This window comes from the organism of the source record quoted next, unplaced genomic scaffold, assembly GCF_019419815.1.
Source record: "Pyrus x bretschneideri cultivar Hongxiangsu unplaced genomic scaffold, Pyrus_bretschneideri_v1 Contig37, whole genome shotgun sequence".
Classification (NCBI taxonomy): domain Eukaryota; kingdom Viridiplantae; phylum Streptophyta; class Magnoliopsida; order Rosales; family Rosaceae; genus Pyrus; species Pyrus x bretschneideri.
In genome coordinates this window covers 3,578,855-3,650,943 of record NW_025999690.1, presented here as the reverse complement: position 1 = coordinate 3,650,943, position 72,089 = coordinate 3,578,855, and the positions used below count along the sequence as shown (strand labels likewise).

The 72,089-nt window shown below is 37.0% G+C and overlaps 4 protein-coding genes and 1 non-coding gene across 10 annotated transcripts; all 5 read right to left on the bottom strand.

The window, feature by feature from the left end:
• Positions 1–25,910: 25,910 nt before the first annotated feature.
• On the bottom strand, positions 25,911–30,207 carry LOC103948594 (dnaJ homolog subfamily B member 3-like). 5 transcript variants are annotated; one of them, XM_009359638.3, is made up of 6 exons: positions 29,949–30,207; positions 29,494–29,587; positions 28,521–28,591; positions 28,182–28,238; positions 26,872–27,114; positions 25,911–26,378 (listed from the first exon to the last, which is right to left on the bottom strand). In XM_009359638.3, the coding sequence occupies exons 1-6, from the start codon at positions 30,051–30,053 to the stop codon at positions 26,304–26,306; spliced, it is 645 nt and encodes a 214-aa protein (XP_009357913.2). In that variant the 5' UTR covers positions 30,054–30,207; the 3' UTR covers positions 25,911–26,303. The 5 variants fall into 5 exon arrangements, with proteins under 5 accessions (XP_009357913.2, XP_009357912.2, XP_048419947.1 ...); XM_009359637.3 differs by having other exon boundaries at positions 25,911–26,374; XM_048563990.1 differs by having other exon boundaries at positions 26,929–27,114.
• Positions 30,208–36,210: 6,003 nt separating this feature from the next.
• LOC125468362 lies at positions 36,211–36,311 on the bottom strand. Its single transcript, XR_007250760.1, has one exon. It is a non-coding gene; the product is annotated as a small nucleolar RNA R71 (small nucleolar RNA).
• Positions 36,312–43,940: 7,629 nt separating this feature from the next.
• On the bottom strand, positions 43,941–45,922 carry LOC103948592 (calcium-dependent protein kinase SK5-like). The gene has a single exon (XM_009359636.3). It carries the CDS (start codon positions 45,696–45,698, stop codon positions 44,190–44,192), a length of 1,509 nt encoding a protein of 502 aa, XP_009357911.1. The 5' UTR covers positions 45,699–45,922; the 3' UTR covers positions 43,941–44,189.
• A 4,886-nt stretch (positions 45,923–50,808) lies between these two features.
• Positions 50,809–54,994, bottom strand: LOC103948599 (probable complex I intermediate-associated protein 30). 2 transcript variants are annotated; one of them, XM_048592109.1, is made up of 9 exons: positions 54,838–54,987; positions 54,511–54,564; positions 53,501–53,571; positions 52,896–53,009; positions 52,561–52,611; positions 52,183–52,274; positions 51,717–51,797; positions 51,526–51,624; positions 50,809–51,193 (listed from the first exon to the last, which is right to left on the bottom strand). In XM_048592109.1, the coding sequence occupies exons 3-9, from the start codon at positions 53,550–53,552 to the stop codon at positions 51,008–51,010; spliced, it is 675 nt and encodes a 224-aa protein (XP_048448066.1). In that variant the 5' UTR covers positions 53,553–53,571; positions 54,511–54,564; positions 54,838–54,987; the 3' UTR covers positions 50,809–51,007. The 2 variants fall into 2 exon arrangements, with proteins under 2 accessions (XP_048448066.1, XP_009357920.1); XM_009359645.3 differs by lacking the exon at positions 54,511–54,564 and having other exon boundaries at positions 54,838–54,994.
• Positions 54,995–60,050: 5,056 nt separating this feature from the next.
• LOC103948626 (agamous-like MADS-box protein AGL29) lies at positions 60,051–60,969 on the bottom strand. The gene has a single exon (XM_009359666.2). The coding sequence runs from the start codon at positions 60,967–60,969 to the stop codon at positions 60,265–60,267; it is 705 nt and encodes a 234-aa protein (XP_009357941.2). The 3' UTR covers positions 60,051–60,264.
• Positions 60,970–72,089: the final 11,120 nt, after the last annotated feature.

The window sequence follows — 72,089 nt, the reverse complement described above, 5'->3', positions numbered from 1 at the left end:
CTTGTATTTTAATTCAAATTTTGCATGGTTGAAACATTCATATTTGGTTTAACTTTACAACGGATACAATTTGTGGAATTGGATTTTAATGTTGAAAAAGTTGGGCAACTCGAACCCGCCCATGTCCAACCCGAACTCGATTCAACCCAATTAAAACCCAACCTAAACCTGAACCCGTGCCCGAATTGTAAAAGTTGGGTTAGGGTTGGGTCGACCTTCCAACCCACCTAAATCGCCCGAGTTGCACACTTATATGTGAACAACGAACTATACTCTTGTGTGTTCATTAAGAAGTCACATTCTGGATTTGCGATTGTTGCAGTATATGTTGATGATATGAACCTTATCGGAACTCCTGAAGAGGTCGCGAGAACTGTCGTGCACCTGAAGTCGGAATTTGAGTTGAAGATCTAGGTAAAACTCGATATTGTCTCGGTCTTGAGATAGAGCATTGTTCGGATGGAATCCTAGTACATTAATCGAACTACACCTAGAAGGTGTTGCGCCATTTTAATGAGGATAAAGTGAAGCCTTTGAGTACTTCTATGGTCGTTTGATCGTTAGATGCAAAACGAGATCCCTTCTGTCCGAACGAGGATGATGAAGAGATTTTGGAGCCTGAAGTTGCTTATCCAAGTGCAATAGGTGCTTTATTGTACTTAGCTTAATGCACTAGACCTGAAATCTCCTTCGCTGTTGATCTTTTGGCAAGACACAGTAATGCACCTACACGCAGACATTGGATTGGAGTGAAAGGCATCTTCTGTTACCTTAAGGGTACTATGGATTTGGGCTTGTTCTATCCCTATGAATCCTCGAATGGTGCCGCAGCCTATGCTCATCGAGTTGATTCTCGCTTTGTTGGTTATGTCGATGCAGGATACTTGTCTGATCTGCACAAGGCACGTTCTCAAACGAGTTATGTCTTTACCATTGGAGGCACCACAATCTCTTGTAGGTTAACTAAACAGACCTTAGTTGCCACTTTGTCTAACCATGCTGAAATTCTTGCCTTACATCAATGATGCGAGATTTATACGCGTACAAATTAAACCCTCTTTTTGACAATTGTAGTATGGATGTAAGTAGGGATCGTTCTGGACCGGGGATTAGGAGGGCTTGCTAAAACCTTCTAAATTGACTTGAGAACATAAAAACAATATAAAACACTAAACTAGACTCAAAGAATGTAAAACTAAAATTTAAAACATTAAGACAAACCAAAAGACTCAAAACTAATTTTGGACGAATTTAAGATTATGGCTTAATTCAAACTACTTTAAAAACACAAACTAAACAGATTCTAAGCACTAAAGAACAAGAAAGTAAAAGGGGGGGGGGAAAGTTTTGATTTGACGAAAATTGAAATAACAAAACAAGTTAATAAACTGAGCGGAATATAAATATGAAATTGTGATGGAATGAATGGAATGAAGGCTAGCTAAGGGGTTCTTCTCCACACATGTTATACTTGCATACAAGATTAATTCTCAGTTGGTCTTTCGATAAATTATGAAACTCAACACTCCGGATTAATTTGGTCCGCTTAAATTAACCGTCAAGTTTTCCTTAAGTTAATGAATTGGATGGGTTTGCGCAACGCAATTCACAACATTCTCCAAAAGTCCTTTACGTGAACGGCACAATAAAGATACAATCAAAGATCATTAAGCATTATGAAAACTATAAGTGTTGACGAGGCATTCGTTACTATGATGAGCATGAAACTCATGCCAAGAATATGTTTAACACGATTGTTTATAAGCAACCTCCACTACTTGTGAATATAAGTTCATAACGATTAGGTGAAATTCACTTATATTCTAGCGTCATATTTATGCATGAAAATTAAGCGCGCATTCTTAATAAACATTCATAAATAAGCTATCAATCAAACGGTTAAACGAATTGAATCCACAACTTATGAAATTCCAACGAAAGTTAATCAATTCATATTGCAAATATAAACATAGTTTCGAATCACCCCCTACCTAAAGGGGGTTTAGTTCCTCATAACTTTGAAATCAAAGAAACACCTAAACATTCCAACAACTCAAAGCTTGAATTGTATGAACGTTTAAGCACTCTTCTCTTCCATACATACAAAACAAAGAGAATTAAAATGAAACTTTGAAATCAAAGAAACACCTAAACATTCCAACAACTCAAGCTTGAATTGTATGAACGTTTAAGCACTCTTCTCTTCCTCGTTGTAGCACAAGGTTTAAGGATAGGTTGTGTGATGGTATGAAGTGTTTTGGAGGGATGGGAAGTGGTTGGATAGTGGCTGCAATGGAGGAGAAAAACTGCACAGAAAATGGGAGGTTATGCACGGCAATGAATGTGTGTTTGTGTTGTGTGTTGTATTGTGAATGAAATGAAAATGAATGAATGAATGCAAGGGTATTTATAGGAGTAATGGAGGGAACATGACAGCTAGGAGGTGGGTGGAAATGTGGCTGAATGTTTGGTGAAGGATTATGAATGAATGCATGTGACTTTGCTAGGTTGGAAAGCTGAAAATCTGAAAATGCAAATGGGAATCTGAAATGCAAAGGTGGCCACGGTTTTGAGTGTATTTTGTGTTGGAAATGCATGTGAATGCATGTGAATGTTGTTTGTGTGAAGTGTATGTGAAATAAAGGGTGAATGGTGGCTGAAATAATGATGGAAAACAGCTAGGAAAAGTATGGAATGCATGTGAATTGTAAAGGGAAAAGATGGAATTTGCTAGGAAGTCACGGCATGGGATGTTTTGGTGCATTGTGGCTGATTTGTTTGTTGGTTAAAGATGCATGTGGATGAATTATATAATGGGAAAGTATGTGATTGACAACTAGGATGGATGGTGGCTGCAATGATGAAGTGTGATGGTTGAAAATGGCAAGGGAAATGAATGTGTTTGGACGGCAATGATGGTGTTTTGTGCATGTGGCTGCAATGGTGTGTAATGATGGAGGAATAAGTGCATGTGGTTGAATTGGTGGTGAATGTGCATGACAAAGAATGGATTTGGCTGCAATAGTGTGTAATTGGGCTAGGGTTTAAGTGCATGAAATGGACCCAAATTGCTCCCCCTTGCATGGCAAGGAATAGTGTTTGTGTTGAGCCCATGGCAATGTGATTGTAATTGGGTTAGGGCCATTGTTTTGTGTCCTCAAGTGCATACAAGGCCTTCCATTTTATCCATCACTTGGGCTCCAAGAATAAGCTATCCATCCTTAGCCCCATAGTGCTCCAAAAAAGGCCCAAAACACTCCACAATGCATCCTTTCGTCAAACACGTCTTATAATCCTGAAAACACACAAAAGAAGCATAAAGAACTAAAATAACTAAAGAAACATAACGTAAATGCACGAGAACAAGCCATTTAAGTTGCATGAATATGCTCCTATCAAATACCCCCATACTTATCTTTTGCTAGTCCTCGAGCAAAACAAAAAGAAAAACAAAGCAAAACGAAACGAACAAAACAAGTAAAACACAACCTAAACCTTCCAACAACTGTCTTAGGGATTTCCAATGCACATGACACGTTAAAAATCATCATTCCCACAGATTTTAGTCATCTTCATACTTAAGTACATTCTTAATCATAGTCACCATATACTAGTTCACAATTAAGCGTTTAAAACCATGTTTTGAATGTAGTAACATGCCGTAGAGAATTTGCTCAATTCCTTACAAGATATGCACTCGATTTTCACTCTGATTTTCTAACTACACACCCTAATCTAGTCATATGTGAGAAGATTGATGTAAACATGAAAACGAACACTCACATATATGTATCACAAAGAACGCAATTTCTGGAGTTAATAAGCATGTTTAGATATGATCTCATGAATGGAATGCTACTACTTAGACACGAGAACCAGTGACACCATATGCTCATACCAAATTCAAACTCCACACTTGAAATGCACAACACTCAAGATAGAAGTCAAGGGTTGCAACGGGGCTTGGGGTTTTGGCTAACAAGGGAAGGTAAGGAATAACAAACGTTCTTCAAGCAATAATAAGTAAAGTAATGAAATTAAGATCTAGAATTCCCTTAGAATGCAGAAATCAACTTTTAAACAAATAGGGGGGATTCAAACAACTCTTAGGGCCTAATTCATTGTTTTGGGCCCTTACTTCAACAACCAATACTTTTCAACTATTTTCAACTCTTTTTCCATTTTTTTTTTTTTTTTTTTTTTTTTTTTTGACGTGCCTATGGCACAAAAACTCACATGAATACACTTTCCCCCACACTTATTTTCTGCACACATTAATCAAAGGGAATTCATTCATGCTTACTATGCTTCAAGAACAAGGGTACGGATGTTCCTAATCTAGGCTAGGCGAAGATAATGTGGGTTAACAAAGAAAGTAGGCTACACAAGGCTCAACGGGGTTAAATCCTATAAAACAAATGAAAAGGGAAATATGGCAATTTGGCTTTGGTGTTCACTACACAACTTCATCTTGAATACGTGTTATGCAAATCAATGACATGCTTTGAATGAAATGGGCATGAGTTCTAGCATTTGGAACTAAGTGATGAAACGCCTTCTAAGTAGCAACCAAGCAAAGAATAATGAGATCATGCAACGACTTTAGAAAACAAAGAATGCACAGATTTTAACTCTCCAAATAAACGTTTAAGCTCAATTCTCACAGGGATGTAGTGTTAGTTTGAGCTCATTCCTTCAAGCATGTTACATAACTAAATTTTTTTTTCTTTTATGATTGCATGTGAAGTCATACATTATAACGATAACCAAGAATATACCAAGAGTAAATCAAACGTCCATCCATGTTTGTAACTTTCTTTAACCGTCATGCAATTAAAAACCAAATCCTCATCATTGTGTTGGAAGGTAACCTACGACACAAACACACAAAAACAACTCTTTTTGGGTTTTTCAAAACAATTTTTTCAAATTTTTATGTGATTTTTGAATTTTTAAGTCAAAACACACTAAACACACTTTAAAAACAGCAAGAAACAACATTTGAAGTTATGGTGAATAAAACCCTACGAATTTACATTAAACACTTTAGTAACTAATACCCCCACACTTAAATCAAACATTGTCCTCAATGTTAAAAACCATATTAAACACAAACATATAAACAACAATTAATCATACTAAACATGGCAGAATGTATCTAACAAAGAGAAGAGTTTAGAAATGCAAATCTGGTTGTGGAGTGTTCGTTCCATCTTCTCCTTGGTGATTGCAGTGAGGCTTGGATCTTTGTGATTCCACAGGCTTACTCTTGAACTGCGCTGCTCCCATCGTTGATTTTCCTTTGTGCTACTCTTGAACTGGGCAGCAGGCTTCCTTTGGTCTCCCCCGAAGGTCTGAGCTTCCTCCTCTTATCTGTTTCTTTGTTCAATCTCTCCAATTCGTATTGAAGAGGGTTAGAGGATAGCTCGGCAAAGCTAGGTAAGCAACCAGGGAATAGAGTCCAGATAGACTCCAAGTGCCGGCTGATTGCTTCTTTCACTTTGCCATGCAAGTAATATCAAGGACAAGGGAAAAGACAAGGAAAGAGCATGATATGAGATACCTTTGCTTTTGCCCTTGATGATATGAAATACCTTTGCTTTTGAAGAAGCGGTGAATGAATCAGCACATGTATTTGTGGTGCTGTTTCCTCCTGGGTCATCTGTACTCCAGGCATCTGGTATCATCTTTGGGGAAGAAGAGAGAATGGAGTATTTCGAAAGGCTTTGCTGGTAGTGCGCCTTCAGAGGTGAGAAAGAGTTGGGCATTTTCTTCAGTTCTGCTTTGCCAAAAAAATGAAGGTCGACATATATAGGGAATTCAATAGCAAGTGGTGATACTGTGCTTTTACCGTTGTCGACAAACATTTTAATCCCGCAAATCCGGCTTTTTGGAATAGTGACGACTCTTCGATCTTTGAAGACGCCTCTTCGATAACGCTGCACGCGTTTTCTGAAAAGCAGATAAAGCGTCGCCGAACTTTGCGCTTGTCGGCTAAAGACGTGTAGTTGCGATGATGGCCTCCACGTGTTGAACGCGTTTTCTGAAAAGCCGAGGCTTTTTGAATCGGTGGACGCGTTGCCTTGGCTTTTTATAGAGCTATCGATCACCGCCAACTCACACACTCTGAAGATTTTCCATTCTTGAAACTCGTCTCTGGCCCTTTGAAAATCTACTCCGTCCACCCCTTCTCTTTTAACTTCGTGAACAATGGCTAGCTCATCCAACCCATCAAACCTTTGCTTAGATTTGAGTCTAAGCAGTGATCCGGTCGCGTCTCATCAGGGTAAGGTATGGTGCCCGTCTTTCTTATCTTCCCATGGCCCTCTTACAGATGAGGACTCTGTGATGACGGATCCCACAACAGCTACGATAGTGGCTCGGAACCTCCTCACTCCCAAAGACAGTCAGCTGCTTTCAGGACGGTCCGATGAGTTGGCCGTTCAAGAATCCCTGGCTCTGAGTGTTCAGTGTGCTGGCTCTGTGTCCAACATGGGCCAACGCCTTCTTGCTCGCTCCCGTCAGGTTGAATCCTTGATGGCGGAGGTGGAGAGTCTTAAGCAGGAGATCAAACAGCTTAAGTACGAGAACCGAAGTTTGCACGTGCTTGCCAACAATTATTCAACAAGCATGAAGAGGAAGCTTGATGAGCTTGATGATCGTCAACGGCTTGCAGCTTTCTTCCAGAGGCATCTCTTTCCTGGGTCATCCAGCGTTCCACCAAGGTTTGGGGCCTTGAATGATCTATCTTTGGTGCCTCCCGCTCCTATGCCTTCTTCTCCGATGCCTCTTGCTCCGAGACCTCCTGTTCCGAGAGTGTTGCCACGTAGTGGGGCCTCAAGTACACAACCTTTGTGAAGACTCCATCTTTCTGCCATGTTTTTATACAATTGTAATTTCTCAAAAATTAATGAACAAGCTTTTTTTTTTTTTTTTTTTTTTTTTTTTTTTTTTTTTTTTTATTTCAACGGAAATCAATAAACAAGCTTTATTCACTATATTGGGTTGCCTCCCAAGTAGCGCTTTCTTTTACGTCTTGCAGCCGGACGAAGAATCTATTTACTCCAAATTGGAGCCCACGGTACCCAAGGGGGTGTCATCCACGGTGTGCTCCACAAAGTTCTCATAATAGGCCTTCAAACGATGCCCGTTCACCTTGAACTCTTGACCTGTTTTGAAGCTACGAACTTGGACTGCACCATGAGGAAAAACGTTAGTAACAACAAACGGGCCAATCCATTTAGAACGCAACTTACCAGGAAACAAACGTAGGCGAGAGTTGAAAAGCAACACTTTCTGCCCAACTGTGAAGGTCTTGGTTCGGATCATTTTATCATGGAATGCTTTGGTCTTGGCTTTGTACATCCGGGCATTCTCATAGGCTTCATTCCGAATCTCCTCAAGTTCATTCAATTGGAGCTTCCTATGAACTCCCGCTGCATCTATGTCCATGTTGAAAGTCTTCACGGCCCAATGTGCCTTGTGCTCTAACTCTACGGGCAAATGACATGGCTTACCATAGACGAGCCGAAAAGGTGACATCCCAATGGGTGTTTTGTACGCCGTACGATATGCCCACAGTGCATCATCTAAACGTAAGCTCCAATCCCTCCTTGTTGGTCCAACGGTCTTCTCCAAAATTTGTTTGATTTCTCGGTTAGACACCTCGGCTTGGCCATTTGTTTGAGGATGGTAAGGTGTGGAGACCTTATGGTTGACATGGTACTTTCTTAGCAACGCCTCAATGGTCCGATTGCAAAAGTGAGACCCTCCATCACTTATGATTACTCTCGGCATTCCAAACCTAGCAAAAATGTTAGTTTTCACGAAATCTGCAACCACCTTAGAATCGTTAGTACGGGTGGCTTTTGCTTCCACCCATTTAGAAACATAATCAACGGCTAGCAAGATATAAGTGAAACCATAAGATGGAGGGAAAGGGCCCATGAAATCAATGCCCCAAACATCAAAAATTTCAACATTAAAGACAGGGGTTTGTGGCATTTGGTCCTTGGTACCTATGTTACCCATTCGTTGGCAACGATCACAAGACATACAAAAGGTTCTAGCATCCCTAAATATAGTCGGCCAATAAAAACCACATTCTAGAACCTTGAGGGCAGTGCGTTGTGTGCCAAAATGACCACCACATGCATATGTGTGACAAAAGCTTAGAATTGAGTGAAATTCAGAATCATGCACACATCTACGTACAACTTGATCTGAGCAATACTTCCACAAATAAGGGTCATCCCAAACATAGAAACGTGCATCATTTTTAAGCTTATCACGTTGGTGCTTGTTTAGTTCATTTGGAAATTGTTTAATCACCAAGTAATTCACTAAATCTGCATACCATGGTTCACTTACCTCAATGGATAGCAGCTGCTCATCGGGGAATGTCTCTGCAATGGGTAGGGACTCCTCATTATGCACCATTCGGCTTAGGTGGTCAGCCACCACGTTTTCACTTCCCTTCTTGTCACGAATCTCGATGTCGAACTCTTGAAGTAACAACATCCACCGAATTAGCCGGGGCTTGGCCTCCTTTTTGGTGAGCAAGTACTTTAGAGCTGCATGATCAGTGAAAACAATTACTTTAGTACCAATTAGATATGATCGAAATTTATCTAAAGCAAAGACAACGGCAAGAAGTTCTTTCTCCGTAGTGGAGTAGTTCAACTGGGCATCGTTCAACGTCCGTGAGGCATAGTAGATGACATGCGGCCTCTTGTCCTTTCTTTGTCCCAAAACAGCCCCTAAAGCATAATCGGACGCATCACACATAAGCTCGAACGGGAGGCTCCATTCCGGGGGAACAATAATGGGTGCCGTGGTCAACAACTCCTTGAGTTGGTTGAATGATGCCGTGCACTCCTTAGTGAATTCAAATGCCACGTCTTTTTGTAGGAGGCGGCAAAGAGGTTGTGCAACTTTTGAGAAATCTTTGATAAATCGCCTATAGAATCCTGCATGGCCAAGAAAAGAACGGACCTCTCTAACCGAAATAGGAGAGGGTAAGTGACGTACAAGATCTATTTTAGACTTATCAACTTCAATCCCTTTTTCTGAGATAATATGACCCAAAACTATACCTTGTTTAACCATAAAATGACATTTTTCCCAATTCAAAACAAGGTTAGTTTCCATGCATCTTTTCAAGATTAAAGTGAGATGATGCAAACAAGCATCAAATGAGTCTCCAAACACACTAAAATCGTCCATAAATACTTCAATTATCTTTTCAACATAATCAGAGAAGATACTAATCATGCATCGTTGGAAAGTGGCAGGTGCATTGCATAAACCAAATGGCATGCGACGATAAGCAAATGTTCCAAAGGGACATGTGAATGTGGTCTTCTCTTGATCATCCGGGGTTATTACAATTTGGTTATATCCAGAGTATCCATCAAGAAAACAGTAAAAAGCATGACCGGCTAACCTTTCGAGCATCTGGTCGATGAATGGCAAAGGAAAGTGATCTTTCCTAGTCATGGCATTTAGCTTCCGGTAATCGATACATACTCGCCATCCAGTCTGAATGCGTGTAGGCACGAGCTCATTCTCATCATTCTTGATAACAGTTACTCCGGACTTCTTTGGAACAACCTGCACAGGTGACACCCAACGACTATCAGAAATAGGATATATAACACCACAATCAAGTAATTTTATAACCTCCTTTTTCACTACTTCCATCATAGGTGGATTAAGGCGACGTTGAGCTTCACGAGATGGCTTGGCTTCCTCCTCCAAAAGGATGCGATGCATGCACGTGGTGGGACTAATGCCTTTGATATCCGCCAAAGTCCATCCAATAGCAGATTTGTGCTCTTTTAACACCCTTATCAACTTGTCTTCTTCTTGAGCCGTGATTAAGTTTGAAATGATGACGGGTAGCGTTTGATCTTGGCCTAAGAACACATACTTCAAGTGACTAGGTAATGGCTTTAACTCAAGTGTAGGTGGCTGCTCAGTTGATGGAAGTAACTTATTAGTCAAAACTGAATCTAAAAGTGAGATTGGAGACTTACCAGAGTGGAAGGGCAATAACTCGAGGGCAGCGACCATTTCAAGTACTTCATCACAAGGGGGTACGGCAATATGGTCAGATTGCATGCCATGGGTTAAGGCTACCTCAAGTGCATCTTCGTTCATTTGATCCAAATGCACCTGTGCCAAAGAATCAATAATATCAATAGCAAAACAAGAATGGTCCTCAATTGGATGTTTAATGGTTTCAGAAAGATTAAAATGAATAATGTCCCCATCAAACTCCATGGTCAATGTTCCCGTGTACACATCAATCTTTGTTCTTGCTGTTTTCATGAAGGGACGGCCTAGCAAGATTGGCAATGATGGAGCATGGCTTGAATCCTCCATGTCTAAAACATAGAAATCTGCGGGAAAAATAAGGTGATTGACCTGCACTAAAACATCCTCAAGGACTCCCTTGGGATAAGCGTTAGAACGATCGGCCAATTGAATTATAACTCCATCTTGTTTTAACTCACCAAGGTTCATTGATGCATAAATGGAATAAGGCATGACATTTATGGATGCACCTAAATCAAGCATGGCATGTTCAAAACGATTATGTCCAATTACACAAGGAATTGTGAAACTACCGGGGTCTTTGCATTTGGTAGGTAGTTTACGTTGCAAAACAGCGGACACATTCTCGCTTACCTTCACTACCTCTTTGTTTGCCCTTCTTCTCTTTGTATTGCATAGGTCCTTGAGGAATTTAGCATACTTCGGAACCTGTTTGATTGCATCGAGAAGCGGTATGTTCACTTGCACCTTCCGGAACGTTTCAAGAATGTCCTTCTCGCTTTCTTCCTTTTTTTCTTGCATGAACCTGCGAGGAAAAGGTACATTGGGCAGATTAGGACGTGAAGTACATGAATTTGAACTTAAATTACCTGATTTGGCCGAGTTAGGGTGATTGGGGGCCTGCGGCATTGGGTTTTTCTCTCTTTCTGTGGGTGAGCTAGACACTTCCTTAGGTTGTGTCGTCTCTTCATCTACTTCCTGGGCAGATTTGGAATTGTCGGTCCCAACTTCTTTTCCACTCCTTAGGGTGATGGCCTTGGCGGATTCGAATCCTCCCTTTGGATTGACTGTGGTTGAGCTAGGAAGCTTTCCTTTATCTCTAATTTGTCCAAGGAACTCAGAAATCTGCCCCATTTGTTTCTTCATATCCATCATCTCCTTCTCGTTATTTTCGATCCGGTTGTTTTGATTTTGCAACCCCTGCGAAATAGAGGTTAGTAATTGCATAGCTTGATTACTTTCCAAGGACGTACCTGAATGAGATGATGTCGAAGGTTGTTGGGATTGTTGGGGTGCATACGGCTTGGAATAAAAACCAGGGGGGTTTGGCCTAAATCCTCCTTGTTGGGCAGCTTGTTGTGGTTCCCTCCATTTGAAGTTTGGATGGTCCCTCCATCCGGCATTGTAAGTGTTCGAGTATGGGTTGTTGTGATTTTGTCCTTGGAAACCAATTGCATTGGCAGATTCCCACCCACCATTCTCGATTAGTTGAGGGCACTTGTCGGATGGATGCCCTTGAATTGAGCACACGCCACAAACTTGGTGTTCTTGTGCTTTTGGACCAATCACAACCTGAGAAACAAGAGAAGTAAGATTAGCAAGTTGTGATTGAATTTCAGAAATAGCACTCACCTCATTTACGCTTTGTTGCCGTGGGGCTTCCCTTTGGCCCACTCCTTCATATTGTTGAGCGTTGAGCGCTCGGTTGGCTATGAGAATCTTTGCATCCCTTGGTGTTTTGTCCACCAATGCTCCTCCCGCTGATGCATCAAGCATTTGACGTTCGATAGGAAGGAGGCCCTCATAGAAATATTGAAGGAGAAGTTCCTCCTTCATTTGATGTTGAGGACATGAAGCTACAAGGCCCTTGAAGCGCTCATGATAAGCCGGGAATGTCTCACCATAATTCTGTTGAATACCACTAATTTTCTTCCGTAGGAGAATCACTCTTGAAGTAGGGAAGAATTTCTCCAAGAAAGCACGCTTCATACTCTCCCACGAAGTCACCGTTCCTGGGGCTAATTCGTAGAGCCAATCTTTGGCCTTGTCCATAAGTGAAAATGGAAAAGCCTTCATCTTCAATATACTCCCATCCACAGTGACGGGGGTCATGCTCGAACAAACCACCTCGAACTCCTTCAAGTGTTTGTTGGGGTCTTCCATAGACAAGCCATGGAACTTCGGAATATGGTGTAACAAACTGGATTTGAGTTCAAACACCTCAGTCGTCCCCTCTGCAGCCGTGGGGTATTGGATACAAAGAGGCAATGCATTATCCAAACCCGAGGCCGAAAGCTCCTTGATGGTTCTATTATCTGCTGCCATGGCTTGTTCTTCTTCAAAAATTTGATCAGTGGGCTTTCCTTCTACACCTACTTCGTCCTCTTCAAGCCTAGGTTGTGGTGGAGGTTGTGGTGGCTCTTGTTGACTCCTCGTTCTCCTCAAAGTGCGTTCAAAATCACCGTCAAAGTCGGAGATGTTCTCTATAATCGGCCGAGAGCTACGAGTCATACACAGTACCTAAAAAACAAGAAAACAAACAAACTAAGAATCGGAAATAAGAATGCACGAAAAACAAAAAATAAAAATAAAGACAAGGGACTAGCAAAGTTGCTAATCCCCGGCAACGGCGCCAAAATTTGATGCGAGATTTATACGCGTACAAATTAAACCCTCTTTTTGACAATTGTAGTATGGATGTAAGTAGGGATCGTTCTGGACTGGGGATTAGGAGGGCTTGCTAAAACCTTCTAAATTGACTTGAGAACATAAAAACAATATAAAACACTAAACTAGACTCAAAGAATGTAAAACTAAAATTTAAAACATTAAGACAAACCAAAAGACTCAAAACTAATTTTGGACGAATTTAAGATTATGGCTTAATTCAAACTACTTTAAAAACACAAACTAAACAGATTCTAAGCACTAAAGAACAAGAAAGTAAAAGGGGGGGGGGGAAAGTTTTGATTTGACGAAAATTGAAATAACAAAACAAGTTAATAAACTGAGCGGAATATAAATATGAAATTGTGATGGAATGAATGGAATGAAGGCTAGCTAAGGGGTTCTTCTCCACACATGTTATACTTGCATACAAGATTAATTCTCAGTTGGTCTTTCGATAAATTATGAAACTCAACACTCCGGATTAATTTGGTCCGCTTAAATTAACCGTCAAGTTTTCCTTAAGTTAATGAATTGGATGGGTTTGCGCAACGCAATTCACAACATTCTCCAAAAGTCCTTTACGTGAACGGCACAATAAAGATACAATCAAAGATCATTAAGCATTATGAAAACTATAAGTGTTGACGAGGCATTCGTTACTATGATGAGCATGAAACTCATGCCAAGAATATGTTTAACACGATTGTTTATAAGCAACCTCCACTACTTGTGAATATAAGTTCATAACGATTAGGTGAAATTCACTTATATTCTAGCGTCATATTTATGCATGAAAATTAAGCGCGCATTCTTAATAAACATTCATAAATAAGCTATCAATCAAACGGTTAAACGAATTGAATCCACAACTTATGAAATTCCAACGAAAGTTAATCAATTCATATTGCAAATATAAACATAGTTTCGAATCACCCCCTACCTAAAGGGGGTTTAGTTCCTCATAACTTTGAAATCAAAGAAACACCTAAACATTCCAACAACTCAAAGCTTGAATTGTATGAACGTTTAAGCACTCTTCTCTTCCATACATACAAAACAAAGAGAATTAAAATGAAACTTTGAAATCAAAGAAACACCTAAACATTCCAACAACTCAAGCTTGAATTGTATGAACGTTTAAGCACTCTTCTCTTCCTCGTTGTAGCACAAGGTTTAAGGATAGGTTGTGTGATGGTATGAAGTGTTTTGGAGGGATGGGAAGTGGTTGGATAGTGGCTGCAATGGAGGAGAAAAACTGCACAGAAAATGGGAGGTTATGCACGGCAATGAATGTGTGTTTGTGTTGTGTGTTGTATTGTGAATGGAATGAAAATGAATGAATGAATGCAAGGGTATTTATAGGAGTAATGGAGGGAACATGACAGCTAGGAGGTGGGTGGAAATGTGGCTGAATGTTTGGTGAAGGATTATGAATGAATGCATGTGACTTTGCTAGGTTGGAAAGCTGAAAATCTGAAAATGCAAATGGGAATCTGAAATGCAAAGGTGGCCACGGTTTTGAGTGTATTTTGTGTTGGAAATGCATGTGAATGCATGTGAATGTTGTTTGTGTGAAGTGTATGTGAAATAAAGGGTGAATGGTGGCTGAAATAATGATGGAAAACAGCTAGGAAAAGTATGGAATGCATGTGAATTGTAAAGGGAAAAGCTGGAATTTGCTAGGAAGTCACGGCATGGGATGTTTTGGTGCATTGTGGCTGATTTGTTTGTTGGTTAAAGATGCATGTGGATGAATTATATAATGGGAAAGTATGTGATTGACAACTAGGATGGATGGTGGCTGCAATGATGAAGTGTGATGGTTGAAAATGGCAAGGGAAATGAATGTGTTTGGACGGCAATGATGGTGTTTTGTGCATGTGGCTGCAATGGTGTGTAATGATGGAGGAATAAGTGCATGTGGTTGAATTGGTGGTGAATGTGCATGACAAAGAATGGATTTGGCTGCAATAGGTGTGTAATTGGGCTAGGGTTTAAGTGCATGAAATGGACCCAAATTGCTCCCCCTTGCATGGCAAGGAATGGTGTTTGTGTTGAGCCCATGGCAATGTGATTGTAATTGGGTTAGGGCCATTGTTTTGTGTCCTCAAGTGCATACAAGGCCTTCCATTTTATCCATCACTTGGGCTCCAAGAATAAGCTATCCATCCTTAGCCCCATAGTGCTCCAAAAAAGGCCCAAAACACTCCACAATGCATCCTTTCGTCAAACACGTCTTATAATCCTGAAAACACACAAAAGAAGCATAAAGAACTAAAATAACTAAAGAAACATAACGTAAATGCACGAGAACAAGCCATTTAAGTTGCATGAATATGCTCCTATCAATCAAGCAACTCGAGAATGCTTTTGGTTGAGAGCAGTAGTGGGCCATATTCGAAGCTCCTGTGATCTTTATCCCGCCATTGATGTCCCAACGATGATTTTTGAATACAACGCAGCATGCATCGAACAGCTCAACAAAGGTTACATCAAAGGAGACAACACCAAGCACATTGCGCCGAAATTCTTCTTTTCACATCAACACCAAATCACTGCCGAAGGCGACGTTTCAAAAGCTTGTTCATGGAATTGGTACACAAACTTTCTGAGTTGTAACTTTGCTATTTCTCTTTGGAATTATGTCAAACTCAAGGGGAGTTTCCTATAGATACTTGCTTAATCTTAAGGTACTCTTTTTCCCTACGATTAAGAGCATTTTTCCCACTGGATTTTTGCTACCTAACTAGGTTTTAACGAGGCACCCATCTTGGGCTGGTCATGTCCCTGATGACGTCCCGTAGACATTTCTTTTGACTTTGCATTTCTCACACATTTTTCCTTAGACTATGGAGTTTGTCCCTTCTCGAGTTTTTGCCATAGCCTTCGGGGTTTTTTAGTGAGACATACTACTTATGCAAGTTCCTACCTTATCAAGAATAAGCGTTGTTCCTTAGAATCAGTGCCGACGAGTCGACTTCCTCAACTTTTGCATAATGCTAAATCTACCTTGAGTATTTACACACTCAAGGGGGAGTGTTGTAAACATTCCTAGTTTAAGTGTGATTGTGTAAATCCTAGATTAGATTTGATTCTAGTTATCATTTCCTATTGTATCTTGTATTCCTTGGGGATGAAGGAATATCTTCTCTCATTTTACTATAAATGAAGGCACAATGTAGGAGGGATAACAACACACATTCCCCTACAATTCTACAAACATATCTCTCTCTCTCTCTCTTCTCCTTGCCGTCAACCCTCTTTAACCTTGTTAGATAAAATAGACCACAACAGTTAGTAATTTAACTGGATGCAAGTACATGTTAGTACTAAGAGATTGTCTAGAACCAATATTTTCGTATATGTTCGTATAACTATTTTCAAACCATCTTACAATGCAACACGATCATTATTTATTTTGTGTAATAAAATTGATCACTTAATTAAAAATGAGTCGCATGGCGAACACACATATAAATAAATCAAATGTTTGTAAGAAGTAATGAAATAGAAGCGTATTCAATACCAAATGACATATGGTTTGTACATACATAAAATAAAATAAAATAAAATAAAATAAAAAATTAGGGGCGTGTAACGCCTGTGATAGTAAAAAAACCCTCTGCAAAGAGGATAGTTTGTTAATAAACGCTCAATAAAATACAAAAGTAGGGAAATAAGATCGCATGAGTAAATTTTGTCCCTAGACCGACCACAAAATGTGGTAGAAAATTTGTAGAAACCTCGCTGTCACCAATGACTTTGCGGCCTCAATTTGTGTATCTGGGGTGAAGAAGGGAAAGATTAGCCATTGAGGAGCGGCCAACGATCTACAAAACCCGACCAATGGCCACGATGTCGCTGTTTAGGACTCGTTGCCACCCATACATATACAGCAAAACCTGGACTTTCTGTCCCCAAACATCATTTTTTTTTCCCTCACAATCCGTCTAATTTTCTTGCATGCCAACTTGTCCATTCAACACGCTTTGGCCAACAACTGTACTTTTCTTTATCCAACTTGAGTATTAACATTTGCTTTGTGCCGTGGAATGATTTTTAATTAGAAAAACATGAATAAGGATCCTTGCCGGATCTTTTTTGTGAAGATTCTAAGGATCCTCAAATTACATCTGCTCATCGTACATCATACGGTAAAATATTATTGTAATTTATTAGTATTTAAAATTGAATATAAACAGTACCTGATGAAAACTGATTACATAATGTACGATGAATGAATGTGATTAGAGGATCCCTGAGATCCTCACAAAGAGAATCTAGCGAGGATCCTCTCTCGAAAAAGATAAGCACAAACACTTTTTAGCATTTCGCACTGCTCAATATTAATTATTATTTTTATTTAATTTATTTAATCAGACCACCTCTTATGAAATCAAATGTCAAGAGAAAATAAGTCTAAAATTAGATGGGTGTTACAAATAGACAAAAGTTAGAGAAATAACCTTTCTAAGGACTGCAGCAAAGCAAGTGCAAAATATCACACTATGACTTTAGTAGTTATAACACAAAAAATGATGGCAGATAAAGAGAGGGAGGGATACTGATATTATTTCTCTTGCTTTCTTTCTCAGTGCATTTGGTAACAGACGGAGTGCTCTATTTATAGAGCGACTCTCGTAACTACAACCATCAAAATACAATGATGATACTTTTGAAAGTATCAAACACTATTACTCACTATTATTAGGTCTTTGGGCATTCTTTTGAGTGGGCATTCACCCACTAATTCTATAACACTCCCCCTTGGATGCCTATATATCAATATCAGTTGCCTCGTTAAAACCTTGCTTGGAAAAACCCAATGGGAAAAAACCATAATGAAGGAAAAAGAGTACAACTTTATCTAGATTGTTGATATAGTGTTAAATATGCTTATGTTGCCTCGTTAAAACCTTGATAGGAAAAACCCTGTGGGAAAAATCCTAGTCGAAGGAAAAAGAGTACAACAAGCATGTATCATAGATGCTTCCCCTGATATTTATCTCCCCCTGATTCCGCATTCTTCAAATTTAGCTGATTGGTAAGTCGACGTAATCTGATACTCTGCACTAACTTCTGAAACGTGCACTTTGGTAGAGACTTGGTGAACAGGTCTGCCAGATTTTCATTGGAACGGATTTATCTAACTTCAATAACTTTAGCCTTCTGAAGCTCATGTGCACTAAAAAACTTTGGCGATATGTGTTTAGTCTTATTGTCCTTAATGAATCCTTCCTTCATTTGGACAGCACAGGCTGCATTATCTTTATGGATGACAGTTGGATTGTTTGTCTTCGAAGATAGACCACATGAATTCTGGATATGATGGATCATTGACCTTAACCATGAACATTCACGACTTGCTTCATGTAAAGCAAGTATTTCTGAGTGATTTGAAGATGTAGCAACTAATGTTTGCTTTGTTGAGCGCCATGAGATTGCTGTATCTCCATTAGTGAACACATATCCAGTTTATGAGCAGGTTTTATGCAAATCAGAGAAGAAACTAGCATACGCATATCCAGTAAAGATCTGTCATTTATTGATTATCCTGAGTAGAAGAGACCCATGTATGTTGTCCCACGAAGGTATCGTAAAACATCTTTGACTCATTTCCAATGACGCATTGTTGGAGTAAAGCTATACCTTGTTAACAAGTTAACTGAAAAAGCTATATCTGGTCTAGTATATTGCGCTAAGTATAATAAAGCACCTATTGCACTCAGATATGGTACTTCTGAACCAAGGACCATTTCATCATCTTCTTTTCGACGGAATGGATCTTTCTTAATGTCCAAAGAATGAAAGACCATTGGCATGCTGAGTGGATAAGCTTTGTCCACGCCAAATTGCTTCAAGATTTTTTTAATGTAAGCTGATTGGTGGACCAAAATTCCATTAGCACAATGCTCGATCTACAAGGCGAGACAATATTTTGTTTTCCCAAGATCTTTCATTTCAAATTTGCTTTTCAAATATTCAGCAGTTTTATTGAGCTCTTCAGGAGTTCCAACTAGGTTCATATCATCAACATATAATGCCACTATAGCAAATCCAGAATTGGATTTCTTAATGAACACACAAGGGCAAATGACATTGTTGATATATCATTCTTTGATCAAATATTCACTGAGACGATTATACCACATTCGTCCAGATTGTTTCAACCCATATAATGATTGTCTTAATTTGATCAAGAGCATACCTCGTGGTTTGTTAGTTATTTCAGGCAACTTAAGTCCTCCTGAGACCTTCATGTATATGTCAGTATCTAATTCTCCATATAGATACGCAATGATGACATCCATAAGTCACATGTCAAGCTTTTCTGAAACCACTAAACTTATTCAGTAATGGAACGTAATTGCGTCCATTATAGGAGAATATGTCTCCTCATAATCAATTCCAGGTCTTTGTGAAAAACCTTGTGCAATGAGTCGTGCTTTGAATCTTGCAATCTCATTTTTCTTATTGCATTTTCTTGTGAATATCCATTTGTGAGCCACAGGATTTACATCAGGCAGAGTTTAGACTACCGGTCCAAAAACACTTCGCTTTCCAATGAATTGAATTCTGCCTGGATTGCATCTTTCCACTTAGGCCAATTTTGTCTCTGTTTGCATTCATCAATAGAGCGGAGCTCAATATCATCACTTAATATGATTTCAGTTGCTACTGCAAATGCGACATATCATTAATGATTATTTCATTCTAATCCCACAATTCATTTGTGCATGCATAATTTATGGAGATTTTTTTACTTTCATGTACTGCTGTCTTTTCAGGGAAATGTGTCTCATTAAGGACATTTTCTTTTTCTGGAAGTACAGAATCATGAATTGCATATTTTTCATTCATTTTCTCTTCTTGAATGATTTCATTTGGATTCAGTTGTGCCCTTGTCTTTCTTTTTCGAGGGGCTGAATCTTTTGAACCTGGGGGTCTACCACGCTTCAGGCGTGCACTAGATGAACCATTTGCTGCCACTTTATTTTGTCCAACAGGGACATCAATTCTTGCAGGTGCATTTGCAACTAGTATATGTGATTTTGTCACTTTCATAGTATTATTAAATGCATCTGGCATTTGATTGGCTTCACATTGAGTGTTACGTGGATCAAAATGAGACAAGGTGGGTACAACCCATGTCAACTCTTGTTGTTCTTCTGGAACGATTTTTTCTTCTCCTAACAACGAGAAGACTGTCTCATCAAAGTGATAATCAGCAAAATGAGTTGTAAACATATCACATGTCAGTGGTTCCAAATATCTAATGATTGATGGTGAATCAAAACCCATATAAATTCTCAGTCTACGCTGAGGTCCCATTTTATTGCGTTGCAGCAGTGTAATAGACACATAAACAGCGCAACCAAAAACTCGTAAATGTGAAATGTTTGGCTAATGTCCAAACACGAGTTATATTGAGGAGTATTGGTGGTTAGCTATAGGTCTCAATCGAACCAATGATGCAGCATGTAAGATGTCATGTCCTTATGCAGAAACTGACAATTTTTTTTTCATGAGCAGAGTGCGAGCTATTAATTGAAGCCGCTTGATCAATGCTTCTGCTAAACCATTTTGAGTATGGACATGAGGAACAGGGTGTTCAACATCAATGCCCAATGTCATGCAGTAATCATCGAAGGTTTGAGACGTAAATTCACCAACGCTATCAAGTCGAATTGACTTAATGGGATAATCTGGAAACTGTACTTGCAACTTGATTATATGAGCAAGAAGTCTCGCAAAAGCTACATTCCGAGTAAATAAGAGACAAATATGCGACCCTCGGGTAGATGCATCAACCAAAACTATAAAATATCAAAATGGTCCACAAGATGGTTGAATAGGTCCCCAAATATCCCCTTGAATTCTTTGCAAAAATGATGGGGATTCAGCATCAACCTTTAGTTGTGACGGTATAATTACTAACTTCCCTTGAGAACAAGCCTTACAAGGGTTATCATTTGAGATAGCAATGTCTCTGCTCAAGAATGGATGTCCATTAGAATGGTAATGATCCTACATATCATGATGGATCCTAGATGACCCAAACGGTCATGCCAAAGCATGTAATCTTTTGAATCAATGAACTTCTGGTTCATGACAGCATATGATTCAATTGTCTTTATGTATGTATAATACAATCCACTTGACAAACCACACAACTTCTCCAATATACGCTTCTGGTTATCATTGGAGGTAATGCATAGATACTCCACATTTTCTGCACTTTTCATTTCAATGTGGTATCCATTTAAATGTATGTCTTTGAAACTCAACAAATTTCGAGTAAATCGAGTAGCATACAATGCATTCTGTATGGACAATATTTTTCCATTTGGTAACATAATTTAGGCTTTCCCTGAGCCTTCAATTACATCTAATTGACCTGATATTGTTGTTACCCTTACTCTTGTAAGCATCAAGCTTAAGAAATACTTTCAATCACGAAGTATTGTATATGTGGTTGCGTTGTCTGCAAGACAAATATTTCCGTCATTTCACATGTTTTGAGAATAACCATAGCTTTATCCATGCTTTCTGAGTAAAAGGGATCACGGTTAAAAACAACTTAGAAATTTAAATGCCTCTATTATTGAAATGCGAGTTTTTAAACTACAAGTTTAGAATAATAAAAGTACATCAAATATAAATGATTCAGTCGGACCGATACACTTCATTCCCCCTTTCCACAATGAAGTCTGAGACATCTAGGTGGGTTGTGTTCAACTGTCATGATAAGTCGCACATTGGATCAGGTATATCCATTGGTCTAGCCTGGTCGAGAAAATTAGTCTCAACACATTTCTCCTTAAGGGAAACTTGATATAGATCCACCAGATGTTTTGGGGTACAACAAGTACGCGCCCAGTGCCCATCGCCACCACATCTATGGCAGGCTCCATCAGAGTTTCTAGAAGCATTGTTCATACGAGCTTTACCCTTGTGGCGATTTCCATTTTTAAAGCTTGGGCCTGAATTTTTCCTTGCAATCTGGCTATGAAACTAACCACCATTATTCTTGCCTTTCCTGTTCCACTGGCCTCGCTTATGGCCACATCCTCGTTTATGATTATCGCCACCAGAGGATGTGGCGTTCACTTCAAGGGAGCAGCATTCGCTTATGGGAATGGTGCAGATCTAGTAAGTCAGGACTGATGATTTTTCATCAGGAGCTCATTGTTTTGTTCAGCTACCAAGAGCACAGATATCAGCTGGTTGTATTCAGTGAAACCTTGCGCTTTATACTGCTACTGCAGGAGCACATTAGAGGCATGAAATGTGCTGAAAGTCTTTTCCAGCATATCTTCCTCAATAATGGTATCCCCACAAAGCTTCATCTAAGAGGTAATTCTGAACAACGCAGAATTATACTTAACCACTGACTTGAAATCCTGGATTCTTAGGTGAGTTCATTCATAGCGAGCCCTGGAAGAATCACCGTTGTCTGGTGATTGTATCTGTTTCTCAATGCCTTCCAAAAAGCTAACGGATCTTCAACCGTTAAGTACCTCAATCTTTAGTCCCTCATCAAGATAACGACAAATAAAGATCATGGCCTTCACTCGATCTTGAGAGGATGAGTTGTTTTCTTCCCTAATGGTATCTCCAAGATTCCCTACTTCCAGATAGATCTTGGTATTCAGGACCCAAGTAAGGAAATTATTCCCAGTAATGTCCAGGTCAGCAAAATTAAGATTTACCAAGTTCGCCATTTTCTTTTCTTTCTGAAAGAAAATTGAGATGCATAAGAAGTTGAAATAATATGTATTCCTGAAGGAATATAGCGTCAAAACTGATAAGCACTCGAAACTTCAAGCTCGAGATTTTCATGATTAATGAGAAGGGCGATTATACCGCACCATTCTCATTGAAACAAGCATAGGATAAGCGATTATTCTGCACCACTTGAACAATAGAAAATTTTAAATATGCAGAGCAAGATATAATCAATTTAAATATGTAGAACAAGGTGGACGATTATACCGCACCACCTATAATTGCAGTAAAATTAAATTTGCAGTTCAAGATGGGTAATTGTACCACACCATCTTTGATCGCAATGAAAATTAAATTTGCAGTTCAAGATGGGCGATTATACCGCACCATCTTTGATTATAGTAAAATTAACATAAATAAACACTGGGTTAGAAACCAGGAATTACACCAAACAAGAAATCAAAGATATAAGTAACTGTTAAATTTAGAACAAGAAGCAGGCATGGTGCTAGCAGCTCATCGCGATGGTGCATCACGCAGATGAAGCAGAAGAAAAAGAAAAACAGGAAAAACCTTAAAGGAAGCATTTTTTTTTCTTTCTTTCGGTGAAGGGAGATGTGAACTATTTAAGATTAGAGAGTCATGCTGATAACGTGTTATAAATAGACAAAAGTTAGAGAGATAACCTTTCTAAGAACAGAAGCGAAGCAGGTGCAAAATATCACATTATGATTTTAGTAGCTATAGCACAAAAAAGGATGGCAGAAAAAGAGAGGGATGGATACGGATATTATTTCTCTTGCTTTCTTTCGCAGTGCATATTATAACAGACGGAGTGCTCTATTTATAGAGCGACTCTCGTAACTACAACCATCAAAATACAATGATGGTACTTTTGAAAATATCAAACACTATTACTCATTGTGATTAAATTTTTGGGCATTCTTTTGAGTGGGCATTCACCCACTAATTCTATAACAATGGGAATAAAATGTAACGAGCAAATAAGCCTAAAAACGGATGGGCATAATGTGTTGGGAGTGGTGGATCAATTTGCCTTTTGTTTCACCATCTGGGTTCTGATAGGCATGCACATGGAGACTTTTCCTAGGCATAATAGGGTCACTAGCAACGCACATGTGGGGTCTTCACCCACGTGCTCCATAGAGCTCAACTCTCTATACCTTACCCATGACTATCCACCAAACTACAACTTTACCAATTTTATTTTATTTTATTTTCAGGGTGGAAAAATAGTTGATAGGATAGATATTTCAACAGCAATCAAGACATAGTTCCAACAGGGATTTGGATTCCGTCCGGATCCAGATTGTGGGGATTTTAGGGATCCTCACATCCTAACCGTTCATCGTACATCGTGTGGTCAGAAATTATTTTGAATTTTTTTATTTAAAATTAAATACAAATAGTACTTAACGAAAATTGGTCATACGATATACAATGAACGATTAAGATATAAAAATTCCTAGGATCCTGACAAAGAGAATCCAGAGAGGATCCTCATCCTTCCAACAAATCACTTGGAAGTAATATATCTTAAATTCAATTCTTGTAAAAATAAAATAAAATAAACCCATTTTCAGGAGCTATTTTTTACAAATAATATTGTTGGTTAAAAAAAAAATTAAAGAATCTTTCTAATAAATACTTGCCACTTGGTAACTCGTGACAAGATAGTACTTTCTTTATAATGACTGGTTGGTAGAGCACGTTTAAAACAACACTGGTTGGTGAGACAATTTGTGCTTTTGCATCAAACACAAAAAAGTTCAATTGTTACATTAATTATTTCTTTCATTGAGGTCTTGCGTACAACTTGGGTCACAGATTGGAAACATTTATGAATTGAAACAAACTCCATGTAGATTAGTCAACATCTTTTTAAGGGCTCCTAATGTGGTCCCGTAATTTCTTATGGTGGATTAAAAGAAAGGAAAACTAATAAAAATGGCTTCAAATTTTTACATTTTAATCAAAAACCATCAACCAACTTTATTTAATAATAAGGACAAAAGAATAAAAATAAAAATAAAAACATAAAGAACCCAACTTGCGCTAGGTGCATCCCCCATATAAACTAATACAAGAAATCCTTCATCCAAACATCCCAGAAACAAGAGAGAGAGAGAGAGAGAGAGAGAGAGAGAGAGAGAATGGATGCATTACCAACACCAGTCGACTTCAAACTCGACGGTATTTTGCTGCAATTTGTCGTCAAGGTTGGGGTTTGTATGCGCAGAGGTTGCAAAGGTTGAAACCCTCGAGTTTCAACGCAAAATTAGCATCAAAGAGTGCAACATAGTGAGATTAAAACCCTGAAATTCAAAAGTAAGTAGAAACCTCACCTGGGTTTGAGTTTGAGAGCTTCAAGCTCTCAGGCATTAATGGTGCCGAGGTCCACACTACACTGATCCCACATGTAAAACCACCATTGTGATCTTTGCATCCCACAGGCTTCAAATATGCTAAGTTTGGGGTTGATTTGTGAAGGTAAGTGGGAGGGTGAGAGCTTTCTTCCCTCAGTGCTAGAGAGATTAAGTTCGAGAGAGAAAGAGAGTTTTAGAGAAAGTTCAGAAAATAATGTGGGCGCATCCCCCCATATAAACTGATAAAAAAAACATACAGAGAAAATTTGATGAGTATTGAAGAAAATTAGAAGAAGAAAATGTGTTTGGAAGGTGAGAATGTGATAAGAAAATTCAAGAGGAGAGAATAAACGGTGTCGTAAGTTTCATAAACAGTGTAGTAAATTTTCATAAACAGTGCAGTAAGTTTCATGAATAGGATCGTAAGTTTCATAGACAGTGTAAAAGTTTCAAAAACAGTGTGAGAACATGTGGGTTCGCATGTCAGATGTTTTTTAATTATTTTTTTTTTAATATTAAAATTATGTCTTTTTCATTAAAATCTAAGTTCTTTTGACCTTTTTATGAGATTTTAAGGGTTTTTCATTAAAATTTAAGTCTTTTTAATTAAATAAAGTTATTGCACGGTTCTTTATTAAAATAAACTTAGTCCAAAACGTTTTCATGAAAGTTCTCTTAAAAGAATTGTCTATGACGAGTTTGACAAATGTAATTTATGTGTACACATGTTTATAGAGAAGGAAATCAAGTTGCAAATGTTTTAGCTTCATTTGAAACAGATAGTTATGCTTATTACTAAGACTCTATAGCTCAAGATTTTGCTGCCTCTGCGCATGGTTTTCCTTATTATCATTTTGGTTGATCATGTTTATCTTTGCAGGTCTTAGCATAATCCCCCCGCTTGTATTTTTTTTTGTTTACTTTCATTTATTATCAATAAATTTGGTGGAGAAGAGACGAGCATGAGACTTCTGGTTATAATGGTCATCATCCCTTCGGGAAAAGGTTGCCGAATAGCTAATTTCCATTTGGGAAAAAAAAAACAAAAAAATCGCTCCTCAATCCTACAAATTACAGAGCCAAATAACTAATCAAACACTTTTAAGAATCCATTACAACTTCAATAGATAACTAACATTACAACTGAAGACTTTGAGACTCTGCCATTACCACTAGCATGGCATGGCAGGAATTTCATACAATGAAGCATAAATCCTAACCCATTCAACCCTCTGCTAACCCTACAATGCTGCCCAACAGTAACAAGTATTTTCTTCATGATGGAGGTATTACCGCTTCTGCACTCTCCAGGGTGATTTAAAATTTTTGCCAAACTAATTTCCCAGTAAGTCCATAAAGTAACAGGATCAATAACTTCATCTAGCCGATATGCCAGAGTAGTCATTCGAAGAAACATCATGCCCAGATGTGACCTTTTGTTTCCTGCCCTGCCTTCGATTACCGGTGGTTTCTGCGCGAATCCCTTCTCTTGCTGCCGTTGCCTTCCCGTTGTCTTGACGGCTTCCCACCTGTCTTCATAGCACCAATCACAAGCAATATGAGACTTGTACAGTACAAGTGACAGAAGAAAAATGGGAAAGAAGAGGTCGGTAACAGCATCTATTTATTTATTACATAAAGAAACCAAAATAGCACTTTACACTTATTTTCATCCCTAAAAGCTTAAGTTCATAGTCCACAGTTCTTTGCCTCAAGTTATTTAAATTTAAAAGACAATGCCTCCACAAGTTTCAAAATGCACACAATACACATTAAGCACTTAAGAAACACAGTTTCGAGATTACTAGCTGGAACAGAAGTTGTTCTCTGTCCACCATTCATTTTTATTTTCTCAGTAATGATCAAATTTGGCACAAACACTGGTCGGTAATTGGATTCCTTTGAGAACTTGAATGAATACTAGATTAATTGAAGTGCCTGTATCAAACAACCATCTTATATGTCTCATTTTAAAAACACAAAAAGAGAAAATTAGGTTAAGAAGCATAAAGATGAGGCTACTGACCCCTACACAAAAACTCGGAAAATGATTGTCGAAGCCAGAAGGATCATCCAAGGTCACCTTCTCATAGTTCATTTCAGAGCAATCACGCTTGTTATTGGAACTTGAGCTTTCACAATAGGATGCATACGAAGAAGTAGAACAGGAACTAGGGGTCCGAGAAGCAGACCCATAACTCCCAATATCCCCTTGAAACATTTCATCAAAAAGATCCTGCAATTCTTCAAACGTCTCCTTCCCATCTTCCTGTCAATTACGCATTGCTCGTATGTCAGTATGTACACAGAAACACTATCATCATCACCATCATCATGATTATTCGAAATGAAACATTTCTTGAAACTTCTAATCATGTAGAAACTCATAAAAGACTGGAAGCTACTTCCTAAAGTTTCTCACTGCATTACCAGAGAGACTTATGATTATAGTCACAATGTTCAGCTCACAATTTTTATTCAACCTGGAACAAGATGAAAGAAGAAAATATGAAATTTAAACAAAACAAGCTCTTAATCATGCAGCATTAGCTGGTTCGACTAGCGCACACCCATCCAAAATTACTAGACCCCACATTTTTGCATGTCCTTAATATTTTCGAAATTACATATTAATATAACTTTTTTCGAATCTTGAATAAAAATAGAACACTTCTCACTATAAGGTCACTAAACAGGAAATAGAACACATTTTACTGCCCCTATATTGCACCACCAACCCCCCCAACACTGCACGCCCAGTCTAAGATGGCTCCGTCCTTGGTACTGGCACCTTAATGCCTTCCCTTCGTCTTGGGCTTCCCTTGATTGCAATTGAACAAATAAAGTTCCATCAATAGGTGGGGGCCACGGGGACTATTTTTTTTATATTTGAACGATATTTTAATCTAAAGTAAATGGATAGAGATTCAAACTAGGGCGTAGAAGGGAGAGCGACTAGGCTACACCCTCGTGCGGTCAAGGCCCTAGCTAGTGGGCCCTTCAGGAACAGACTTTACTAGGATGTTACTACAATTGTAGTTGAGCCTATCCATTTAAACAGCACAGAAGTGGCCCATCAACACTCTTTTTCTAGAATAAATCCATTATTTCCTCTTCTCAAATGTCTTAGCAAAAGTGATGGTGAGGCATCAATGGAAAGCAAACATAAACCAAAAACGTAGGTTTTCACAAAAAGCACAAGAAGCTTTTTTGCATCCCATTTTCTCCCTAATCTGTTTCAACATGTTTAAAACATGTTATGCATATATGTGTTAGTGTTAGTATGCGCAGGAAAGTCGGAAATTAGAAAAGGAAGAAAGGCAAAGTTGTACATACATTAGGCTTCGTTTGGCTCATCATCATTGCCATTTCGTTCAAAAACTCACCCATCCCCTGCACAAACATATTCACAATAAGCTCATAATTAATGTAGAATGGAACATACCAAAAAAGTTGCATCTACATTTAAATTGGTCCGCACTAGTATCACTTGGGCGGCTACATTTTGACAGATTTCTTACAAGTAAGAAATTAACAGTGGTAAATGTCATCGAAGATGTTTTAACCGACAAATATTAATTTTTGTACATTTTTAAACAAAAATTTAACGATTAAAACACCAAGACTACCCGTTACTCCAGAGCACCAAGTATATCCCTCAAAAGAAAAACTTACATTGTTTTCGTCATCATCACTGCCATAGGCTCCTACATCGTAAAGAAACCTCTTATTCGCGTCAGATAAAACTGTTCAACAAAAAACAGACATTATGCTTTCCTCGTGACAAATTCAAACGAAAATAATAATAAAATAAGAATTCTGGTAAACTCACCCACCATTTTTCCACCCTTTTAATAAAAATATTAATAACATATTTTATCGTGTTAGATAAAGACTTTTGAACCCTTAGTTGTAATAATTAGACACGCGACTTTTTTTTCAATTAAAATGATTTCTGAAGCTTCTAAACGGTGATTCGAAATCCAGAACGAGAACTCCGTCCCAGAAGAAAAATGGATGTGAAAAATTGCTCCATTCAGGTTGCGTGCGAAGCCTGATGGCCCCCAGGGGAAGGTCATTGTGTCGGTCGATTTCAGTGGAGTTATACAAGGGCAGGGGAAGGTCATTGGAGCGGGAAGTGAGCTAAATATCACACTACATGATCGTAATGATATCATTCAAATTTGTTTTTAATAAGAATTGAACCTAATACTAAGTGACTAACCTATTTTTTTTTAGTACAGTGACATATTTTACATTAAGAGAAGGGGGATTCAGCTAAGCCAAACAATAAACAACCTAATTTAGTATTGAATTCTTCATCTACAAAAATCAAACTTTAGATCTCTCACTGAATATTACCGGACTCTAATATTGAATGACGCTAAGTGACTAACTTGTTGGGAACTTTAACGAAATTTTAATGAAAAATCATATTTTTACACTAAAAAATTCATTTTCATACTATTCACTTTCCCTTTTATTTTATTTTTATCGTTAAAACTCAAAAAATTCAAATCATTTTCATTACTTATTCGTAACATTTAATTTAATGGTGTATAAATGTAGATGAAAAAGAGAATAATGAGTTGGGCGGCCGAGCAGCACTCTAAAATAATAATAAATGAGAATCAAGTGTTGAAATTACCAGAATAGGCTTGTTGAATGTCTTGGAATTTTATTTTGGCTTCTTCCACGAACTTAGAATTTCCGGGGGCAGAACAGCGATCCGGGTGCCATCTCTGTACCAACAAGCATATAAAAAAATTAACCAAAAAAATCAATAAATTAAAGAAAAATACACAATTCCTTGAATTTCCCTCAAATCCCAGAAAAATCTCATACTTTTTTCGACCTTTCTAACCTGTTTTGATCATGCAGTGAAAACCCATATCCGGGATTTACATCCTGAAAACCCAATTTCCCATGGAAGCAAGAAAGGTCCAATTTTTCCAATGATTTGGCAGAAACCCAGAAATAAATGGAGAAAAAAGATCAGAACTTTAGCTCTGGATTTCAATTTTAGAAGGACCCAATTGAAAGAATCGTGAAAAAGGGTTTAAATTGAATTGTGCAAAAATGGTGATGAAATTAAATTCTAACCAGTGCAAGTTTCTTATAGGCATTTCTGAGCTCCGAGTCTGTGCATTCCTTGTCCAACCCTAAAACTGCATAGAAGTCACTGCCTTTCTCTTCCCCATCAGCCATTTCTTCCTCTTTCAACTCCTCCAAATCCAAAACAACCTTAGTTTCTCTGTTTGCTGTCTACAAATTATAGGACCCAGAATTCCAAAGGCGAAGACAAAGATTGAGATGTCGCACGCTGTCGTACTACATCTTTGTGATTTGGAACACGGAACCTCTAATCAAAGGGGGAAGAGAGAAGGAAAAAGATCTCACCCCTCTGCAAATAAACACGGAGGCTCAAAGAACGCTCCAGAAACCAATCCCCATTTAAATGGTATTTTTCTTGTGGTTTTTATTTTAATCGATTTGGAGGATCTTTGGAGATGGACGGCCGAGATTGAGCGAAAGGTGGTAGATATTTATGCAGATTGTGAATCCAGAAGGTTCCGTTTCTCACTGTTTCGGAAGCCTTTGTTGACGCCAAGGGAAATAAAACATAGGATGTGTCCCACCCGCACACAGAATGGCTTTTTATCACAAGTTGGTAGCCAGTCAGCAATTGGCGTGGAAGACTGTAGACTGTCGGGTGGATGGGATTTGGATTCTATATTTGGCACATTTACTCATTTGCCATTTTGGGTATTGGCAAATAATGGCAAATTTGCCATAAATAGAACCACGTTGCATGGTGATGCAGTGACAATGGTATTCACACTTTTTTTTGTTTTTTTTTTTTACTTTTACTGTTTTTGTTAATTTTTTTCATTGAATTGATTTGACTGTTCAAAATTAAGATAAATGTGTAGAAAAATAAAAATAAATAGGTGAATAGCATAATTCTAATAAGAATTCACTTAAATTTGTAATTTACTTGGAAATTTGCGCCAACCAACTTATCGTTTGCCGTCCACCGACCCTATTGGTTTCATAAACTAGGGGTCTATCTATTAGAGCTAAGGGTTGAGGATTAACAACTGTATGTGAGGTGCAATCCTATCAAGTTAAACTAGCAAGCCTAAGAGCAACTCCACCAGGAGGAGTAGCTCGATGGACCGACGACTGAATAGGATTCAATAGCCCTAGTTCCTTGCTCCAGCCCTTATGAGTGATTGGGTTGGGGGGGCCAGAAGTAAGAGGCCTGGTTTGAATTGGTGGCCTGAGAGCCTAAAGTCATATGATGCATGGCTGACGTCAGCAACATTATAAAATTAATAAACAATGTAAAAAATTAATAAAAAATGTAAAAAAGCAATAAAAATGTAAACAATTAATAAAAAATCTGAAAAAAAAATTTAATTTAAAAGTAAAAAAGATTTAATTTTTTCTATAAATATCTTATCATTATCTTCTACCTTACACCACAATTTTATAATTTCTCAAATACTTTGGATTGTAATTTCTTATTTAATGAAAAGTGATACAATGAGACCGATTAAAAATCATATTCGAAATTTGAAATAAATTCTTTTTATTATTTTATAAAATAAAAAATACTAATATTTTATTGCATATTATCATGGCTATTCAGTTTAGGGGTGGAGATGCAAAAGGCAATTGTTTTTCATTAAAGACAGTTACTGTTCACTGAAGGCTATTCAATAGGAAGTTGCTCTAGGAGGCCTTGATACACTAGAGTTGCTCTAATCCCTCAAGAAAATAACACATTATAAAGGAAGAATCTTGGGATTTCGTTTGGTAGTTCAAATTGTACTAACAAGGGCGGAATCAAGTACAAGGCTCCCTTAGGCTATAGCATAGGGAGAGTTTGGTTCTTCAGGTTTAAAAATATTAATTTTTAGGTTAGTTTATAATTTTTAATTGTCATATTCCACTTAACAAGTGAAATTTTTTTATTAGTAAGGTTATTTTTAAGAATAATAAGAGCTAATAGATGTTAAATAAACCAATCACTTTAACCAATATTATATTTAATAGTAATAAATTAAAATTTCCATACCATAAATGATTCCTTATTTTATTCACTTGAAAGCTTTAAAGGCTAGAAACCTAGAAAACATAACATAAAATTCTTGCTTCAATTTACTACTAATGAGTCAATAGTATCTTATATATTTCACCCTATTCTTAGTATAATTTGGTAATTATTTTGGTAGAATTTTGATACTTTGCTTTATATTCTCAACGTAGGACATTAGAATTCCTCTGGAGCAAAACATGACCGAACGGACGAATTTTGGAGTGATTCAAATTGGAAGATGTTCGTGTGTGTCCTTAGCTTGTTCGTGTCAAAATCTCAACAATTTCTACCAAGCGGTTATTTTCTGGAGATTAAATGAAGGAGCAGTGCGTGATGCTGGAAATTGACGTTTCTGGGCTTAAACTGCGTTTTTGGAGCCCAAGATGACCTCAGATGGGTTCGTGGCCTTCTGAAGAAGTGTTCAGAATAGTCAAAGCTTTAAATCCATCTATTTTGGCCCAGTTTTGGAGCTGATATGGGTCCAAAACGTGGCTGTGCAAGATTTTGGGTAAATTTACCAAGTCAATTTAGGATTATGTTTCCTATACTCTTTATTTTAATTTATTTAGTTCCCTAGTCTTACTCTAAGACCATTTTTTATTAGGAGGGTTTAATGAGGGTAGTATAAATAAGCCTTTTTGGCAGACATAGGGTTTTTAGAGAGAGGAGAGAACGCATGCAACTTTTGGAGAGAAGATTTTGGGCAAAGTTTAGAGATTTTCAGATTTTATTCTACAAGTTGTTTTCATTCTTTTTCTATTTCAATAAAGACTATGATTTTTAGTATGAATATGCGTAACTAATTCTTTTTGCTAGGATGAGGCCATGATCCTTAGCAAGAATATGTAGTCGCTTTTTAATTTGCTTATGAATTTATGCATGCAAGTTTTGGATTGTTAATCACTGTACTTTAAACTATCTATTTGTCTTAGTGATTCGCAACTATTAGGATATTTAGGAAAGTTACTTGATGCAATTTTGGCGAAGGGATGTCCCTAAAATTGACTAAGGCTTCTTGGGGTTAATATGTGTAACCTCTTACGATGGACGACACGTTTTAAGGGTTATATGGTTTTTCAAAAGGTTTTCATAAAACTTAATTAGTCTTGCGTGTTCACATTCAATCTGAACACCACGGACGGGTTGCATGTTAGATATACGTTCTATGTTGGAGGTTCCAAGTAGGATATACTTTAGGAAAACCTAACCTTCAAAATATATATGTATGGTTCGTAAGTAATTTAGAAGAGCTACATAGGATTGTTAGGGTGATGGCAGAACCCTAGTACTTTCTCACTTTGAATTCTAAAAATTGTTTCTGATAGGAGCATATTTAGGCGACTTACTTAGCTTGTTTTCGTGCATTTATGTTGTTAATTCATAGTTGTTTTAGTAGTTTAAGCTATTTTCGTTTGTTTTTAGGTCTTAATGGCAAAGGGAGCAAGAAAATGCATTTTGAGGCTATTTGGAGCATTTTTGGGCATGGATTGGATAGCTTAACCATGGAGCCAAGAGGATGGACGAAATTGAAGCCTTGTGTGCACTTTAGGACATAAAACAAAGGGCCTAGCCCAATCAAACAAAGCCTTAGAACCAGAAATTCCCATACACACACCAACACACCCTAGTTGTCATTCCACATGCACTCCCCTTGCATTTTCAGCCATTCCATTTCATTATTGCAGCCACCATTCACTCTTTATTCCACATGCATTCATCATCACACACCCTAGCTGCCATTCACATGCATTCACATGCATCACAACCCTAAAACCATCAAGAAATCAACCTTGCCGTGGCTCCTCTCCCATTTCCAGCTTTTCCCTTTGCATTTCCCTTTCATTTCAGCCACATGTATCCTTCAATTCAGCCAAAATTCCACATGCATTCATCATCATTCACCATAATCCTTCCCTCACATGCTTTCCCAACAAACAAATCAGCCAACACATGCACCCATCACCCAAAACAACTCCTTGTCGTGCACATGCATTTCCCCTTGTGCAATTCCAGCTTTCCACCCACTTTCCTAGCTATTTTTCACATGCATTGCAGCCACATTCTCACCCATTCTCTCCCTATAAAACCATGCAATCCCATCACCTCCCTTCATACACAACACAACACAAAACACATTCTCCCTTCCTTAGCCGTGCATCCCTCTTCCAATTCTATCATTCTCCTCTTCCATTTCCACCACTCCCCAACCCTCCAAAACACTATCCAACCATTCCTCCATACAAACACCAATCCAAAACCTATCCTTAGACCTTATGCCACAACAAAGAGAAGGAGAAGAGTGCCTAAACGTTCATACAATTCAAGTTTGAGTTGTTGGAATTTTTAGGTGTTGCTTTTCCTCGATTTCAATGTTTAATTTCAATTATCTTTGTCTTGTACGTATGAGGAACTAAAACCCCCCCTTGGCTAGGGGGGATTCGAAATACATGTTTATGCTTGCAATATGATTTGATTACTTCTAATTGCGTTTCATAAGTTGTGGATTCAATTTGTTTAACTATTTGATTGATAACCTATTTATGTATGTTTATTGAGAGTGCACGCTTAATTTTCATGCATGAATATGACGCTAGAATATAAGTGAGTTTCACCTAATAGTTATGAACTTATATTCACAAGTAGTGGAGGTTGCTTATAAACAATCGCGTTAAGTAAATTCTTGGCATAAGTTTCATGCAATTCATAGTAACGAATGCCTCGTCAATGCTTATGGTTTTCATAGAACTTAATGATTCTTGCTTGTATCTCTATTATGCAATTCATTTAGGGAACTTGTGGGGAATGCTTTGGGTTGTCGTATGCAATCATCCAATTCATTAACTTAAGGAAAACTTGATGGTTAATTTAAACGGACCTAATTAACCCATGGTGTTGAGAATTCATGGTTTATTGAAAAGCAATTAGAAATCATTTTGTATGCAAGTATAACATGTGTGGAGATGAACCCCTTAGCTAGCTTCCCATCCATTCAATTCCATCAAATTCGTATTTACAATTTGTTTTCTTTACAATCTATCCATTTTAGTTTAAATTCGTCCAAATCCAATCCCCCTTTACTTTGTTGAGTCATAGTAGTTAGAAATCAATTTGGTTTGTATTTCTAGAATATGGTTTAGTTTGGTGTCTTATATTGTGTTTTTACGTTTTTGAAACAAATCCAAGTGGTTAACAATCCCTCCTAATCCCCGGTCCAGAACGATCCCTACTTACATACTTACTACAATTGATAAAAAGAAGGTTTAATTTGAGTGCGTATAATTCTCGCATCAGTTTCCTTTATCTTTCTTTAAAGTTGTGGGTTTTAAGTAATCTTTTTAATTAAATTCGTTTTTCTTAGTTTAGGTCATTAAATCACCTCTTTCAAAAGAAAAACTTTGTTTTAATTAATTAGTTGAGAATTGAATTCGCTTTGATCTATTTAAATTAATCCTTGTGGAGAACGACCTTGTTTGAGTCAATTATACTACAATAACCTTGTTTCTCTTGCAAGTATTTTAGGTGTTTTTAACCTTTTTGCGCAGGTGGTAAAAATCATATCAAGAAATTGGCGCCACTGCCGGGAATTGATTTTAAATAGATTTTTGTCTATCATATTCTCAATTAATTATTCTCGTATATAATTAAAAAAATAAAAAAATAAAAAATTTTCATTTTCATTTTTTTATTCTCTGCAGATTGTGCATGGTCTGTACCAGATCACAAAAACAGCAAATTGTAGATTTTGATCCAAAACCTGAACGAACAGCTAGACAGAGACTTAGAGAGCAGAATTTGCAATGGGAACCTTCACTGCAGGGAACAGTTTTGCATAATCTGTTTACTGGGGTTTTGGACAATAAGGAAGCTATGGCATTTGTTCTACCAACAGCGGGACAACCACCGAGGCAATCCCTAGCAGTTCAGGCCACAAAGGTGCCAAGCTGCATTACCTATCCTGAAGTTGAAGATAGGTCTACGTTTGAAATACGACATCATATGTTGGAGATTCTACCTTCATTTCATGGTTTATCAATAGATGATCCTAACATGCATCTAACTGAATTTCTAATGGGATGCAAAACATTTTGGTGAGAGGATTTTCAGCAGAACCTATCAAACTCAGACATTTTCCATACACTTTGAAGGATGGTGCAAGGAGATGGTTACTCACACTTCCATCTGGAAGCATTACTTTGTGGAACCAATTCAGTGCTGCATTTTTAAGCAAATACTACCCAGCTTCAAAAACACTTGATATGAGTACTCAAATTTTAACATTTTGCTCAGAAACCTAATGAAGCAATTCATGAAGCATGGGAACATTACAAGGAACTGCTCAGGAAATGTCCACATTCAGGCATTAATGGTGACACTCAAATGAATTTATTTTACAGAGGGCTGAATTTGACTACTAAGACTCTTGTTAATGCTTCTTGTGGAAGAACGTATTCAGACAAAAATGCATTGTAAGCGCATCAATTGTTTGAGAACATGGCGACAGAATCTCAAAAATGGGCAGTTGATATACCTCAGAACAGAGGTGTTTTTGAGATGTCCAATGGTTCACCTTATGTATCTGCACAAATAGAAAAGATGGAGAAGAAGTTAGAAAATTTTGATGCAAAATTTGACATGCTTTTACACAAAATGGCAGCACCTATGCAGCAGGTTGCTGTCCAACAGCCTACTGCAGCCACATGTACCATTTGTGGCATTACAACACATGATTTTATGGGTTGCCCACATAGGGACGCATACCTAGAGCATGTTACAGAGCAGATTAACGCATTCAATAATTATCAAAGGCCTAGAAATGATCCGTACTCAAATTTTTACAACCCCGGGGGGGAGAGATCACCCAAATTTCAAGTGGGATAGAGATCAATAAGTTAAACCACAGTTTCAACAACAAATACAGCAACCTGATGCTTAAGCTAAACCTTCTTGGGAAGTCGCAATTGAAAAATTGGCAGATCATACTAAGGCAAGTTTTGATGCAACAAAACAAGAAATTCAGAAAACCAACCAAAACATTCAGAACATACAAGCAACAATGAAAGATCTACAGCAACAAATGAGGCAACTTTCACTCCAGTTTTTGGGCAGAGAACTAGGAAAATTTCCCGAGCAAACTATCCCGAATCCACGTGGAAATGCAGATTGTAATGTTGTCAGAATATTGCGTTGTGGTAAAAGTTATGACAACTGTGATGCAGAAAATAAAGAAAAAAGTGCTGGAGCTTCACGGGTAGCACCTATGCAACCACAAACAGGTTCTGAAATTTCTACAGAATCTACCCAACCACTGGACAAATCCAAAAATACGGTAGTGCCTGCTGCAAAAAACACAGAAAAGTCGAAACGTGTTTATGTTCCACCTATGCCATATCCCGAAAGATTGAAGCTACATTCAAAAGATCAACAATTAACAGATTTCAAGAAGACATTGGCTAAATTTCAAATTAATCTACCATTAATTGATGCAATCAAGAACATTCCCTCATATGCCAAGTTTTTGAAAGATGTGTGCACAAATTGTTGTTTATCCTTCGTACCTTTTAGTTATTGTTAGGTTTAGTTAGGTTTCGTTTTAATATTTAAGTTTCTTTGTAAGGTTGTTTTTTATTTTCTTTTCTTTTCTTTTCTTTTCTTTATTTTCCACACTTTGAGGCCAATGTGTGATTTAAGATTGGGGGTGGGAAATAAGAATTTTTAGATTTTTATTTTTGAGTCATGTTAAAATTTTCGTTTTTAAGTTAATATCCATAGTTTATTTTAAACGTTAGAACAAATGGATATGGTAAAGGTTAATCCCATAATAGAGTCTTTTCTATTTATCGTTGCTTGGACACTAATTCATGAGTTATACTTACAATTTGCACATTCACATCAACATGGTTTGTGGGGAGTGAGATTGAAATACTTACTTTTCGTCTAAGTTTGATTTTTAATTTTTGTTCTAAATAAAGCGAAGTTAGTTATTGTTATGAATAAAGTAATAATTGTTCCACCCTAGGTTTTGCCTAGCAACCAGGCTAGTCCTGCCTAATCAGCAGTGATTCTCGCGTCCAACGGTAGAGTTTTGGCATAGGGCAGGTGGTTAGTCGGTTTTGTAGCCTTTCCAGCTCGAGTTAGTAAGTCCTTAGGGGTGTTCTACACCTAGTGCCCTAAAGCCCTTGTGGTTTGGGAGTCATTGACCTAAAGCTCGCTACATGAGTTGGATAGAAAGCTTAAGTGAATTGACATTGCACAACCACTACTGTTACTGAAAAAAAAAAAATATAGATATGAAAAAAAAAAAAAAAAGCTATCTTTAAAGTTAGTATGAGTGAAATAAAGAATGACGAAAGGTAGAGGTTTTAGTCGAGTCTCCTTAACCATGTTGGTTCACTTTTCACCAAAGGAAGTTCATGAATTCTTTTCTAATTAATTCTATATGGCTTAGACTCTGTGGTGGGAATAGCTGAATCTTTTGAAAAACTGTTCTGATTTTTAACGTTTTCTATGGATTGCAACTTTGAAGGTGAAAATTTTTGTCATTTAGTTTTAGTTAAGTTCTAGTTTGTTAGCTTTTATTTTTGTTTCCTAGTTTAGTTTTGCTTGAGGACAAGCAAAACGCTAAGTTTGGGGGTATTTTGATGAGTCAATAGTATATTATATATTTCACCCTATTCTTAGTATAATTTGGTAATTATTTTGGTAGAATTTTGATATTTTGCTTTATATTCTCAACGTAGGACATTGGACTTCCTCTGGAGCAAAACATGACCAAACGGACAAATTTTGGAGTGATTCAAATTGGAGGACGTTCATGTGTTCCTTAGCTTGTTCGTGTCAAAATCTCAACAATTTTTACCAAGCGGTTATTTTCTGGAGATTAAATGAAGGAGCAGTGCGCGATGCTGGAAATTGACGTTTCTGGGTTTAAACTGCATTTTTGGAGTCCAAGATAACCTCAGATGGGTTTGTGGCCTTCTGAAGAAGTGTTCAAAATAGTCAAAGCTTTAAATCCAGCTATTTTGGGCTGGTTCTGGAGCTGATATGGGTCCAAAACGTGGATGTGCAAGATTTTGGGCGAATTTACCAAGTCAATTTAGGATTATGTTTCCTATTTTATTTTAATTTATTTAGTTCCCTAGTCTTACTCTAAGACCATTTTTTATTAGAAGTTTAATGAGGGTAGTATAAATAAGCCTTTTTGGCAGACCTAGGGTTTCTAGAGAGAGGAGAGAACGCATGCAACTTTTGGAGAGAAGATTTTGGGCAAAGTTTAGAGATTTTCAGATTTTATTCCACAAGGTGTTTTCATTCTTTTTCTATTTCAATAAAGACTATGATTTTTAGTATGAATATGCGTAACTAATTCTTTTTGCTAGGATGAGGCCATGATCCTTAGCAAGAATATGTAGTCTCTTTTTAATTTGCTTATGAATTTATGCATGCAAGTTTTGGATTGTTAATCATTGTACTTTAAACTATCTATTTGTCTTAATGATTCGCGACCATTACGATATTTAGGAAAGTTATTTGATGCAATTTTGACGAAGGGTTGTCCCTAAAATTGACTAAAGCTTCTTGGGGTTAATATGTGTAACCTCTTAGGATGGACGACATGTTTTAAGGGTTATATGGTTTTTCAAAAGGTTTTCATAAAACTTAATGAGTCTTGCATGTTCACATTCGATCTGAACACCACGGACGGGTTGTATGTTAGATATACGTTCTATGTTGGAGGTTCCAAGTAGGATATACTCTAGGAAAACCTAACCTTCAAAATATACATGTATGGTTCGTAAGTATTTAGAAGAGCTACATAGGATTGTTAGGGTGACGGCGGAACCCTAGTACTTTCTCACTTTGAATTCTAAAAATTGTTTCCTTTATCTTTCTTTAAAGTTGTGGTTTTTAAGTAATCTTTCTAATTAAATTCGTTTTTCTTAGTTTAGGTCATTAAATCACCTCTTTCAAAAGAAAAACTTTGTTTTAATTAATTAGTTGAGAATTGATTTCGCTTTGATCTCTTTAAATTAATCCTTATGTAGAACGACCATGCTTGAGCCAATTATACTACAATAACCTTGTTTCTCTTGCAAGTATTTTAGGTGTTTTTAACCCTTTTGCGCAGGTGGTAAAAATCCTATCAACTACATTCAAGTTTTGACTATTATATAACTTTATGTAGGCAACATAGGATTAAAAATTTGATTTCGTAGTAATAATTTTAGCTTAGCCCACCGACCGAATAATTTCTGACTACGCCATTATGTACTAACCATTTTAGTTAGATAAAATATGTACATCAAATAAGATTGACTAAATTAGTCGAAAGTTTGATGCTACAACCATATTAACAAAACTTTGGACTATAATTATTTTACACATAAAAAAAAAATTAAAAAAAAAAAAAAAAAAAGAAGGAACAACACAAACACCCGTCCATCAAACAAATCCATTACACTGTCATCATCAGTGGGCCTCCTCACCAATGACTACACACCATCATTCTCATGGATTCTAATCAGTGATAGAACCAGGAATTTACAACGATGAGGTCAAAAAATAGTTTTCACAAATCAATCATACTTTTATTTAAAAATAGCTTTCAAATATATCAAAATGAAGATTACAAATAGAGTGTTTAACTTTCAGACCCAAATCCTACATACACCAATAGCTCTCACTCAAACAAAGAACAAATAGAGAAGATCAAAATACATACAAATTCCTCTCTCAAAAGCTATAAACCGTAATACCAATACAAATGATTGCTCAAAAGAGAGCACAAATAAAGCAGCCCAAAGAGAATTAAAGGGTTAGGAACCAAAAGCATTAGAAGGATGGAACCAAAAAGGGCTAATGGCCCACTAAATTTGGCCATAATTCATCTGCTGGTGGTGGTATGTCATAAGAGTAAATTTAGAAACTTGGGTCAAGGGATCTCGATGCACCCCTTTGGTTCCGCTACTAGCCGTAGCGGAGCCAAAACTTCATCGCAATGGGGGCAAAATTGAGAAATTTTCGAATTTTAATTACAAATAACTTCATTCACAAAATATTGTCAGATTATCACACGTGTGCTTATATATTTTATATTCAGTTTCCTATATACAATGTGAGACTAATGCACTCTGAGCATATATTGTTGGTACTTCACCTTTCTAAGAAAAATATGCATCTAGTCTATAATCTCTTATTGGTTACATTCCCTGCTTGGGGGATGAGTTTATTTTCCCTTTGTGAATAACGTATGTTGATTATAAAAATCTGATAATTAGAATCATTCATTTTATTAATCTTCGTTTGAAGATCCTTCTATAAAAAATAATTTCAAATGGAGATCATATAGTCATTCAAATGTATTAACAAATCAACGATGTAGATAACAAGTAACATATTCATGTTAACCATCTATTTGTTTGCTTCATTTGGATGATTAAACATTTTTCAATTCAAATGTTTTTTTGTAGGAATGTTCTTGAAATGAAAAATAGTAAATTGAACGATTCTAATCGTTAATTTTATTCAATCAAGATACATTATTCGCAAATTTAAAATATGTGCATCCCTTTCCTTTTTTCTTGGCTTACAAGAGGGGTAGGGGAAATATGTCACGTTACGCCCCCCAACCCTTTCCTCTGCTACTTACCAAGAGGCTCGCAGGAGGGGAAGGGGAAATATGTCATGTTACGAAATTAAAGTTTAAGTGAACTCGTAACATCAAATGAATATGCTACGCTATGACGATCATCCTACGCGTGCACACATGTCAGAATACCTGCCATTTTTTTCGGACAAAGTTAGAATACCTGCTTAAATTTGGACAATGCCAAGTTAATGCACGTGATAAGCGACGCCCCTATATAATAGCTCCTAGAGAACTTTTGTGCGAGCAATATGCTGTGTGAGTCACATGTGCAATGTAACGTGGGAGATTAGGCTACCCACCCCGCCCTGTTGGTTCCATGATCTCAGATCCTATTGGAGATACTCATTTGCCATTTTAGCCATTTTAGATGGGGGCAAATTAATTATGAAAAGGAAATTTAAAAATTATTGTGTGTTGTTACATGACAATGTAATTTACAAATTCACGTGTTAAATTTAGGATTAATATTAATAATTGTATGCGAGTTGTAATTCCTATGAAGTTATCATTTCAGTGAACTTGTGACATAGAATCAATATGCCACATTTTGGAGAAAGTTTTTGGTGTGTCGAAAACACAACTTGGTACACCAAGTGTCATAGTACAATTGGTTAATTTTTTTTTTTTTAATTCTTTGTTGAAGTCAAAAAATATCATATGCAAGCCCAATAAAGTCTTAAAACCTAATTGTCATACAAGCCTCAAGCCAAGCCCAAAATACATGCCAAGGTGCTGAATCGAGAAGGGATTATATTCGTAATCATGTCATGCTACATTAATTAAACCATACATTTGTTTAAATCACACCATGTTCATGCAAATCCATGAATATTTATCATGCCATGCCTTATCACATTAATAACTATTCACGCTAAAGTAAGCCCAATTCACATGCTTGGGGCTTGTCAAGTGAATTGTGGTGTGGATGGTTATGGAAGTTTTATCGGACCTATGTGGAGTCAAGATTATGGAAGACTTTGTGTTGCTTGAGAGCCCAAAGATCTAAGCCCATAACCTTTGTAGTCCACGTGGGCAAGTTTGAGAGAGAACCAGCCTAGTTTTCTTCTTTCCTTAGCAAGCTAACAAACTTAGTTAGGAAGAAACCAAGTCTTGAGCCTTAGAGTCACGTGAAAGCCTAGAAAACAGACATTTGATGAAGAGAGAGGCTGATTCTCCTTTTATAGCTCATGATGAAGATCAACGTCTGAAAGCCAGAAGACACTTTACTACAAGTAACGCTTGTGGAAAGCTGACTCGGGAAAGCCATGCCTCAGGAAGAAGGTCCAGCGTAAGTTTCATGAAACCAATGACGCCTAGCTGCCTTGCACCAAAAGAGAAACGGAAAAAGAACTAGGGAGAAAGAGGAGGGAAGACCAAGCTACAATTAGAGATTCTTAGGAATCCTAGAAGGGAATCATTCACCTACAAAAAGAGAGATTAGAAGCCATTAGAAGGGGACATAATAATACAGAGGTTCAAACACTAGAGGGAGAAACTCATAATCATCTTCCCACAACCTTAGAGTTCTCCCCCAGACTTCCTTCAATCCTTTAAGTCAGGAAAAACCTCTTTAGAACCCAGGAAGCCCAGTTTATCCAACCTTGAACTCTATACAACTATGCAAACTCTTTTCTTCATGCTAAACTAATAAACTATTACTTCTACACCATGCTTCCCCTGAGTAAGTCATTATTTATTTAATCATTCTAATCTTCGAGTCATTGATCTAACCAGGATATTTCCAAAGACGAGCTAACTCTTTCTAGATATTTCGAGACGTGGTACGAATCCAAACTAAGGGAGAAAAGAGAACGTTCTCAAAGCTCAAGTCAACCTTGACCTAAAAGTCCCCCAACAGTTTTCAACAAATTGTATTATGACACTTAGTATATCAGACAGTACTCCTGGCACACTGAAAAATCTCACAGCCTTCCTATTAATTTGGACAAGAAGATACAAATGACACCTATTAGTTCCATGATCTAAGGTCCATTAAAGCTACTAGTTCAATAACTTGGTCAAAATTTTGGCCCAACATTAAATTAGGTTCTATCGTAGTTATAAATTCGATTATCGTGTTCTTATATACACAATGTGTCTACAAAAGTTTGCATTAATTGTGATTAAACTTGATAAACAGAAGTCTATTGGGCTACAAGAGGACAAAGTCCTATAACCCAAAGCCCACATAGCTTGGAGAGTCAAATTTTGACATATTAACCTAGAACAAAAAATAGCGTTCATTAACTACGAAAACTTGACATGAGTATTGCCATTGTGACATTGCGGTCTAATGGTGCAAATATCTTTTCACACGGTAGTACAATATAGTATCCTAATGATGCGGTGAATCTGTTCCATTTAGTTTGTTTTCCATAGCTATAACAATGGTTTGATTTCGTGCAAATATGAACAAAACAAGAAAACATTGTGATTCCAAGGTTACCATAATTTGCTTAGCTTATAAGAAGATTTCAATCTTGAATCCCTACCCAAGATTAGTAGCAATGACAATGAAGATTAACCCAAAAGATTTTCTCCATCTAATCACCAAAACCAAAAACAAAAAAATTAAGTGAAGTTGAACCTCTAATCAGTTAGTTGGACTCCCATTGTCAGCCACTCCAACCCCTAAAGCATCACCCAAATTCATTGTCCTTGTCATTGTTCTCCTCCCAATCCCTCCCCCGTTCCCCTTCCTCATCATTGCAGCAAACTCCCCATAATCTATCTGCCCATCATCATCCTGATCAATCTCCTTGATCATGTCCTCCAGATGCAGCTCCCCCAATCCAAACTCCTTGCAGGCTTGACTCAGCTCATCAATGGTGATGAACCCGCTTCCGTCCTTGTCGAAAAACGAGAACGCAGACAGCAGATTCTCCTCCCTCTCCAGCTTGTTCAAGTGCACCGTCGCCGCCAGAAACTCGCCGTAGTCGATCGTCCCGCTGTTGTCAATGTCAGCTGCCTCCATTAGATCCTTGATCTCAGACTCCATTAGCTCAGATCCCACTTTCCTCAGCCCCTCTTTGAGCTCATCAAACGTGATGCTCCCGCTCCCATCTGCATCAATCATCTTAAAAAGCTCCCTCAGCCCGCCAATCTCCTCCTCCGAGAGCCGCTCAGCGATCACTCTCAGCGCCATTTTCTTGAGCTTGTTCATGGCGGAGAACTGCTTCATCCTCGACAGGACAGCCGAGTCCAGTGGCTTATCGGGCGCAATCGTGTCATCTATGATCCACGGATGGCAAAGCACCTCATGGGCAGTGATTCTCTTCCTTGGGTTTCTCTCAAGCATTTTACCTAGGAGGTCTCGTGCACTACCAGAAATCCCAGGCCACGGCTCGGACTCAAAATCCAACCTCCCCTGCAAAATCTGCCGGAAGATCCCAATCTCCGTCTCCGCCCAGAACGGCGGAACCCCACTTAGCAAAATGTACAGAATCACCCCTGCGCTCCACACATCCGATTCAGGCCCGTAGTGCTTCCTCAGCACCTCAGGAGCAACGTAATACGGACTTCCAACAACTTCAGAAAAGGTCTCACCGGGCTTGTAGAAAACAGAGAGCCCGAAGTCCGTCGCCTTCAGCGCCGCGTCCTCCTCCTCGCTTTCGAACAAGAAGTTCTCCGGCTTCAAATCCCGATGCATAACCCCAAGCGAATGACAAGCCTCCACAACCCCAACAATGGTTTTCAGCAGCTTCGCCGCCTCCCGCTCGCTGTAATGCCCCTTCTTCACGATCCTATCGAAAAGCTCACCGCCGCGGCAGAGCTCCATGACCAAATGGACGGCGGCGGCGTCCTCGTAGGTGCCGCGGATTCTGACGACGTGCGTATGCTCGGAGAGGTGGTGCATGATCTGAATCTCTCGCCAGACATCCTCGAAGTCCTCCCGGCAGAGGAGCTTGCGCTTGGGGATGGACTTGCAGGCGTAGGGGTGTCCCGAGGAGATTTCGGTGCAGAGGTAGGTGGTGCCGAACTGGCCCTGGCCAAGGACTCTCCCAAGAGAGTAGAGGTCAGTGAGGTTCTGGGTCTTGTAGGGTAGGACCCAAGTCGTCGGCTTTAATGAGGATGTGGCGACGGAGCTTGATTTGCTGCTCATTGCAGTGAGATCTGAGAGCTCTGCTGCTTTGATGAAAATGGAAGACGATGACTGATGAACCAATGAATTCTGTAGGCCAAGAGCTCTCCTCTCTCTCTGATAAAATTTTCAAGCTATTTCCATTTCTCTTCTTCTGAGAGACAGAGAGTCAGAGACTGCACCTGACCCAACTTTGTAATAAAAATTCTATTTTTACAGTCCATTTACCAACATTTGTACCATCCTTGTAAACTTGTAATGGAGATGAGTCACGTGTCTTGTAGGCTTCACTTCTGTAGACGTGGTATAAATAGAGGATAGGTGTAGAATTTCTCATTTTGTATTGACAATGAAGTAGGATTTTTTTTTCCTTTTTTTTTTTTTATTTTTTTCTTCTTTTTCTATTTGAACGGTTATAGTTAAATCACGTCAATATCTTATATTAATTTTTTATAGAAAAAGAAAAACAAAATTTTGAATGTGAAAGGAGGGGCTAGAAAAAGATGAAAAGATAAGGATAGATAATCCTAATCCATTGACAATTGAGACATGTAAGTGTAACGTAAATAGTGTTATGCGTATCAATTTTACTAAAGAAAAAGTGACTTTAATGATACAAGTATACTATTATTACAAAACATTAGATGACGTCCACGTTTTATTGATATAAAACATACAGTGTATTATTGGTACAAAACATTGGATGGTGCTTTACTTGTATAAATTTTTCTTTACATAACTTTATATTATCGGGACAAAACGTGAGATGATAGTCTACTCATACCCTAAAAGTTGCTGTCCAAAGACTTGAGTCTTGATAAGTTTTAGTAAAACTGCTATTGCCATCTTCTAGAAATCGTTTCAGTTTGCATTGTTTGTTTTCTCTCACATCTTTTTATTTGCTACGATGTTTCCTTTGGGTCAAGGAATTGAGATTCAACGGTATCTACTAAAAAAAAATCTAAACCTAACAGCAGCGTTTGATGTTTATCAAATTAATGAGGCTGTTTGATTGGCTTAAAACCTTAAACTACAATTATTTAACAGACTTGGATAGGCATTGGTCTAGAATCATGTCAAAGTTTGTGTGCAACATCTCTGCTCCATGAGAATTTGTATATATAAATATATATATATATATATATATATATATAGAGTTCTATATGTCTATATATAAATAAATATATAAAATAGTTCTTTGAGGGGGAAAGGGATTCTCTTTAAAGGACCTGGATTGTCTGCCTTCCCCATCCCATATCTTTCTCATTCTCTCCTATTTTTTGTGGTCACGATTAAACCGCGTCAACATTTTATATTTATTTTTCTTTTATAGAAATAATAAGATAAAAAGCAATGGGATTATAAAATGTTGACGTGACTTAACCGTGACCACAGAAATAAGAGGGGATGGGAAGGGTATGAGATGGGGAGGGTAGACAATCCAGGTCCATCTCCGAATCCCTTCCACCAAGTCTATCAATTTGGGTCATTGAAATTTGATCCAACGGCTACAAATAGGGGACCCCTTTAAAAGTTATAATAAATTTAGCTGTTGGATCAAATTTCAATGACCTAAATTGATAGACTTGGTGGAAGGGCTTCGGAGAAGATCCCTTTCCCTTTGAGGGCATCATGTGGTCCCAAAGGCAAGGTCTTGGAAAGTTGATTTGGAATTTCCTGGTCATTTGTGTATCAAGAATTCAAAATGGGATGTGATATGTACACACTTCTTTTTACTTCTCACACACTTTTTATTATTTTTTGTCATTTGATATTCTTTAATTCGTTTGATCCTACGGTTAGAAATTAAGAGAGTGTGTGAGAAGTCCATACACCCCATTCAAGATTGGATAAATTAAATAATTGGAATAAGATTGTGAGTGCTATGAGGCGAAATAATGAACCAATTTAGTGGCGGGTTTGGTGATGAAATTTGGATGTGGTGTGCGTTTAGTTACAGGTTTGGTACTTTTGTGTTGCGATGTCTTGGTTGTTTTCATCACTCGGTTGTTTTCTCTAGTGTTGTTTTTTTGGTAGCTATTGGCAAGACTTTTGTGGCGATAATGGCAGAAGACGCTACTTTTTGCAGTTGGAGATTAGAGATTTGCGTTTTCGTTTTAGTTTATTTAATTGGGGTGAGTTTTTATGTATCTGTTTTACCCCAATCCATATGTGTATTTTGCCCTTGTGTTGGCCTGTAACCTTCTATCGAATTAATGAAATATACTTTTCAGACCAAAAAAAAAAAAAAGAAAAAGAAAAAAAAGATCAGAACAAAACAAAACAAATAGAATTAAAAGTAACACTTGAGCAATCATTAGCGTGTTACGATCTAATAGTATATCTTTCAACTTATAAATATGTGATTTTGTAAGTAATTGATTGTCCTAATAGATGCGGTATTCTTTTTTGACCTACTGTGCTCCGAATTTAAACTCTTACTCATCTTCTTAGTTTAGAATATTGTTTGTAGTCAAATTAAATGTGAGATTTCAGATTATACTCCACTAAATAACAAACTCGATCAATAGTATATAAAATAAAAAAGTATCACTTGAAAGAAAAAGAAAAAGATTTCATTATTATTTTTTTGCTAGGAAAAAAAACTTCATTAAGCTAAGTGAAAAACCCGGAAACACCCAGACCTATACAATATAATAAAATCGCATAGTGTGCCTCCCTAGGAAGACCCTATCCCAGATACAAATGTTTTCAACGTTATGACCAATACAAACGCTGTCATGCACAGAAAGATTTTTACGTTTCTGTCCGTTATGTTGGTTCCAAATTCCCCCAGAAGAAAAGAAGAAAGGGTTGTCATGCATTTTCCATATCTTAAATTATGACTGCTTTACTTTTTCTTACAAAATCAAAGTAGGTATTGCATGAGAGAGGATCTTCATTGGATCCTCTTTATGATAATCTTAAAGATCTTCCAATCATATTCGTTTATTCATTGGATCCTCTTTATGATGATCCTAAAGATCTTCCAATCATATTCGTTTATCGTACATCATACGGTCAATTTTTATCAGGTACTATTTATATTTAATTTTAAATAAAAAAAATTATAATGATTTCTGATTACACGATGTATGATGAACAAATATAATTGAAGGATCTCCAGAATCATCACAAAAAGGATCTGGCGAGGATCCTCCTGGTATTGCATGAAAGGCCTGGTTGGCCACGCATTTTCATATGTTTATTTAGTAAACTGTCAATTTGCCCTTGAACTATCACCCAACTTTCGATTTCCCTCCTAAACTTTTAAATTGGAAAATTATGGACTTAAACTAATTTTTTTGGCCGATTTCCCTCTACTGTTAGTTTTCATAGATTTCATCCAAATTAACGTTAACTCTTATCATGTGCAAACCTCGTAACTCTCATTTGTGGACAAAAACGTCACTTCACTAGACATTCAGACACAAAAGCTATAGAATCACACATATTTGCATAGGTTTATATTTTAGAAATATAAGGTTTTCAATTATTTTAAAGAATGAAGTGACCAAACTACCCCCACATGTTGTGCACCTGCTTCTATTTAATAGAAATTTGGATGGAATGAATGAAAATTAACAGCAGGGGGCAAATCAGCCAAAAAAATTAGTTTAAGTCCTTAATTTTCCAATTAAAATGTTCATGGGGGAAATCGAAAATTTATTATATGTTTATTATACCTTTTTTTTTTGTTTTTTTTGGTAAAAAGTTACTTCTTACTAATAACTGCAAACATACATACAAGCAAACTAAAGCCCCAAAACTAACATACAAACAAACAAAACTGGCCAAAAAAAAAAACACAAACGGGGCAACCAACAGTTAGGCCCACACATCAAAATGAAGCAACAGAAACCAAGTTTCTACTGCTATCGCCGTCGCCACAGAATTTCCTGATCCGTCCAAATCCTTGCCTGTAATCAAGCAACACCTCTTCGATCGCAACATCCAACTCCGATTTGCTTCCTAAGCTCAACCACAAAGCAAGGACAACCGACAATTAAACGAGAGAAGCCAACTTCCAAGATGAAGCCCATGGAAAACCACGAGCGGCATCGCTGATAAAGGCAAACAACAAAGAGAAGGCGGTGGTGTTGAAAACACCTGAGCCGGTGGAAACACCAGAGCTCTGCGCACGATCTCAACAATATTCATGATTGAAAATAAAAAAATGGATGAACAAGGAGGAAGGATAAAAAGTGGGGAAAAACAATAGAAGCAAGGAAAAGAGAAGAGAAGGAAAGAATGGGGGAAATGGCGATCGACCTCGGCCGAAGCTAGGGTTGGAACCACTGGATTTGCTCAAATTGGAAAGCCTCACACAAAAAGGTGAGAAATACTCTCAATAAAGGAGAAGGACTCTCTCACTTGGAGAGAAAGACGCCGGTTCCTAAGTTTTCTTTGTCATTGAGGCAAAGTTAAAAGAATCTCCAATGCAAGACTCAAATTCTAGACCTAAATTCTTACATTTGGGTATCAAAAAAGGTAGTGAATTTATATATTTTAGTTTTCATATCCATGCAAAGACTCAAATCGTAAAACATATTTTGAGTTTTAAGATTTGAGTATTTGCATTAGAGGAGAAAAGAATGGACTCAAAATTCAAATTTTGGGTTTTATCAATTTACGTATGTGCATTGGAGATAGTTGAAGTTAAAACTCAAATCGTATTTTTCTTGGTTGAATAAAACTTTACGTTGTTGCATGAGCTCCACCAAAGGATAGAATCTCATAATGGAACCGAAATTGGGTCTCACTTTACCTAATAACTCAAATATGAGTTTCAAGTCTCATGTGCATTGGAAATGCTTTAGGATTCACATTAAAAGTAGTTTTCTTGTAGATTTCTAGCAAAATTAAATTGATCCCTAAAATCTAACCAAAGTTTAGACTTATTCTTTGAACTAATAATTCATTACTTGAGATATCTAAATTTAACAAAACCCGGCCCATTGATTACGTTGCAAAACACAAAACCCACGACTGATCGTGAAATTTCACTCTAGTTTAGGCTTGGTCCCTGAACTTTTCCCACAGTTTAAATTGGTCCATGCAATTTGACTTTTGTTTTAGTTTAGTCTTTGCAATTTCACTCTAACATAATTCTTGACGAAAGTTAACGGTATAGACCAATGCTGCACGTTTTGATCTTTACTTTCTAGAAGAAAAGAGGAAAATTTCTTGTACATTCTATGTTCATGATGCAAGAAAAGATGGAATAATCGATTGGAGCAGTGAAACAAAAAGACTTTCAATACTTAGTTACCATAGAAACAACACTTGGATACAACTCAATTTCCTACTCCAAATATTTTACAAGCTCATTATGTTCGTAAAGCCTTGATCCAATCAATTTCGAGCTTGAAATCACCCGCTCCGGTTCTAGCACCTGGGAGACCACCTTCTGCATTGACCGATAGAGACATCCCAACGACGCGAGAAGGATTCATTTCCATTTCTGCATCTATAACATTTCCTCTCCATGTTGGTAGATACCGAGCAAGAGGAATCTGAAACATCAAACATAATCAGCAGAACGCAATCGAGCTGTTTCTACCATTGGAACAAATTTATAGATGCACTGACAAATGGAAAACTAGTTCAGTGTTTTCGGAGTTTCCTTTCCTGGTGTTATCATATCGGAATTGAATGGTGTTATCATATCGGAATTGAATGGTACCCTAAGACAAATTGAATTTCATGTTTTTCGGGTTTGAATTTCATGTTTCTTTGGGATCTCAAAAGACAAACCCAAGAAACATGAAATTCTTGGCTCCCTAAGAGGGCCGGGTCCATCATATCATGTTTCTAATCACCAAAGGTTGAGGTAAGTAGAACTTGCCTTTGCAATGTACCAGTTGTCTTTTGGTACAAAGACAAAAGCCTGCCACGAATTATCTTCTTCTTGCCCAGGCGAATTTACCCAATTTTCTGTATAGATCTACATATGCAAGAACCACATCAGTTAGAAAATGACAAACAAAGAAGTTTGGATTTACTTGTCTTACATTCCAATTCCTCGAAAATACTCACCGTAGATATGTAGCACCTTCCATCTCCTTTAACTTTCAGTGCTATGGTATCGTATGGGTCCAAATCAATGAAGCCGTCAAACTGCAGAAGACACAAATAAATATTGATATGGTGCCTACTAAATCCTGTCTTTGGTGGACTCTATCTATATCATTATGATGTAGGCTTGAACCCAAAATTTGCATTATGGTCATTGCACATATGTGTAACAATTTTTTCACGTCCAAGGGAGTCAAAAACTGGAAACCAAAGACCTTAACTCATCAAAAGTGAAGAAAAACCACAATAAAACACATGCATGCACGAAATTAAAATCAACAAACAACAATTTACTGTGACTTAATTAATAATTTGACACCGTATGGAACATCTACAGTAGTAATATTTCAAATATCATTAACAAAACTCTTCCGTCTTCATTTCTTATCTGCATACCTATAATGTTAGTATACTGTTCACAGCTCACCTTTTTGGACCGCATTCCACAAAAACCACTCCTGTTTATCTTCAGTTTTGCACCCTCAATGAAATCCAACGAAAGGTTACCCGAGAAAATTCCTAAAAATTTAAAGGAGAATTGTTTCAGAAGGTAAGTGCATATCAGCTATTGGTAACAGTAGATATCATGAGAGCTGGTAAGCTAGTAGCATAACATGGATTCATAAACGTTGCAGTTCCAGAAGAAATGATTACTCTTATCTGATATTAATTTGCAGTTTCATGCTCTTCATTTCTTGAAAGATCTTGCTTAACTTTTTCATGTTTGAAAATTATGCTTACAGGAAAAATAGCTTAAATCAGTAGCTGCTAGCTATAGAAAATATTTGGTAGCACTATCCATTACCAGTGGGTCCATTTTCATTATCTGGGATCTCTAAAGATGCCGAGGACAACCCTGCAAAAGAAATAGGTGATGATAGTACATTAGAATCTCAACAACTGTACATCCAAAATGAAAGTGAACAAAAAAGGCAGTGAAACCAATAAAACAATTTATATGAGAGGAAGCTACAATTCCATCAACTGATACAAACAAAAGTTCATACACGGAAAAACTCCACTATAAATCATAACTGTAAACATATGCAAGGAGACTAAATAGCTAAGCATAATTCCCAACTGCTTATATTTTTCTTATACATTCAGAAAAGGAGACATCAAAATTATGTACATCAATACCTCCGTATTCAGAGTCAGAATATAGATGCCACTTCTTGAGCTCATCCTTCGAATTGAAATTGAAAATAAATCTCTCAGTTGGAGGCACCAGGTCTTCAACGTTCCATGTAAGTGCTAAAATTGGCATTCGATGTACGAAACCAGGATAATGTTAATTCAAATAAATTGTTTCGATATTGATAACTTCACACAAGTTTCATAACTTCATCTATCAATGTCGAAAGGCCAAGCATCTGCACTCATTTACTGATATGAAAACAATTAGACTTTACCCATATACCTAAAGGAACACAAATGCAGAAATGCTTGGCCATCATAATTCTTTTGGTGCTAAAAGTGTTAATGTACCATTAAGGCATTAATCATGATCTTAAATATAATCGAACATGGCAGGTGACATATTTTATATTCTCCAACTTTCTAGAATTATATGTAATAATGTAAGTATAAACAAATCAACGCATTCGACTCCCCAGGACAAAAAGAAATAAGCAGAGGGACCAATTTTATGGAAGGTAAGGCAGTTACACAAATTTCATATACATGAGAGTCTCTACTGTATCATGGCAGGAGATGGAGAACAAAGAAACAGATGGCAACAATACCTTTCTTGGTTGCATTTAAGGAAGCTTGCAATATCCCTCGAAACCTGGACATTTCTCTTTCCACAAAATTTCTACATTAACAAAAAAGCCAAATGATGTAGAAATTTCAGCAAGTAATAATAAAGAAACAGTATAACGAGCAAGAAAAAACACTCTTGACCAGTGTGATTGGAGTTCCATTGTGTATAAAATGTCCCCTTGTTTTCCAACATAAACAGTATGCTTGGATGAAGTACCAAAGAACTTCACGATGAGATTTAAGTGTGGAGATATTTTTAAGTGATTTGTTTGGCTAAAACCTAAACATGATGGCATTACTGTGGGGGCTCTAATACTTGAGAAGTAGTTCGGTATGTATATAGTGATGTCCCCATATATTCAAATGCATATGCACATATAGTAAACAAATCATCTCAAGATTAGGAGTGAACTCATTATGACAAAAATAGGCTATAAAGGGTCTCAATACTTAAGTGGGACATTATCTCAAACACCATATAGACAAGTTGGGATACCCAATCAGAACTTACAGAGTCAAACGCAAAGTTCCAGAATCTATGTGCACCAAATTCATATCATATAACTTATCATATTTCATTTACATACACACACAGATCACATCCACATTCCCACCTAAACCCAAATCTCATATACAAGTACTACATCTCAACACAGGGTAGATGCACATTTGAATTTCCACCGCATATGAATTGTCCGAATGATTTCCAAAATTATAAGAATCCAGAAATTTATAAATTAAATAGTATAAACTCTGAATTATCAGAGGTAACCAATGAGATCGAAAACTCTTTAGTTAGGAATATTTAATTTTCCAAAGTTGCCCAAAACTAGAGCATTAAGTAGCTGCATAATGCCTATGCACCCTAGTGTGGGTTCGACCCCTACCGATCACCCTCCCAACCTAACATTCAACAATTTAACCCACTAAAACTATCGTTTGTCGGAAAAAAAAAAAAAAGAAAAAGAAAACAGTAGCTGCATAATTATACCGGTTTGAAGTTTGGTTTCTGATTAATTCAAGTAAACCAACAATTCCTTGATCTCTGCAGTTCAAAACAACAAAATTCTACTTAAAATCCAATATAATAAAAAAAATTACAGCAACCCATTTACGTAGTTTACCCAATAAACAAAACCCATGAAACACCATTTTACATTTGCTGGGTTTTGCCTGAGAAAAACCCGTCCAGCATCCATAAATCCAGAAGTATGAACTATGAGAAACAAAAACGATACAGAATAATAAAACCCATTTCCGATAAATTTGAATGGATTTAGAATTTGCAGTCTGTAATTGTAGGGAAGAGAGAGCTTACCGAAGCTAGTTGGATTTCTGCACCGAATAGTCACCGAAACTCCCACCGAATCCAGTCCCTTGTTGGAGTGGAGCCGTTTTAACTTGTAAGATTCAAAGACTTTCCAAAACAAGATACGGTGCGGTTTGGGGGTTCAAATCTCCTACACCAAAAAAGTGTGTCCTCTTGTGACCTATCGTAGGAGGTTGCTTCGTAAGTTATTGGTACCATATTTAAATTTCCAGCCTAATCAGAAAGCATAAGCCATGTAATGCGCATACATAATAATTTGGTATCGAATTTACGATTTATAAGATTTAAATATAAAATTTCTCATTTATAAAAGTAATAATACTAAACTTTGAAGAAAGGGAACATATTTACTTATTTAGAATAAGGACAATCATGAATAAAGGAATGAAAACAGAATGGGGTGATTTACTAGTCCTCTCATTTTAATCCTTATTTAGTAGGAATTGGATTATGGAATTTCAAGGTGGAACCAATAGTTATACTATGTTTGGATGAAAAAAATTTTAAATTACTAAGAACATCTTCAAATGAGATGTTAAAATGTCCAAATTAACAATAACAGTAAAAAAAGATAGCTACAATGTTTTCCAGCCGAGAAATCAAATCTGATGTGGCATGACATGTAATAGCAGCTCTCCCTTGCTGTCAAATTTGGCACAACGTCAAATATTTTTTTTATTAATTTTTTTTATCAGATCTACAACAATTGTTATCGGGAACTTCAAGCATCTGGGTTTTGTTGGGGCCGTCGAGTTGGTCGCCGCAGCTGAGATCGGACCTCTTGGTCCCCTGAGAAGCCAAATAAGATCTACAACAATTGTTATCGGGAACTTCAAGCTTCTGGGTTTTGTTGGGGCACTCAGGCTGGTCGCCACAACTGAGATCGGATTTGAGCTTAGCTGGAAATGTGGGTTTGCCTTGGTCCTTAGTTCCAGCGATGAGTGAGCAGTAGAAGGACTGGCTTTAGGGAGAGGTTAGCAGGGAGAGAGATTAGATCTCTTGGGATGGTGAGTTTTAGGGTTTTAAAACGCCACAAAGATGATAGGAGAAGTCTATAAATAAGGGGCATAAAATAATAATTTAATAAAATAAAAAGAAAAGAAAATAGTGTAATAAAATAATATAGAATTTGACATACAGAGTAGAAAGCAAAATTTTGAAAAATGTCAAAATGCTACATAGGTTATCAAATTCAAATTTTATGTTCAAAATTTGACAACTCCTTTGGAGATGCTCTAAGGAATTTTAAAATGATGGAAATTGAAATGACGATATTTTATTTTATAGAATTTGTGAATTTTTTTGTGTGGTTAACCAAAATAACAATGGAATTGAATATGGAATTGTTATTTTTAAACTTTCTATCATAGAAATTGGGAAATGACACATATTTACATGGAATTTAAACTTGGGAATTGGAGGTCTCAAATTCCAAGTTTTTTTCTCACACTGAAATTGTAAATTTCTATATTTATGAATCCAAAGAAGAGAATTCGTGCATGTCAATTTATAAATTATGACTTTTATCCAAATTCTAATTTCATTTTCCTCATTCAAACATAGTGTTAGTCTCTCTTTGAACCACTCTTTTCAATTTCATATATGTTAAGAAACACATGAGAAGATAAGAATCAAAATAATTGTAATACTCATGTTTTAGTAATCACAAAAAAATAAAGAATAAGAATGGTTTCAATTGTTACTTTTTTTTTTCCCTGCACGATTAACAACGGGGTTAAACATTCAAAGTATAGAAGCTATTGTATATCATCTTCTCCTAGAGCATTAGGTTCTCTAAAAATTGTTAATATGATAACACATGAGAGATTGCTACGTGAGAAAATATGCTGGTTGTATATGTGCAAGAATTTTCATAAATCGCATAAACTGGAAAGGTGGAAAAAGATAAAAATGTCCTCTCATGGCAATATGCCTTTGAATCCTCCTCTCATAGTTTGTTCATATGACCAAAAACGTGAGAGATGGCTTTGAAAAAGTGTTAAATACATATAGCTAGAAACCCTTTGCATGCTATAATTTTTCAACGATTTACAGAAACTAGACAATTCAAATAAAAGCATACAATAATTTTTCCACAAATACATAAAACGAATAATGATAGCATATATCCATTTATTTATTTATCATATTAATTAAAGATAAAAGAACAACTAAACATTCATATTGAATCTAACATGTATATTACAATGAAGTTAAAGAAAATTAAAAGAACCAGGTATATATACACTGATGAAACAAGTAACATATCCATAAACACTAGCAAGCTCTAAAACCATCCATGACTCCATCAAAGCCAGATCATCTACAAACAAAAGATAAGTACATTCCGAAATGATTTTTGCACACCCTTTTTAGCTTCTCATACTATTTGGACTCAAAATATTGGATTTGGACTGAGTGGACTTTGAGCTTGGCCCGCTCAGCCCAGAATGAAGACCTTCAGTGCCCAAGTAGCTCTTCGAGACCACGTCAGCCCAAGGAGGGGTAGCCAAATCCTAATCAATGTTTGACTCTTGGGGAGTCAGGTTGGATTTGGTTGAGTCCTAAATCGAGTAAAATTGTTAAGGATCAGGATGACCGTTGATAAGATTCATAATATTCCAAGAATCAACGTTCATAGCTAATCAAGACCAAGAATGAATTAAATATAGAAAATGGACTAGGTTCAGAGTCCGAAGTTTCGATAGGAGTGGCCAAGTCCAATCCAGAGATCAAAATGAAGTGGTATTGGATCAAGGGATGTTGAAGGAATACAATCCAGATAGGACTCTACCTCAACATGAGGTGATCAGCATGAAAACCACTCCTATAAATAGAAGAGGTTCTGCAACATTTGGGGATCTTCAACTTAACACACAAACGCTACGCAAATTCTCGCTCTACGTGAAACCCTCTCATCTTTGAGAAAAACCGTAATCTTCCTAACTTCATCAAGCACATCTTCTAGTTTGTATAAATAGCACTGTGCTTGACAACCGACGACATTTATAGATTGTATAAACAACACTGAATCCGTAGAGTCATGCAATTGAGGAGCACCTTCCAGTTTGTAGAAATAACACTACTTCGACCTTGGTTGACTACCTATCTAAGTTACTGCCAACAAAGAATCTTCGAGCTCTTGTTGAAAGAGGTCATCTCACTAGCCTTCTCGCCTGAAGTGAGGTGTTCCTAGTTACACATTGAAAGCCGAACCTCATTTGAACTTCGAAGTAACTAGCAACTTTGTCTTTTGGCTCTAGAGCCCAAAGGCCTAAACGAGTTTCTTCCTCGGTCGTAATCGCTTAGATAACAAAAGTCAGTAGCACGTTTGACACCACCACAACATTCACTTACTCACTGATCGAGCTCGGTCAATGAGTTGGCATGCCCCGCATTCAACCGAATGACGTAGTTAGCTCATTAGCTATTCGGCATGTGTGCCATGTAAGCTAAGTAGCTTTTAGGGTCAACACATACACTCCTCATTATTTATGGCCATTGAATTGAATAAATAAAAAAGAATCATTGGCCAAGATAAACAAGAGTATGTAAGAGGCTAAAAAGGTGTGCGAAAAGCACATCCATATTCATAGTAATATAGGCCACGTTTGATATGGGGGCTAGACTCGACTAGCTAGCTAAATGACTAGATTTCATGTACCATCAATGAAGAATATGGATATGATATTCCAACTTGAAGAATTTAAGATGGAATATTCCTAAGAGGTTATGCCAAAAATTTATCCCATTAATCCCCTGAATCCCCTTTTAAATTGTGGGATTAGGGAGGATATGTTTAGGCATCACTTATGAGTAGTCCATGTTAAGCCTCCAAATTGGAAGACAACGCTCATAGTCTTCCTTCATTGCACAATAGATCTTGTCATTTAGCTAGTCCAACCTAGTCTAGCCTAATCCTCCATAACAAATATGGTCATATGTTACATTTATAAGATCTTAATCCCACCTTAGCTATATTTACATCATCACCAATATAAAATAAACTCGTAATCAGAAAACTAAACCATCATCCATAATCAAAAGCGAGGATATATAACAATTAGGAGGAGTGCTGATGATTAGGAAATTTACATCAATCAACTTCCTAGTCTCCTAGGTTACAAAACCTGTCATCACAGAAAAAATACTAGCACAATATAAGATGTGTATTATCAATGTCTGCTCGCTAACCAACATGTGAGAGATGATTATAAGATTAGTCTTATATACACTCGTTGCATGCAAGAATCCACAAAAATGATTATAAGATGAGTGTTACATACACTCAATTGATCCAAGAATCAACAATAGCATAAACCTCACAAGCAAAAAGATAGAAAAACTAAATATATCCATATATTTATGATATGAGTTAAAAGATAAAAGAACAACTAAGCATCCCAAACCTCGTACTGGACACATTCAGTATGCATACATAATCAAGTTAGAGAAAATAACAAACCACACACAGAGACACATGTATTTATTACACCACCAATATGATAACTATACTCCCACCCTTGTCTAATTCAAAACAACTAGCTACTCTCATAACCCAAAGCGAAGAGTAAGAAGTAATTGGAATGAGTATCCCAAATCATTTGTTTAGGGAAACTTATACCAAACCTTTGAGCTATAGTCATATAAGATTTAGTATACTATGAACATAATTTGGGTGATCTAGCATCATACTGTGTAACAGTGAAAACGAAGTTAAATATATAAGAAGAACAATGAACATAAGGATTTATTTTACATGGTAAAATCGCACATATAATGAGGAAAATCTATCGCACACAGCCGAGAAAGAATCCACTAATTAAGGAAGACTTTTATAAGACTCAAACATAGACTTACTATACTTAAAGTTCTCTTTTGTACTTCTTGTTCTTGTAGCACGAGGACCTCACAAGCTAAAAGGATGCACACTGCTTTTTCACATAGATGAATGTTTATGAATGAATATGTTCTAAAATATACATGATATCTAGGTTTATAAAGCCTCACGAAGTTTGCTCTCAATGAAACTCACTTTTGCTCCCAAATGCAATATAAAACTCTAGGGTTCAACAATCTTTTCCTTGCGTCACCAGGTGATACATTCCTATAATAACTTTATATTTTTCATATAAACTACAGATATAAGGACAACATGCATAAAGCATCCCAAACCTCAAATCGTTTACCTTAATAAAGCAAACAAACCTCAAATCAAGGAGCATGCATAAATGACTAATTAATTGAAAGAACTATTAACCAACTATATATACATGATAAAACTAGTTGATAATTGCCATATATATATAACCTGTTAAGTCATCAACCCTATCCAGCTAAAAACCCTTCACCAAAAGCCTTGACGATTACAAAAGATAGGTAACTCCATTCCAATCATACTTCTTTACATCGATATCATATGAAGAAATTAAATTCCGGTGCCATGCACCCTTGACCCTGGCTTAATTCAGGAGAACTCCAGATATCATCCATAAACAAAAGTAGGGAAAAGTGATTGGAAGGACTAGCTTCCCGAATCATCCGATTGGTTCGAACCTCCACGTTGTGTTTCAACTTGTACAGGGCATCCCTGTACTCTTCTAATTCTTCCAAACTACTCATCATCCCAATCCGCCTCTCCCACCACCCATAAGAACACCCTCTTTCCCGTCCTTCTCCTCCATTATTATTACTATTCTTCCCACCCTTCAGTACTTTCGCTTCCTTCAAGCGTCTCGAAGCTTCCACATAATCCTCTATTTGTTTCTTACTACTAGAATGGTGAATGTTGTTGTTTTGGAGATGATTATCTGGTTGACCTGCAGGTAGTAAGGAGGTATTGTCGCCAAGGTAGCGGTCAATGACGGCGTCAGGGGAGGGGCTTCCGAAGCAGAAAACCTTGCCATTGCTTGACACGACAATTGCGGCCGTCTCTGCACCAGTCAAAACGCTGAGTTCCGCGGCTTTATTGAAAATACCCCTTTTGCGCTTGGAGAAGGTCACGTGACGCTTGTTCTTGTCTTCAACTCTCTTGATTTCAACCCTTCTTGGACCTTCCCTCTCCTTTTTCCCATTAGCAATATCTTTGTCTGTGATCTTGTTATTAGGACCCTTAGCCATTGTTAGAATTAGCAGTGGTGATATTAATGGAAAACCCTAGACGGAATGAGAACTAATGGAAAACCCTAAAGGGAAGGAAACTAAAGGCAAAATCCTAGAATATTATTGTGCAATCTTGGAGAGAATATGGCAAACCCTAGAATATTGTTGAGAAATTTTGGAGAGAATATGGTAAGCTCTCTAGACTTTGGTATGTCTTGTTATGAAGGTAACTGGTATATATAATGGTAAGAACCGGTGACATGGTTGTGAAGCATAAGATCAAGGTGGGATTTTGGGTCGGTGATCTCTAAAGTTTAAGCTAAAAATATGGATACAAAGATATTACAAATCTCTTAATCCTGTTTTGCACTCAACCAGAGTACTTAATCTCACCCAAAAATATGCACTTACCTTTTTTTTTGTGATAATTACCTATTTTCTATGTGATTTTATGCTTATGTGATTCTAGCCCATTAATCCAAGTCCTTTTCCTATCAATTTTACCGAAGTTTCTACCCCATTACCCTAATCCTAATGCCTTTCCTATCATTACCACTCAAGTTGCTAGCCCATCCCTAATCATAACTCTTTTCCTATCAATATGTGTCGGCCTTGCATGTTTCACCTTGCAGAGCCACACTAAAGACTACGGTGGGCTGTAGCTCAGGGAGAGTTTATTGTAATATGTGTGTGCTTTAGTGTATAACCTAATATAATATACAAAAAAAAAAAAAATCCAGGAAGGATATTTTTAATGAATCTAGTCCAGTGAGTATACAGCACAACTACAAATAAAATAAAATAAAAACCATGAAAATTGTAATGTAATTTTGTTCAGAATTATTTTGCTTTGATTCAGTGGCCTTTATATTATTTTCAATCAATTTTTTTTTTTTAAGATTGTCTTTACTTATACTTTCATGGTTTTATTTTGTGCTAGTTGTGTGGTTGTAATTGAGATAATCCATGTATCAAGTTTTCTATCTTCTTCTTGTGTTTTCATCTAAATATATGTGAAATTGGATGGTTTATTGTAACTTTTGCAGTTTGCAACTTTGAAGCTTATTAAGTTCATGCCAAGAAAATTTTAAAGTATACAAATACAAAAGTTAAACTTAAATTTTTGCATACAATACGTATGCAGCAAATAAAAAATATCATTTGATTTTACCGTAATTTTTTTAGCTAGCCCACCCGTAAAAAAATTTCTGGCTCCACCCCGTCTATAAAGTATGGATCGCAAATTAGCACCTAATTTGGAACTAGATTTTTATGGGTAAGCATTTTGTGGAGAAACTTTTATGGGTATCAGGAGTAAAACATTAATCCACATGTAATAGATAAGGGTGAATAGCATGATTGATAGATCCACTTCTATGGAAATATAAAAAAATTTACGTGTTAAAATTTGAGTGAAATAATAACATTGCATATTGTGTTTTAGGTACATCGAAGAGTCGCTTATCTCCCACATATTCCAACTTCTAAAATTTGGCTCTATAGGAATTGATTTTGTTTAGTCTCTTTTGAAACAAAATTAGTCTCTTGCGTAGTTAATAGGCATTGAAAACAGTCTCTATTAGACTTTTTAGCACTTTTTAGTGTTCAATCCCAAATAAAGGGGTCATCTATTAAAAGAAAAATGCTATACATGAAGACATACTTTAAACTCTTTGATACTTTGTTTGCCCTCACTAGCCTTTAGTGGACTAGATTGGACTCAATAAGGGTTAGTGTAATTCCATGTTTGTTACTCGCAAGGACTATCTCTAATGGGAATATGAGGGAATCGCCTCGGCTAAAGGCCTCACTAGAAGGTCATAGTGAGGCACCTACCCCCTCCTCGAGAAGTATAGGATTGCTAAGACCTTTACTTATCTCCTTGTGTCTTTGTCTTACTCAATGACCTTCTCGTCAAATCTTCACACTCCTTTCTGGCATAGATCTTAACACCCACCGATAGGCCAACTCGATTCGAGGCTCAAATCGATGTCGGTGCCACCCTACTTCTCCTCACCAGCAACATCATCGTCTAAAGTAATGTATTTGTGAGCTGAGTATTTTTTATTTATGAGCAACTAGTTTGAAGTGGTCCACAATTGGTTTGTTTGCACCAAAACCATAATTTCCAGTTCCTAGTATGTCCTACAATCATACCACGACATGTCAGCAAAACACTGGCCTTTGTAACATAACTGATTTATTTGAGTGTTTCTTTTGTTGGAATTAAGGCTTAAACCTCTATTTCATCTGTTAATTAAAAGTTTTTTGTATAGTTGTTACATACCAAGGGCTAAGATTAAATCTAGTTTCTTTAGGCTCAAATGTGAGCATGTGGCAGTGTCTCATAGGGCACAGCTAATTGAATGGATGAGATGAGTTCAGAGACCCTCTCTTATATGTGTAAGCCTAACGGCTCTTTTTGGACAATTATGTTGAATGAAATCTCTACATACTGAAAGAATGTGTGTAGATTTTGGCCTGAATATTCTCTAAGTTCACTCTCTCTTTCTTTCTCTCTCTCTTTCTTTCTCTCTTTCATCACTCTAAAATTCTTCTGTGCGATATGAACCGATTTGTGTGATTGATAGTGAGAATTCAACATAGTATCAGAGCCTACTTCGAACCTGAACTGAGCGTTGTTGTTGTGAAATTTAATCAAAGAAATCGAATTAGAGTTTCTTCAATCAGACTAGATCATAGTTGAAATGGCTGGATCTGGTGGTGGTGAGCTACGGGCTCCTATCTTCGATGAAACTGAATTTGAGTTCTGGAAGGTTAGAATGATTATGATTTTAAAATCATATGGGATCCGAAAATTTGTTGACAAAGGTATTATGATTTCTGAGTTAAAGAAAGGGAATACCAAGAAGAAGGATGTCGCTGCATCCAGCGATGTTTCTGGTGACGATGAAAAACTGAATGTGTACATGGATGAGCAATTAATGAAGGATGCCAAAGCCTTGGGTATCATTCAAAGTGCTATATCCAAGGAGATTTTTCCTTGGATTGTGAATCAAGAAACGTCAAAAGGGGCGTGAGATTTGCTTCAGTAAGAATTCAGAGGAGATGAACAAGCCAGGTTAGTAAACCTACGAAGTTTACGCTAGGAATTTGAATGTATGAAAATGAAAGAAACTGAGTAGTTATCAGATTATCTTACTCAATTGTTTGAGCTTGTAAATCAAATGAAGTCTTATGGTGAAAATCTGACTCATCAAAAAGAGGTTCAAAAGATTTTGTAAGCCTAACTAGAATGTATGATCTCACTTGTGTTGTAATTGAGAAAACCACTTATGAAGTCGGTAACTGTGCAAGAAGTTGTTAGCTCTCTCAAGAGCTATGAACTGAGATTGAATAGGCATATAGAAGAAGTTAAAGGTTCTAAAAAGGCCTTTGTTGGCATGAGTATCTCTTTCAGTTCACAAAACAAGTTTTCTTCACAGGGGAACTATAATAAGGCTAAGAAGAATTGGAAGCCTAGACCTGTAAGGTGAGAAAATAAATCTCATCAATTTGAGAAGTTGGGTGAGAACATTGATTTTAGTAAATCAAAGTGCAAACATTGTGAAAAGGCTCATTATGGAGAATGCAGGTTCAAAGGAAAACCTAGATGCCACAATTACAATAAGTTTGGTCACTTAATGAGGGACTATCATCAACCAAAGAAAAATCAAGTGGTTAACTATGCAAATCAAGTTCAGGATACCACCATGATGTTCCATGCATGTCACAAAGCTGAGGTACAGTGAAAATGTGGTGTTTGGTATCTAGACAGTGGTTGTAGTAACCACATGATTAGCAATGAGTCATTACTTATCAAGGTTGATAAAAGTATAAAGTGCAAGGTCAAAATGGACAGAGGTGATTTAGTTGAGTCTGCAGGCTAAGGAACTCCAGTTGTTGAAACTAAGAGTGGTACTAGATTCATACCAGAAGTAATGACAGTGCCATGATTAGATGAAAATCTCCTTAGTGTAGGGCAATTGGTAGAGCATGGATATTGGCTGCTACTTGGTGATTTCATGGCATGCATCTTTAGGAGACTGAAGCTTGAAGGATCATATCGCTACAGTTCAAATGAAAGGAAATAGATGCTTCCCACTTGAATTTGAATCTGTAAATCATGTGATGGCAAATAAAGCTATTCTTGAAGATCACTCCTGAAAATAGCATAGAATGTTTGGGCATTTGAATTATGATAGCCTGAAATTGTTACAGGATAAGAGTATGGTCTATGGACTGCCTCAACTCACAAACTGCAATCATGTATATGAAGGTTATGCCACTAGAAAAGCTCACAAAGAAGCCTATTCAAAAGACAAAACTTGGAGAACATCAACTCTTCTAGAACTTGCGCACACTGATGTTTGTGGACCCATGTGTGATAATCTTGGTGGTAATAGGTACTTCTTCACATTTATTGATGACAAATTAAGAATGTATTGGGTCTATTTTTTGAAGAACAAGTCAGATGTGTTTGTTATGTTCAAAAGATTCAAAGCCATAGTAGAATTGCAAAGTGGGTGCAAATTGAATAAGTTTATGAGTGATAAGGGAAGAGAGCATACCTCTCTACAATTTGACAAGTTCTATGAAGACTTGGGGGTTGAAAAACAATTAACAGTTGCATATTCTCCTTAGCAAAATGGAGTTGCTTAGAGAAATAATCGTACAATAGTTGAAATGGCAAGGACAATGCTATAAGAAGAAGCTGCCACTTAAATTTTAGGGAAAGGCTGTACACACTGCAGTCTGTCTTTTAAATAGGTGCCCTACAAAAGCTTTAGAGAACAAAACACCTTTTGAGGATTTCAGTGGGAGAAATGCAGGGGTGAAGCTCTTAAGAATCTTTGGATCAATCTGTTACACGCATATTCCTTCTCAGCAAAGGCAGAAACTAGATGAAACAGGTTAAAAGGGAGTGTTTGTTGGGTATGGAACTAGAGAAAAAGGATACAAGGTATTTGATCTTAGATCCAGTAAGATTATTGTCTCTTGAAGTGTTATTTTTTATGAAGGTGCATTACTGAAATGGGAAACAATGGAAACTCAATATATTTTAGTTCTATGGTCAAATGCAAATAAGTCTATGAATATCATTGAGATTGGAAATGATGGTGGAGAAAGCTCAAGGGCAAATAATTCAGGTTTGTCTTCACAACCTGTGCACACTGAAAGTGAGCCAAGTGTTTCTAGTCCTATGAATGTAAGAAATTCTAGTGAAAATGAAATTAAGATCACTGAGACCTATGATAGCACTCCAAAGAAGTGGAGAAAACTAGAAGATGTGTTTACATAGTACAAGCTTAGTGTAATTGATCTAAAAAACTATAAAGATGCCTCACAAGATCAAGCCTGGAATAAAGCAATGTTGGAGGAAATCTCATAGAAGAATTGTACTTAGGAGTTGGTGAACAGACCAAATAGAAAGCTTATTGTGGAGGCAAAATGGATCTTCAAGACCAAAATGAACCTGGATGGATCTATACAGAAGCATAAGGCCAGGCTTGTAGCCAAAGGCTACACACAAAAACCAGAAATCGATTTTAATGAGACTTTTGCACCTATGGCTAGACTAGACACCATAAAAACACTAATTGCATTAGCAACTTAGAGACATTGGAGATTGTACCAGCTTAATGTCAAGTCTGCCATTCTAAATGGAATTTTAGAAGAAGAAGTGTATGTTGACCAACCTGATGGTTTTGTTGTTAAAAGTGAAGAACACAAAGTGTATAGGTTAAAGAAAGCTTTATATGGAAACAAGCTCCTAGAGCTTGGTATGGTAACATTAATGCACATCTACTACAATGTGGTTTCTAGAAAAGTGAAAGTGAAACCACTCTTTATGTGAAACACATAGATGAACATTGAACTTTCATTGTATCTATTTATGTAGATGTTATTGTCTACACTCTTCCACAAAGATGATTGATGAGTTCAAGTGTGACATGATGAACAAATATGAGATGTCTGATTTGGGGTTATTACATCCCTTTCTTGGAATTGGTGTTATTCAACAAGAATAGAGTATTTTTATACATCAAAGGAACTATGATTTCTCTCTACTTGAGAGATTTAGGTTGAAATATTGTAAACCTATTTCTATTCCACTTGCCACTATTGAGAAACCAAGAAAGGATGATGGAAATGCCCCTACAGATGTAGAACATTATAGGAAAATTGTTGGTAGTCTCTTTTACTTGACTACAACAAGACCTGATATCACATTTGCTACTAGTTAGTCGGCAAGATTTATGCATTGCCCTTCTAAGAAACATTATAAAACTGCCAAAAGTGTCCTTAGATACATTCAAGGTACTTTAGACTATGGAATTACATACAAGAAAGGTGATGCAGCGATGTTGATAAGGTTATGTGATAATGATTGGAGTGGGGATGAAGATAATATGAAGTCAACCTCTGGATATGCCTTTACATTTGCCAGTGGAGCATTTTCTTGGGCCTCTGTCAAGCAACCAAGTGTTGTACTCTCCATTGCAGAGGCAGAGTATATGAGTGCTTCATAGGCATCTTCTCAAGCAATTTGGCTTAAGTTTATGTTGCATGACTTTGGGGAAGAACAAATCGAACCAACTGCACTGATGTGTGATAATACATCACACATCAGGATATGCATGACTTTGGGGAAGAACAAATGGAACCAACTGCACCGATATGTGATACTATATCATCTATTGTAATGTCCAAGAACCCTGTGTTTCATCAGAAATCGGAGCACATTAAAAGGAAGTTTCATTTCATTCGAGATGCCATTCAAGAAGGTATAATTGACTTGTTGTACTATAGCAGTGAAGATCAACTTGCTGATATCTTCACTAAACCTTTACATAAGGGTATATTTGCTTTCTTGAGAAGTAAGTTAGGTGTTCAATTGGTTAAAGCCTTAGAAAGAAGTGTTGGAATTAAGGCTTAAACCTTTATTTCATTTGTTAATTAAAAGTTTTTTGTATGGTTGTTACAGATAAAAGGCTAAGATTAAATCTAGTTTCTTTAGGCTCAAATGTGAGCATATGGCAGTGTCTCATAGGGCACAGCTAATTGAATGACTGAGATAAGTTCATAGACTCTCTCTTAAATGTGTAAGCTTAACGGCTCTTTTTGGACAATTGTGAATGAATGAAATCTCTACAAGCCGAAAGCATGTGTTTAGATTTTGGCCTGAATATCCTGTGAGTTCATTCTCTCTCTCTCTTTCATCTCTCTAAAATCCTTCTGTAAATCAGTGCGCTATAATCCAATTTGTGTGATTAATAGTGAGAATTCAACATCCTTTTCAGATGGGTTTGAAGCTTTAGACTTTGGGGAATCTTTAAGGTTCCAGAAGGTCTTGCAAGGCCAAGATATTTCAAGGTTTGATACTCCTTTTAATGATTTAAGTGGTCAAAATCTGCATCCATCTGACGCAAGGAGAGTCTTCCATGGTTCCTGTGGTTTTAGGATTGCTGTTGGAGGTAATGGTCTCAGACAATCACTTATGCATTTTGCTTTGGTTTTGAAGTAGTGTATTTGTTAGCTGAGTATTTTGGATTTAGCAATTTTATTGCAAATAATTTGATTTGATTTTGATAATTTTTGAATTGCGTATTTTGATATGGAAAATTTAATACCATATAACCTCTTTCTACACCTAACTTAAACTTTAAATGTGAATTGTCTTTTTTACCTTAGTGCATAACTACCATCAAGTACAAGTAAAATTAACAATAAAACTAAAATTTATCCAATAAACCCAACCAATAATCAAACCCTACCGTCACATCAAATCCACCATCATGCAATCTTTGTCTTACATTCATTCTAAATTGTACTCTAAGTACCAGGAGTGTGTGGATCAATTTAAGCAACTTCGAGGGCTAAAGAATGCCACTAATGATATTGTGACTCTTGAAGTTGATTAAAAATGCTTTGATCAATACATTAAGATTTTATTTTCTTTGAAAATATTTGTCAATTTTTTTGTCTATTTACATTTACAGATATGTCTCCAATTGTGCTTTGAACACTAATACTATGAAGAAATAATTCCATAAGAACTTACTTTCTGCTACTTCCACTTTACATTTTCATAACAGAGTTTTAGAAATATTGCAACAATCCTTTCATATGGACTAGGAAACCGTTCCAAATTGGAGATTTTTCAAGTCAGGTCCTTTCCTAGTAATATCAGTGTAAATATTAGGGAGCTTTCCAATTTAAAGCTCATGGTCCTTCATTTCAACAATCTTGAACGTCCTTTGTCCCCACCTTTGATGAATTGCACATACCTTATTAAACTAAATTTGGGATTCAACCATTTCAATGATAACATCTCGGCCCTTGATTTCTCTTAGCTTACTCAACTGAGTAAACTCAATTTTATGAAAATCACTTTTATGGCCTCTTGCCAATAAACTTTTACTCATGGAAATCCTTCACAACACTTCGATTGACTGCAAACAATCTTTTCTTTTCTTTTCTTTCTTTTCTTTTCTTTTTTTTTTTTGGGACAAATGATAGATTTTGTTAGACTAGAAGTGTGAATAGCCATCAACGGGGTCCAAACCCATGCCGTCATGCAAAGGCTCAACACCTTTCCATCATTGTGGTAAAGGATCACTCACATTTGAGGGGAACCAAGAACTTTGTGGTCCCCCACTTCCAAAAGGGTATTTATCATAGCAGCAAACTCGCATGGATAGACCTAAATACGCAATTTCATAAATGTCACTTTTTATAAAAACTTTCAAATATAGCAGAAAACTCACGTGAATAGACCTAAATACCCTCAAAATCCAAAACCCAACACTTTACATCTCCTTGGCGTTGTTCTTCAAAGTGCGAGGCCGCTAGCGAAATTGCTAATATCAAACTTGTTCAAGTTTGTTGGACTGGAAATTCATGGAGACCTTATTGATCAATTTTTGAAAGATCAAGTGAATGATCGAACATGGCAATATGGTGGATATATGCAGATCGTTGTTGATTTCCTTTCAGACTATTCTCTAACCTTGTAGCTTCATCCACGTTCACTTTAACCCAACCCTCTCTAGGAGTCTTCTACTAATGCTGCAACAGTTACCGTGATGACAGCGAACGAGAGATAGCTGCCATAAATTCTTGTAACCATGCAATAGCCTATTGAAAAAGATCAAGTGGGTGACCGATCCTACCTTTCCACACACTAGAATTTCTCTCTGGCCAAACAGCCTAAAGAATCATGCAAACTGAATTCAAATTTTTAGGTTTATGTTTATTTGGTTTTAATTTTGAGGGTTTAATTCATTGAATTTAGTTTATGTTTATTTGGTTTTAATTTTGAGGGTATTTAAGTTTATTTAAGTAGATTTTTCTGTTATTTTTGAAAGATTTTATAAAATGTGATATTTATGAAATTTAGTGTTAAATTTTGGCTATTATTGATAAAAACTCCTTCAAAATAATGTCAAAAATGAATAAAGAAATAAAAAATATACATCAAAATAAGGATTAAGCACGAGATAAATATGTGAGATACTACTCACTTTAAGCCTTGAATGTGTTGCAGAACACTGATTTTGATTTTTTTTTCTTTCTAAATGAGTATATATATATATATATATACCAAATGGGGCGAAACTACTGGTAGGAGGCAAACCCTTCCATAGAATGTAAAGTGCGGAAGTAAAATATAAAATAGCAGCAGGAGGCATAGCCTTCCATATAATTCAGAGTGCGGAAGTAAAGCATATAAAACAATAATGAATTAAATGTAATGATGGAAATATATTTTGAAAATAAGTTTTATTGAAAACTTACTGCAATGCAGATTACAAACAGGTATTGCCTAATGGCAGATGAAATAAGTAAACAAGGTGGAGCTCGCAGGCATCCTGAATAATATGTATTACAAGTGTTTGGAAATATTCTCTGTTCTTGCGAATACGCAGAGAGTGTTTAAAAAACTATATCCTTCTTCTGAAGATGAGTTCTTCTTTTATAGAGGGAGGAGAATGATTGAAGGATGCCATTTTGATCCGGGAATCCCGCTGGCTGACTGATGAACCTCTACTGTGGAGTCACGATGTTACTTTTACAAAAGCTAAATGAATAGTGAAGATGCTTTGATTCTTTTACAAAAGTTAAATGAATAGTGACCTTTTTGTTTTTCACTATTGTGAATAGTGACCTTTTTGTTTTTCACTATTGGAGAATAATTCTTTTACGAAAGAGATGAAAGCAGCTACTGCTGATGATGTTGTTTGGCTGGCACAATCACATGGGCAAATACTGAATGTTAATAATCAAACGGATCTTGGGCATCTTGAAGATCTGCTTGATTTGCCCATTTGGAGGGAAGTTGAGATGAGGCATCAGATGCATCAGAGTCCGAATCTGAACCTTTTCTTTTTTGTAGCATTGCTGCTTCAGCCATGAGCAGTTGGGCCATATCCAGAAGCTGGGTAGACTTTGCAGATTTTTCTTTCTTCGAGCTAGAGGACTTAGCAGGTTTTCCTTTGAGGGAAGATGACGGACTAATGTCTGATAGGGATTGAATTGGCTCCTGGGTTTTTGGCAACTCAGGAAATTGTTGATGAACTGGCAAAGCTTGTGAGGACGAAGTTGAAACTTTGATTGGCAATGCCTGAGAAGATACCTGGGGAAATTCCATTTTTACAAGATCAATAATTTTTTGGTGGTTGAATTTATCCCACCATTTTACCCATCGGGATCTGTAAATACCACCAGTGTCTACTTCAAAGTTCCATTTGAGAATCCATGGAATCTTGTACTTGGCCATGAGCAGTGAAAAAATAGTAACTCTGTTGTCGAAACGACTTCTGTCAAAACTGGGCTGGAAACTGTTTGTGAGTACATGACGAAGGTCATCTGGAATGATAGAAGAGCTTGGGCCATGGGAGGCCCACCAATCTGGAAACCATGCAGGAAACCGTAATCTAAAATTTTTATCAAAGGTTATGAACCATGAATGACTAAAGTCTTCTGTCTGGTGGAGAAAAATGTTGGTCCATGCTTGGATATAATCATAGTAATTGTAATGATTGTTTGGGATGAGGACATGCTGAGTATGAAGGGGTTTTGTGTGAAAAAGGGGAATTCCCCATTCGAGTTCGGTAAGGAATTTTCCAATATGG

Excerpts from the sequence above, each read along its gene's own strand:
- LOC103948594 (XM_009359637.3), bottom strand. The coding sequence starts at position 30,053 with ATGGCTGATGGGGAAGAGAAAGGCAGTGACTTCTATGCAGTTTTAGGG. Across the intron at positions 27,115-28,181 it reads TGAGCCAAACGAAGCCTAAT|GAAGATGGGAAGGAGACGTT; the intron begins GTATGTACAACT and ends CGTAATTGACAG. Across the intron at positions 26,375-26,871 it reads TTCCGAGTTTTTGTGTAGGG|GTGGGAAGCCGTCAAGACAA; the intron begins GTCAGTAGCCTC and ends CTATGAAGACAG.
- LOC103948592 (XM_009359636.3), bottom strand. The coding sequence starts at position 45,698 with ATGAGCAGCAAATCAAGCTCCGTCGCCACATCCTCATTAAAGCCGACG.
- LOC103948599 (XM_009359645.3), bottom strand. The coding sequence starts at position 53,552 with ATGTCCAGGTTTCGAGGGATATTGCAAGCTTCCTTAAATGCAACCAAG. Across the intron at positions 52,275-52,560 it reads TAATGAAAATGGACCCACTG|GAATTTTCTCGGGTAACCTT; the intron begins GTAATGGATAGT and ends TTAAATTTTTAG. Across the intron at positions 51,625-51,716 it reads GAAGGTGCTACATATCTACG|ATCTATACAGAAAATTGGGT; the intron begins GTGAGTATTTTC and ends TTGCATATGTAG.
- LOC103948626 (XM_009359666.2), bottom strand. The coding sequence starts at position 60,969 with ATGGCTAAGGGTCCTAATAACAAGATCACAGACAAAGATATTGCTAAT.